This window comes from Pteronotus mesoamericanus, unplaced genomic scaffold (assembly GCF_021234165.1).
Source record: "Pteronotus mesoamericanus isolate MK-2021 breed Mesoamerican mustached bat unplaced genomic scaffold, CSHL_Meso_final contig_20, whole genome shotgun sequence".
NCBI classification, from domain to species: Eukaryota; Metazoa; Chordata; class Mammalia; order Chiroptera; family Mormoopidae; genus Pteronotus; species Pteronotus mesoamericanus.
In genome coordinates, this window is record NW_026555085.1 from 41,762,748 (window position 1) to 41,834,836 (window position 72,089).

General features: G+C 36.9%; 1 protein-coding gene and 1 pseudogene across 2 annotated transcripts; one reads left to right on the forward strand and one right to left on the reverse strand.

Annotated features, from left to right (window-relative positions):
• Positions 1-10,305: 10,305 nt before the first annotated feature.
• TENT5A (terminal nucleotidyltransferase 5A) lies at positions 10,306-16,993 on the reverse strand. 2 transcript variants are annotated; one of them, XM_054569655.1, is made up of 3 exons: positions 16,883-16,993; positions 16,059-16,635; positions 10,306-14,994 (listed from the first exon to the last, which is right to left on the reverse strand). In XM_054569655.1, exons 2-3 carry the CDS (start codon positions 16,596-16,598, stop codon positions 14,218-14,220), a joined length of 1,317 nt encoding a protein of 438 aa, XP_054425630.1. In that variant the 5' UTR covers positions 16,599-16,635; positions 16,883-16,993; the 3' UTR covers positions 10,306-14,217. The 2 variants fall into 2 exon arrangements, with proteins under 2 accessions (XP_054425630.1, XP_054425629.1); XM_054569654.1 differs by having other exon boundaries at positions 16,828-16,993.
• Positions 16,994-17,520: 527 nt separating this feature from the next.
• On the forward strand, positions 17,521-34,627 carry LOC129066883 (PC4 and SFRS1-interacting protein-like; annotated as a pseudogene).
• Positions 34,628-72,089: the final 37,462 nt, after the last annotated feature.

A 72,089-nucleotide genomic window follows, 5' to 3' on the forward strand; every position in this document is an offset into this window, starting at 1 on the left:
GACTATACGTACCTTTATGTTCATAGCAATGTTATTTATAATAGCCAAGATCTGGAAACTCCTGTGTCCATCAGTAGATAAGTGGATAAACAAGCTGTGGTACATTTACACGATGGAATATTACACAGACATAAAAAATAAGGAAATCTTACCTTTTGCAACAGAGTCAATGGGCCTGGAGATTATCATGCTAAGTGAAATAAGCCAGTCAGAGAAAAACAAATACCATATGGTTTCACTTAGATGTAAAATGTAATGAACAAAACAAACTAACAAACAAAACAGCAGCAGAGGCATAGGTACATGGAACAGACTGACAGCTTTCAGAGAGGAGTGGGGTGGGGTGACAGGATGAAAGAAGATGAAGGGATTAGCCAAAGAATATACAGGCATAAGCCATGAACACGGGTTATGGTGAAGGCCATAAGGAAGTGGAGTGGGGACTGGATGGAGGTGGGCATAGGTTGAGGGATACGAAGGCATCTGTAGTAGTGTCAACAATAACAACAAAGTGAAAAAAAAATCACACCATCACAGCTGCAATCTATTGTTCAAAAAAATACTGTTATTACCAATGCACACATCTACAGGAACTTGCTTGGAGACACCACAGTGACATAAAAAAGGCCTCTCTGCCATATCTCATGCAAGTGCCTACTATTGGCAAAACCTGAATGGCAACCAGTGCCCTAGCTACAAGGGAGTCTGAAAAATGGAGCTCTTTGTCTTCTAATTCCTGGGATATATGGCAAAGTACAGAAAGACAGAGAAAGATAGTAAGTGCCAATCAACAATATTCAACACTAACTTTTCTTTTCTCAATATACTTTCTGTGGCTCCTATCCTCCCCCAGTCTCCCATTCCTTCTTTAAATCCAACTCTATCTCCATGACATGCTGAAATAATCCATCAGTGATCTCTTCCTTACCTCCAGACAACATTGCATGGTAGAATACAAACCTTGACCACCTTCTTCCTTTCTTTGTGAGTCAGCACCCACATGTTGCTAGATCCCACATATTGGAAACTAATGAAGCACCACCCTGTAGGAAACGAGACCTGTTCTCCTGTACAGTTACTTAGTGGCCAGATGAGGTGACTGTACATGCAAAACAGGCAGTTCCCAAAGGAGTGAACCTTGATCAGTGGGAAAAGGAAAGCAGGGAGAAACCATGTGAATATATTTCTCCTTCCTTCCTTCCTTCCTTCCTTCCTTCCTTCCTTCCTTCCTTCCTTCCTTCCTTCCTTCCTTCTTTCCTTTCTTCTTTGTCCTACTCCAAGGTTGAGTGCCTCCTTGCAAACCTTCTGCAGAATTCTCTCCTGCTAATGGAACAAGCCTGCTGAATCACTGTTGTCCTGTGCTGTTTTGTGCCACCCTGTGATGCAGTAGCCGGCACGATGACACACTGTGCTGCAATGAGTCACACTTGTTCCTTACACCAACGTCCTGTAATTATATCTCACAAATCAACTATTAGGATGATAAACACTACTTTAGGTTCTGGTTTCTAGAGGGCCTAGGTTAACTGACAGAGATTTGGCACTTTTAGCATCTTGCAAAGCAGAGCCTTTAAACAAAACTATGCTTCAGAAATACTTTATAAAAGTTATATTCTTGTGTCACTTGATGTTCACTAAATAAAAATTGTTAGAGTCAGACCTGGGCATGCATGTGTTTCCTTAAGCATCATTTTAGAAGTACATAAGCTACTTCTAGTACAGAACTAGAATCTAGGTCCAAAGATCTAATCTTAAATTCACCTATACCCTCAATAACTCTAAATTATCTACCAAATGATGAAGAATCTTGTTGACGTGTGTCAAAAAAGGCTCATGGCATCGTTAAGCAGAAGTTGTAAACTAGGAGCAAAATGCTAAGGAATATGTCTGGGGTGGTACAACTAAACAGGTGTGAAAAGCCTACAGCACAAGAAGACTAACGAACACTTCAGAAGTTATAGAAATTTATTCAGAGTTCTGTAAGAGGTTAGAATGTCTCATTACACTCTTTACCTTTCCTTTTAGACATTTTCTTTAAAATTAAAAAAAAAATTCAAAAGCAGCCAGCTGGTAGCATGCATTGTCAGTAAGCAGTAACATAAGTCAGGCTAATTGATCACTTTTTAAAGATTAAGTGGCCCATTCTCTGTATTCGGACATTCAGAAAACAGGTTTGACAGCATTGAAATAGTTTACTGAATTCTGACCAAGTTAAAATTTAAATCATGCTTATTTTTCATAAGGCAATCCACTTACAATAGGCAATTTACGCAATTTCATCCTGTAAGAAAAACTCTGATGCTCTTCCTGAACTTCCTACCTACTGTGCTGCTATGATGCACCTGCCTTTTGGATAGATGGTTGATAGGAGAGGGGTTGTAGAAGGATCAATTTGCCTTGTGTTCCTCAGACAGAAATAAACTCTCCATGTAATCACTGAATGTATTCTAAAGGCCTTTATATCTTATGTACAAGCTCCATTTCTCTAGGTCTCATTTTTTTTCTTACCTTAAAACAGATAATCATAATACCGTTTTAACCTAAGTATCAGGGTTATTGTTATTATTAAATGGAAAATATAATTACTTTATTAAATTGAACACCTACTGATATTATACATTATATCCATATGTAAGGCCTGCTACAGGGAACTATTCATATTGTAAAACTATATATATTTTTAGGGCTAACAATATCTCAGCTGGGCTGCTACTGTGTATCCTTTCTCCTGCTCTTAGTATAGAGAGCAGAGAGAAACCGCAGCACTGATGATCTACAGCCAAGGATGAGAAGTGGAAGGTTCGGGGAGATTAGAAGAAGAAAGTAAACAATAGGAAGTTTAAGACATGCTTTAGAATCCTCCCTATTCTCCTTTCCAGCTGGATGGCTAATCTTTCTTAGATTCCATTTCCTCCTCAGTGAAGTGCAGAATATAATATCTACCAGTATTGTGTTTGGCAATTAAGAAAGATGATGTGTGTAGCGTGCTAAGCATCCTGACCCAGAGTAAGAAGTCAAGTAATGTCAGTCCCTGCCTCCAGGTAGCCTCTGAAGATCACACGATGCAGGAGAAAAACAAAATAAAACAACAACAAAAAACTTCTAATGGGGTAAAAATCCTGGTACGCATATACTTTTGGTAAAAATAGTATTAACAGTCAGTATTTTTTTCTGGAAATGAGGAAATGGTATCTCTTTAGATGCTCCTCTTTTGTAGATATACTCAAATGACTCTTAAAACTTTGAGTTGATTCAGAAGCACCAAACTTACTTTCTTTATATTGGGAACTTTATATGAAATTCTCAGTATTTTTTATGAAATATATCTTACTGTTTCACTTTTCTTGCGCAAACTCCCTCACAACCTCCCTTCTTCTGAAAATCACCACGGGCTAAGTGGGTTGGGACTAAGGACAAGATCCAGATAATTCAAGTTAGTTTTAATGTAAACAAGTGGCAATAAAAAGCTTGAAACTAATTTTTAAATAATATTTTGAAGTCCAGGATCCTTATCACACCAACTATCTAACTAAGCAATTACAAAACAGCACCTAAAAACAGAAACCTTATTGGGACACTATGTAACAACATGGCAGGCACAGAATCTGACAAAAGAGTCAGGACAGAATTCTGAAAATGGGACACTACTATAAAATCAACAACAAATGGTCACAACAGATATAATGCCCCAGAGTAAGGCTGTTGGTTCTGTGAGGTTTGACCAGCTAAGGATGTCAATGAAAACACTGATTGCCTCATTTGAGGAAGGGCCGACGAACAGACCACCCATTATCCATTTGCCTTCTTCAAATAGCAAAGCACATTTCCCACCTGATGACTCCCTGCCTTTACTTAAAATATGAGACAGACCTCGATCTTTGTGCACATCATCCTGAAAACTTCTCTCAGGGATTGCCTAGTTCTAAGAGATTTAGCAGGTGATGAAAAAAGGAGTGTAGTCACTGCCCAGGGCCCACTGTACTCCTCGCTTTACAAGGCTGCCAGGTTTGGTTTGGAACAAAGAGAACAGACCTGTGGGGCGCTAGCTTTGCTTCCTAATACACTAGTCCCTGAGCATCATGCCATGAAAATGTTGTTGCAAGCTGTCCCACTGTCCTCAGCTAGCTGTTCAAGCTCAGAAACCAAAAAGAGGTTTGAATGCTTCTGCCCTATAAACATCCCCAACTGAGGCCATCTCTCTGCTGCTGTTTAGTGCTCCTAAATTGTTTCAAGACTGGAACCCATCTGGGCTCTCTTCTGTGCTCCTTCAATGAGCAGGCAACCTCTGAGATCTTTCACTTATTTTTAAGTGTTCCTGATCACTCTTCACTTTTTTTATATCTTCTTTTTAAAAAATTTTTGTTGTTCAATTACAGTTGTCCCCATTTCCCCCCCCCCATTGCTCTCCCCTGCCCTACCCACCCTCTCCCACATTCAAACTTCCCCCACTCCATTGTCCTTGTCCATGGGTCCTTTACACATGTTTCTTGACCCTTCCCCTCCTTTCCTCTCTTACCCCCTCCCTGCTCCGCTATGGTCACTGTCAGATTGTTCTTTATTTCCATGTCTCTGGTTCTATTTTGCTTGCTTGTTTGTTTTGTTCATTAGGTTACACTTATAGGTGAGGTCATATGGTATTTGTCTTTCACCTCCTGGATTATTTCATTTAGTATAATACTCTCTACTTTCAGGTAGCAACAAGAGTAATGGTAATGTTTATCTAAATCTGGATAAAGTTTCATGCGGTAACTTGGTGAAAATGTTGGAGGGAAACTATTTTTAGCAGAAGGGTCACAGAAGATCTCTCTGAGAAAATTACCTTTAGACGACAAACAATAATAATGATAATGAAGTGAGAGAACAAGATATGCAAAAACTTGGAGTAATTGCTGTCCAAGGAAATAGAAAAACCAGGAGATGCTCTTAATTGTGGCAAATTTCTTAATTTCACTGACACTTTGTGCTTTATTTGTTTGTTTATATCCATGTCATTTTTCAATTAAATCTGCTAGCGAAAAAGAAGCCAGTTTTGAATAAATATTTGTAGATATTCACAGAGTATCAAACCAAGGGCATGAGAAAGTATTTATTAAATGTTTTGATGATGGTGAAAGCTGTGGATTTCACCCATATAGTCCAGAGGAGTGCATAATCAGGACAGTTATAAATTTTCTTTAAGTAAGATCTCTACTCTAACTAAATAAATACCCAGGCTGACACAATTGGTTTTATACAAATAAGGAGGGGTAAAGTCTACGGTACATTTGATGCATTTGAAACACCTGAGAAAGAAACTTTCTGTTCCACAATTTGGGAGGGGATAAGGTTTGGAGTGCATTAAATGCACAGTGCATTTGGTGCATTTTAGGTATCTGAGAAAGGCACTTATCCAGCTCTGGAAAAAGCAGCAAAGACTAAACTGTAATAATTTTAAGATGATATTTAACCAGAAGTGGTTACATAAGAAACATTCAAGGAAATTTTAATGTGCTGTAGCAAACAGGATTATAGGGCAATAAAATTTCAAGGTGCATTCTAGTTAAGTCCTAAAGATTTTTGCAGTGGTTTTGAAAAAAAAACAAAACAAAACACAAGTGGCCTTAAGCTCAGGGAGAATTTTCATTTCTCTCAACAGAAAATGCAATACCTCTACCCCTATCCTTTGCTGCAAAACAAGCAAATGGCCAGTGCCTGTCTGTACAGGGCTACCTGTGGGGATTTCTGTCTCTGAAAGCTCCCAAGAAGGCACATTTCAAGGATTATTACCCTTATCCAGACTGTCCATTAGTCCACAGGGCTCTTTATGGGGCCCCATGCAGAGCTAAGCCTCATGAGTAATTAACCCCAGGGTAGCTGAAAAATTAATTTTCAGCAAGTAAGTTCTACTTGCAGATGGAACCCTCTAAAGGCAATGGACCAGGACTTTCATTTCTTTTGGTCCTGAGTTAGCACAAAGATAGACACATAAAAGCTACTCGGCAAATATTCAATGAATGACCCATGTCCCATAGGATTTGCTGTACGGGTACTCCGTGTGAATGCAGCGTTTTGTAGTAGCTGAAGTTAGATATTAACAAGTTATAAATAGTTCTTGATTCAAACTGTAGTAGGAAACTTTTTCAGCCATATTTTGTAATTTTATATAGATTACAGGGCTGCCTAATAAAATATAGGACTCCCAGTCAAACTTGAATTTCTGATAAACACAGATAAGTTTTAATGTAAGTATGTCCAAAATATTACATGGGACATACTTATACTTAAAAAGAAAATCATATGATCTCACCTATAAGCGGAACCTAACCAACAATACAAAGATGCAAGGAAAATAAGACCAGCAACACTGAAAGGAAAAGAAATCAACAGAGACAAGAGGGAAGGAGGGAGGGGGGCAGGGAAAAGGAAGGGAAGGGGAAAGTCAAGGAACATATAGCAAGGACTCATGGACAAAACCAAAGGGGAAGAGCTGAGGGAGGGAAGGATGGAGGGGGCAAGGGAAAGTGGTGAGGGGTAGGCAGAGACAAATGTATTTGAAAAAATAAATTAAAATAAAATTAAAAAAAAATCATTGCTTATCTGAATTTCAAATTTAACTGGGTATCCTATATTTTTATTTATGAAACCTGGCAACTAATTCAGTCATTAGGTATTCAAACTGATTGAATTTCTCTTTTTTCCTGATAATTAGACCCTAAAATGAAGATTTTTAGTAGTTTTTAATTATTGCCTATTAAAATGAAGAACATATGAACCATGATCTTTACCTTATTTGAAGAGATACTGAGAAGCTCCAGAGCACATGCAATTTAGGATTAAGGAACAGAATGGTATTATCCATAGTGCCTACTAGTGTAGTTCATTAGGTTGAATTTTGCTAAAAAAAAATAAATAAATAAAAGAGTAGGGTTTCAACTGTTTTCTAATGACATGGCCAGATGATGCCACAAAATCTTGGCATTACTGATAAGTACACACTGTGCTGGAAAATTAATACTTTCTGAAGGGGATCCTGAAGGGAACTTTCCATTATGGAGTTTAGAAATAACTTAGTCCCATATGCATAAATTCTTGCAGTTCAGGGTACCCTGGGTCCCTAAGCAAGAAAGCACAGCCTTGCCCTAACTTCATAAACTGTTAAGCTGGAATTATTGCTTTTAAAAATCACAAAGAGCATTTAGTTTTCAAAACTGCATTTTGAACTATTTCTAATTCCAGTGATTGAGTTGAGGAAGTAAATACAAAAACAGATGTCCCTTCACTTTAAAAAAACCTGATATGATGAACAAGATACTTGAGTAAGCAGGTAAATTATGAAAGTGGCTATTTACAATAAGTAATAATTGTCAGTACTCCATTGTATATTAGTCTCCCCTAGCATTTGCTCCCTTGCAAATAATTCCTAAACAACTTTCCAGGGTTACCTGAATATTTGGGCTACAGAAGTTTAGCCCCTTGATCATTTTAGTACTCCATGTTTATAAATATCTACACAATGATTTATAGTTATATTTAGTATTCCCCTTCCAAAAAACTCTAAGGTAATATGAATTCTGCCTACTATTTTATAAGCAAACACTGCCTACAACTCAGTTCTCTTCAACCCCCTTACTTTTTCTTAAAACTTGTAGGTAAAGCTTCTCCAAAACTTTGGAGTAAAACACATCCTTTTATTTTCAGTCTTTCATCTGCTCTCCTAACACTTTAAGTGCAGAAGACATTAAAAAGTAAAATTAGCCCTGGCTGGTGTGGCTCAGTGGATTGAGTGCCAGCCTGTAAACCAAAGGGCTGCTGGTTTGATTCCCAGTTAGGGCACATGTCTGGGTTGTGGGCCAGGTCCCCAGTAGGGGGCGCACAAGAGGCAATCACACATTGATATTTATCTCCCTCTCTCCCTCCCTTCCCCTCTACCTAAAATAAATAAATAAAAATTTAAAAAAAAATTAAAATTAACTATCTGCTATTATTTTTATAAGAAGAGCCACTTCCCTAGAAATAGCAAGGAAGGGAACACAGACTCAGTTTTCATTTTTTAAATAATCTTTTTATTTGAAAATACTTTTAGATTTTCAAAAAAAAAAAAATCGTGAGGATAGTGCAGAGTCCCCATATATTCCATATCCACTTTCCCCATTGTTAATGTCCTACATTGTTATGGTGCATTTGTCATAACTAATGCACAAATATAGAGATATCATTTCAACAATACTTTATTCAGATTTCTACAGGTTTTACTTGATGTCCTTTTCTGTTTCAGGATCCCATCCAGGATACCGCATTACATTTAACTGTCATGTCTCCTTAGGCTCTTCTTGGCTGTGGCAGTTTTCAGGTTTTCCTGTTTTTGAAGATTTAAGGAGTACTCATCCAGTATTTTGTAGCATTCTCTCAATTTAGATTTGTCTGATGCTTTCCTCATAATTAGACAGAGGTTGCAGTTTAGGGGAGAGACGACCACAGAGGTGAAGTATCATTTTTATCACATCATAACAATGATACCTGCTATTTTCATGATTTATCACTGTATCGATCCTGATCTTCTATAGTTTGTCAGGTTTCTCCAATGGTATGGTTATTCTTTTTCACCCTTTTCAATACTGTAAATACTCTTTGGAAGGAAGTCACTATGCATAGCCCACACTTTAGAGGTAGAGAGTTAAGCTCCACCTTCTGCAGGGGGCAGCATCTATATAGATTTGGAATTCTGCACAGGATATTCATCTCTTTGCCCTAATTTATTTATTTATGCAATCATCTACTTCTATCTCATGAATATTATACTTTGGGTTATAATCCGATTCTACTTATTTTGTTGCTCAAATTATTCAAGTTTTGGCTACTCGAGCTCTTTCAGTTGATGCCTGTCCTTTTCATATGCTTCTCATCACTGTGATGTTTTGGGGTTTTTTTAAGGACATATTTACTTTCTGGAACTATAAGATGCTCCAGATTCCTCTGGTATAGTCCCTACCCCACCCTAGATTTACCCATTTGTCCAAGGAGACTCAGTTCCATTTTCTGGAGTGTAGCCTTAGAAATCAAGGTGTGGGCCTTGCTGGGCACTGTCATTTAAAAATTATTTGCTATTGAACTGAGGAACGTTCATGTTGTTTATTTCAAACCTGGTTCTAAGAAGGAAATTACAGTTTAACTTCTGAAATATTTGATGATTTAAACAGTTCTTGTTATACTTTACATTAAAAAAACTGAATATTTAGGGAAGAAGATACCTGAAAAAAGAAAGGGTGGGTTACTTCTCTCTGGGCTTAGCTAATGCAGTCTGGTAATTCAACTAGAAATAGGAGGGTGTATCTAAGTCTAGGAGGACCCTAACACATATTGTCCTTATTCAAACCTTTTTTAAAAAGAATTATGACCACAAACATATGAGGGACTTTTTGTAGAAGGATAAAGAGGTTGCAACAAAGGAAGAAGAGTATGATACACACCACTATGAAACCAAATAACCACCTTGTATTTTTATGATGTATATGTGAGGGAAGCTGGCCTTAAATGCCAGGAGTGGCTCTTTCATAAATGTAGTGTCAAGCATGGATTCTATCCAACATCAGGATTTTAAATGATCTTAAAAACCACAAGCCTAGACTTACCAAATTCTCATGTTACTAGTATTGAGAAAGTCTCCAAAATTACACAAAGAAAAAATTTAATTAATAAATGGTTGCCCCTGGTGATCTGAACAAGTGAGGTTAAATTAAATGCTAGTCAAAAGGGCGATTTCTTTGCATCCTGAACATATACACACACACACAAAGTATTATCTATTAGATCCTATGATTGCTCTTCCTTCCACTTTACTCAATAACACCATAGAGCCCCAAATACATAATATATGCACATATATAACCATTGATAACTAAATCACAGCACTTGGACTATTCATGAAAACCAAGGATCACTCAGGGATACTGGAGCTCCGCAGTCCAAATACATGAGTCTCTACTAATATTGGAAAATAGCTCTGATATCTGAGTGGCTTAACACTAAGTTAATACCCAGATAAAAAATTTTAGAACCCATTAGTCAGATTCCTCTGGGGATAACTGAGTCAGATAGAGAAGAGCTAGCTGAAAGCTGAACATTTTAATTTATTGTACTCCAATCGGAAAGTTGCTGAAGGCTGTTCTACTCCAAATACTATCCTGTCTTTTCTCATGGATACAGGTTGCATTTCAGAGGACACAATCTTTAGCCAGCACAGACACCAAAGACAGCAGACACAAATGAATAGAAAAAAATAACTTCTTTTTATTTACAAAAAAAAAAAATCCAAATATTGGATGCTGTAAACAAAATTCACAATCTGTTTCCTCTAGCACTGATTCAGACATGTCAGTTTTTAAGAGTCCATTCTCCATCAACTCCTTTTCTGCCTGTGACACAGTCTAAAGTCAAAATATTCCAAAAGAGTGACCCAAGGTGCAGCTTGCTGCAATAGGACATCTCAGAGCAGGCAATGGTTGGAGAGAGGCTGGAGAGAGAGACAGCCAGCGGGCAGAGCCTCTTTCATTCTGCAAGGCTTTGCAGCAAGTCTCGCCAAGTTACCTTGACATCTTCCAACTTTGTGCTTTTACCATGTACTTTGTTAGCAAGCCATTATTACAACAAAATATGACATAGAGATTCTTTCTTAGCACTGAAAGGCTATGCTATAAGAAACCTTAAAGAAAGATTATATTCAATTAGGTGCTATATATGAAATTACTTTTTTTGGCTTTTTGGTTTCATCTAACACACTTTGTCTTCAAACAACAAAAAAGCATATTTTTGACTGCTGATAGCTTTCAACATAATACATTTCATTTACAGAATAGTTCACAATATTTATTTGACAAGCATTGCATTGAAAACAATTTTATGCACAGTAAAGCAACCAACAATAAGCAAACAGAAGGGGTGGCAAAAACAATATGTTCAGTTTCCTTTGCATTTCCTCCTTGGCTTGGTGTACATATATCCTTCCACCCTTACATTTTTTTTTTTGGAGCCATGTTAAAATAGTCCACCTAATATCAAAGTGAGCAGATACTTGACCCCATTTCTAGAAAGGAAAAGTCCCTCTCAATGTAGGTAGAATTTCTTGAGGCAACTTATTTACTGTAAATGAAGTAAACGTTTTAAAAGGGCATTTTCACAGGTTAAGTGTTCTTTGACATGCCAGTATGGACAGGTGAGAAGAACCTCCAGAAGATAAAACTTCTTCCTGTTTAAGTTTACAGCACACTAGGCCAGATAAACACAAAAGCAAGCAAATCACAGGCACTAATCTGGAGTTGAGAGCTGTTCTTTTCTCTGACCTATATGGATGGATCTTTTTCAGCAGACATTCAATTTTTTAGGCCACACATCCACAAAGAGAGACATAAATTCCACTGTTCGTTGAACTACATATGCACAAGACTATATAGTACATACAAAAGAGAAATAAATTATATAAGTTTAAAGTAAATGCTGAAGGTTGTCTTGAGTGCAACCTGTTCTATCTGAATGCCAGGTGCTGGCACTTCCAACTATGCTACCAATCCTGGAGTAAGCAAGGGCATAAATATTTGAGAAAATAAATGAAAAGTATATTTTCAAATAAGACCCCTCCAAACAAAAATCTGTCATAATTTAACAGCAGGTTGTTGCTATGGAAGAGTCAGGGATTTCCAGATTCTTTTCAAAATAGTGGACAACTCATTTGTCTAGGATGAGAAGGGAAAAGGCAGATTACCAGCTGCTCTGATGTTTCTGAATGTTCCTAGTTTTCTTTCAGAAAACTTCCAAACAGGTAGGCAGGAAGAGCTCTGGTTTCTGACAATTAAGTATCAGGCTTAGTCTACAAATGGAATAATATTTCCTAGGACTTCACAATTAATTTTACAAACCCAGGACTGGAGAGAGGGAGACTGAGGCAACATGGGAAAAGAAAGAGTTCCCTAGGAAACAGTGAGTGGCAGTGCAGTAGCTGTTACAGCTTGGACAGAATTCACAGGGAAGCTGCTACAGCAAACCCATCAAGTTCCTGTTAAGGCTTCAAGAAGGATGTGCAAAAGGTGGTTTGGGTAGATTATTTTGGCATTGAGCATCTGAGTGATGCCCAGGTAACAAATAAACAAATTACAATGTCATATAAGATGACGTTATTCTTCTCCTCAAACCATCTTTAACTGATCACAAAAATCTGGTTGGTTCTTCATAGAAATTATCATAGTAAGCAGTCATCCATTAGAGTTGACACGGATTATGTGGCTGTTTCACAATACAGAGAGAAGGTTTTTATGTGTTAGTTTTGTTTTTTATAAACTCGTTTTCAGAGAACAGTGTCCAAAGGAATTTAGGGCTGGGAGAAGGAATGGCATTAGGATTAGGTGTGATTGAACTGAAACAGTAATGCCAGTTCATTTCACAAAACTATGACTGGTTTCTTGGGAAAGAGAAAATAAAGTTGGATTTGATTCCATGACAAGTGACTGAATTTAAAGTACAGTACTAAATATTTAAATGCAGTGTGACAACCAGATCAAAGATGTTTCATATTGGCATAAATTCATAAAATTTTATATATAATATATATCTCATATAAATTTTAAGCAATTGTGCAAATACTCTTTAAAAAGGGTCATTTCACATTTACTAAATTCTAGTGGTCCTGAAATGCAGAATGCATTCATTAAAAAATTCATTTAAATATTAATAAGTAGTGTTCAGATCACCAGAAATTCTTTTTAGCAGTTAGGAATTTAAATAGACTATCATGGATCCATGATCCACTGGATTATACATCATGGAAACATGCAAGTATTACAAAAAAAATAAAAGGGTTCAAACTGTCAAAATGGTATTTCAATATATATATATTTAAAAAAAGAGGGCTCTGCCAAACAAATATTCTCCCATTTGTGGAATTCTATGGCTCACAAAACAAGGAAAAAAAAAACACTCACTAAAAATGTATAATCTCTTTTCTTCCTATCAAATATATTACTTGTTTCCTCCTTCATTTGCTTTAACATTTTAGATGTGGGTTTTAATTCATCACTGCAATATGCCCACGTCTCATGTCATCCTGTTGAAAACATAAAAACACACAGTATTTAAACATGTCCTATTTGCTACATTATTCTAGACCATAGTCAGTGTTGTGTGAATATATTCATATCACAAATATGTATATATACACACATAATATACATACACATACACATGAATCTATAGTATCACACCAACAATGTTAACTCTATACAAGTATTTGCCAAGAAAAAATAGGGCATTTCCTCCACCATTCACAAGCTTATGTGTTGTTTTTCTTCTTTAGTCCCTGATAAAATAAAATAATCATTAAACCATAAAAATTTTCCATTTCAAATTTTCAGAGGCAACAGGCACTTTGATGTATATTGGTGTGTAACAAATATAGTAACTCTTTATATATTCTACTATCTCTCTTCTACTTGGGTATTTTTATCTGTTAAATCTTTGGTCCTTGAGAATACTTTCTTTGCTACAGCTGTTTTTGCTTGCATTTTCACATTTTAAAATGCAAGCTATGCATGCAGCTGGAAATAATGGATTGTATCATCATAAGTTCTGCTGTTTGTTATGAAAACTGCACCCGCCTACTACTGTTCATTCGGAGTAAGCCATTTCTGTTAATGCAATAAGATAGTTCCACAGAAAGCACTCGCTACAAGCTTCAGGTAATAATCCCAAAGTTGGAGTTCCCCTCATTCCTGTATTATTACTATCTGAACTCCTGATTTGATAATTAAGTTGAAGTGAGATCTTTTTTTCCTCTGTATTTTCCCTTTTGTGAATTGCATCTTATAAGAAACTCCACATTTTTTTCCCTATGGCAAAGCTATGGGAGCAAGGTACAGCAAACCCATATTGTCATCAAGCATTTTTTCCCTCATTATTTTAGGAGAACCTGGTTGCTTTCAGTAACAGGTCTCTTTTGTTTCAGGATAGAATCCAATTGGGTAGGAGGATCAGGTGGGTGGGTTGATGGTGGGTGGGGATCATTTTGAGATCATGCTCCCATACCTATGAAAGGATCCACAAGCTTTGCCAAGCTTAAAACCAGGAGCAGATCATCATTGCACAAAACACATCCCTAATCAGGGCTGGGTCACTCAACCTTTTTTTCTTCTTCTTTTTTTATTTTTTCCTATTTTGTCTGAAATGGCTTCCCCACAGGACATTTTTAAATGATTTTTAATTGCAGGGTAGCCAAGTAGAGTATGTCTGTTGCTGGCATGTGAATACTGGCTGAACCTGTGCAATGTAATAATTGCTAAAATTGGCATCTGCTACATAGGGGGCTGGCTGGTAATAGCAAGTGACATTAGCCACATTTGGGATGACATTTTGGTCAGCTAGCACCCGGATAGCCAGCATTGTGATAAGGTTTAAAGTCTGTCTTCTTTCATGTCCCATCAGGCACACTGTACTCTCATTCACCACTCCATGAAGGGTCATAAGATAGTCATACTTGCGGTCTTCCAATCCCACGAAGTGGTTCTGCAAATAGGACTCGAGTTTCCTCTGCTGCTCTCCAATGTCTGAGAAGTCAATGAAAAACCTGGAACACATATACCTCTGAAGGGTCTTGATCTCATCAGAGGCAGGCCTAAAACCCCTCACTAAAAGGTTGCAGTACTTAAGCAGGCCTCCCCCTCTGATTTCCTCTGGGTTCCTGGTGGCAATGATCTTGTTACAAAGGTGATCAAAAGCTTCATGGAAATCGCCATAGACGCTCTCACCGATTATTGTGGGGTGAAATGTTTCAGTCATTGGGTTCTCTGAACATTCGTAAAAGAGGAGAAGAGAGTCTAATTTGATTTGAAAAGAATCTACACTAAATTCAAACTGCCTCCGAAGGGAATCCACAAATTTCAGTTCCACATTTTTGCCACTGTTGTTTGACAGGGATATAAGACTCCATCGGTCAGAGTCATTGCACACTTTAACCATTTTCTGCACATAAGCTTCCTACAATTCAAAAGATAAAACAAGAAGATGAGCATACCTAGAAAAAAATAATAAACAAACACATTCTCTTCACAGATGAGATTTATTTTGCTCCTTCCCTTTAGTTAAGTTTCAGCCAAACACTAGCTATGGTCTTAAACAGTTTCTGAAAACAAGTGGTTTTACCGTCTGGGAAAGGGACTACAAGTAATAGTTTGAGGCTTTTGGCAGATGTTGCACAGTACTAAGAGGTTCTGTTGTCATGTCTGACTTTCAAAATGTTATTTTTTGAAAAAGGTCTTATAAATACAATATTCATACAATATTCACACAATACCTACACAATATTGAAAAGAAAGAAGAGCATTTAGAGAAAAGTTGGTCTTCCTCTCACTCTTGTCTCTAGTTACCCAGTTATCCCCTTGAGACAACAGATGTGATCACTATCGTGTCTGTCCCTCCAGGGGTGCTCGGCAGTTGCAATCAAAATGAATTATATTATTAGGACATCCTGGGAGGCTGATTCCTCAGATAATTTTAACTAAATGTATAAAACGTGCTTTGAACCAACGTGATAAGGGGGGACCCACTTTATCTTAACACAGGAAACAACCCAGAGAAGCACCAAGTATATCCTAAAAACAGGGAGCAAGCTGAATGAATGCATCTAGGAAATCTGTTCACATTTTCCAATACAATAAACTCATTGGCTTAGTTCTGTTTCAGTTTGCTATTTTCCCAAAGACTGGAGCATAAAATGACTCATAAAAATGACTGACATCATTTCATCCTTCCAGTTAGAATTTACTCTGGACAGGACTCAAGCAAGGCAAGCCAAGAGTTAAAAAATAAGGAAAAGGAAGAGGAGGAAGGTCGGGGAGGAAGCACAGTGTTGTGGCGCTGAAGCACCAATTAAAATAAAAACTGAACACCGTCCACACACCTTAGTTTACTCATTAAAAAAAAATCAAAAGCAAAATAAATAATTGTGCCCACAGATTTGAAGCATCTTTTCCTTTTCCTTTCCCTTGGCCCTTCAAACCCCAGCTGGGGAGTGGACCCAAGCCCCAGTCGGGCAACTTTACCTTGAGTGTGAGTGGTGTGATCTTCTCTTTGTTCACCCCTTCGGGTAAGAAGTCCAACAGGCAGTCGAGCACGACGTCCTTCACAGTCTGAAACTCCTCTTCCCCGCGCAGGTCCGCGCAGAAGATGAGGTCCAGGTCCTTGTAGCCCAGGCCGCTGTCCTGGTGCAGGACATGGCTGGCGGCCGAGCCATTGAGGCGCACGTCGCGGACGCCGATGTGCTTCTCAGCCAGGCGCCGCCGCACCACCTTCACGATCAGGCTCGGCTGCAGCTCGAGCGTGGGGAAGTTGCCGCGTCCGTGGATCGGGATGGTCTCGCTCAGGATGCCGTCCAGCCGCTGCACTTGCTCCCAGTTCAGCACGTTGCAATGCGCCGTGGGGCTTTCGCAATAGTCCAAGCAATGCTCGCCGAAACCGCCGCCGCCGCCGACGTCGCCGGCGCTGCTAAAGTCACCTCCGCTAAAGTCACCGCCCAGGGGGATATAGGAGCCGCAGGCCAGCTCGTCCTCGGCCATGGCAAAGTAGCTTTCACCTTCTGCCATGAAGCGCCCGCCGAATGCCACTTGGCTCTGGTCAGTCCTAAAAGAAAAAAGAGGAAAGGAGCTTGGTGAGGACGTGTGACGGCAATAAGAGAAGGATCGCGTCCCTATCCCCAGTGCAACCCCTTCGCGGTTCGTCCCCTGGCTCGGCTCCGAGATTCCTCAGACTTTCCTCCCGAGGCCCCCGCAGCCCCCAGCCGCGCGCGCCGCGCCTCGCAGAGCAGCCCCGCACCAAAAGTATCTCTGATGCATCTGGAAAACGCAAGCGGGAGTCCCGTCTGTGTCACCTGAAGACGGCCGCCCCTTCTAGGAGTGCTGCGAGCAAGGAACCACCAAGCCGAAACACTTCCAAGAGCTGCGAGTGCGCTCGCGGCAAGAGCGAGCCACTTAGTCCTTCCCAGCCCCCAATAGCCAGTGCTGGACAGTCCCGCCCTTCGCCCCCGCCGCGGCAGCCTCAGCTGCGGTGGTTCCGGAGGTGGCGGCTCTTGCTGCCGCCGCCGCTCCTGTCTCTGGAGCTTTAGCAGTTGTGCGTGAAAAATGACTTCACTAGTTTTTTTATACCGGGCATCTCCGCGCTTCCGGGCCCGGCGAGGCGCGCTGACCACACCTTCCTCATCTGCATAGGGCAACGCCCCCGCCCGCCCCGCGTTCCCTGCCTGGCTGAGCGCGGCTAGCCCAGGCGGGAGGTTTTTAGGTCGCCAGGCCAGTGGCTGTATGTGTGTGCATATATACGTGCTTCTAATACATATTGATTTACGTACGAATTCCCGCGGCCCACGCTCTTTTTTTCCCTGACGAGGAGACACTAAAAATGCCTAAAGAGTCCTAAGTGGTCCTTTAAACAGGATCTCAACTAAAATCCCACAACGGCAGAAACTTCGCAAACATAAAATTCTCTCTGGATACAGGGCGCTACAGCGAGGTGATGAAGCTCCAGAGGTTCTTCACGACCTGTGGCGTGACCGTTTACTTTACTAATAAACCCAGTCTCTATGTAAACTAATGAGTCCACTTGCCCTTGCAAATCAGCCTCCTTGCCTGAGGGGAAGGGCTCGCTCACTGGGTTTCGTTTCTCGAAAAGTCGGGAAGCGCCGGTCCAGTCCGAGGAGGCGCGGGGGCGGGGCCGCGAACATGCAACCTACTGCTGCGCACGAGCGGCTCGGGGCGCCGGGAGCGCGGCGCGGACCGGCGAGAGCGTCACAGAGCAACGCTCTGGGGGCTCCGGCTGGCGAGCTGCCGAAGGTCTTGGACTAAGCGGGTCCAGAGCGCGGCACGGGCAGCCCACGGCCTGTGTGGCGAGCAAAGAGGCTCAGCGCTGACTTGGGCGCACAGCGGCGCGTTCTCTCACGGAGAACCCCAAGAAGGGGGAGCGCGTTCCTCACACCGAGCTAAGTGTTGCCTTTTTCAGGTGAATATCAGTGTGAAATGATGTAGATTTCCACCAAACGTGAAAGAACAAGTTTGAAGGATAAAAGAGTTTCCTCCCCTCAGCTTCCACCGCTTCAGCAGTGCGGAAGGGGAATAATGGTAATCGCCACGCGCACTCTCACCACCATCTTTGTTAGAAAGCTGCCCACTTTCACCTGACCGTCTATTCCGGCCGGTGATTGTCTCTTCCCTAGCTAAAAGCTGAGAGACGCTGAGATGGGGGCTAAGGGGAGCGCGCCAAAGAAGAGGAAAACATCCTCCTGTGGCCCATGCCACCCCAGCCACCCAGCCTAGAAGAACGAACTGTTCGGCCCCTTTGAACTAGGGGAGTATGGGCCTACCCACCAAAGCTGCATGCCCTGAGTAGTGGTGTGGGGGCGTGGGGACGGTCACCCGCGGAGCATCCAGCTGCGTGACAACGCCGCCCCCTGCCGGTACCCTGCAGAGCTGTGTCCCAAAGCGGAGAAACTGGTTGAACCTTAGACGGAGGCCATTATTCTTCAGCCCTGTGGAGGGTCAGGGAAGGGCGACTAAGACAACCACACAATTCTCATAGGTCATTACCTCCCCAAAAACAGACTGTCCAGCCATTCATTCTATACAGGCAGTCAGAAAAATTACATCCATGTGTATATATGGTTTGATTACCTATTGCTGACTGCCAGGCACCAAGCTAGGTGCTAAGGGTTTAAGAATGACTACATTTCACACAGTCTAATAGGCATGTCAGACAAATGCATAATTAGGGTTCAACTGAACATGTGTTATGAGAGAAGTTAGTTTTGATACAGGAATAGTGGGCTAACTAGGACTGGGGGAACTGGGAGAGAAGAGCAAAAGACAGAGTAGTTACTTGGATTTCCTTCTATAGCTGAGGAAGAAAAAGGAAGGGATTATCAACAAATGGAGCAGTATGAGAGAATTAGAAGATGCTTGAGGAAGGATGCATAAACCACCACGGTAAAAAATGAGATTGGTAGTGAATTTGGACAAGGTTTGTGGAGGTTCCAGGAACTTAATGGATCACCTCTGGGCCATACTCTACTTAACTCTTTATACATAAAACCACATTTACTCTTCAATTCACAAAGGTATTCGATGTCAGATTTGGAAACAGAAACTCAGAGGTAAAGAGATTTGCCCAAGTTTCTTGGCTAATGGTGGGGTCAGGCCTTAAATTCAACCCATTTGGCTTTGACTGCTATTTAACCATAATTTTTAGGAATGAGATGTCTGTAACTTGCCAGTAACTTCTAATTGGAAGGCAAGGCCAGTACAAATAGGAAAAAGATTTAAAAGAAAAATAAAAGGCCTGTTAAAATTTTGTTTTCCAAAGTCTAATATGAATTCTGCCCCTTCTAGAAACAAAGCCAAAGAGGTAAAGCACACATTAGGTACATTGCACTGAAAAAATCAAGGGGTTAGTCTCACAGCCATTATTTTGTACTTTATTTTAACCCTTCCTCAAAAAAAAAGTGGAAGAAAAAAAATCAGGAGAATCTCAAACCTGGTGAGCACTTATGATTCTGCGATTCATGCATGCCCAAGATTTTGTTCTGCAGAGCTAAAGGAACATGCATGTTAGCAAGTTGTCCATGAGATCCTGACACAGGGGCCCGGCCATACTTTGTACTACACTGATAACAGCCACTACAGCTTGGTTCTCTAGGTTGTGATCCTCTTCCAAGCAGAGGTGGCTCTTCTCTGCCCAGCTATTCGTAAGGCCTCTACCAAGGATGACAGGCATGGCTGAGAGGCAGAAGTAGAGTATGAAGCCAGACATGGAATGCTTACTATGTATCAGACCTTTTGCTGGGGAAAAGATGAATTCCAGCAATGGTGGGGGAAGACCCTTTCTAAGTTGCCAGGGCTTTGTGGCTGACACTTCCTTAACCCTTCAACAAAGCATTCCCCACTCCCCCATTGGGTTCTCCCTTCACTGTAGCCTTCCAAATCTCCATAACCCAGACCCTACTACCTCTTGCACTAGGAAATCTGGGATATCTGACTTTTAGCAGTGTCTTAGTGGGTTTTTTCTTACTTTTAGCTGTGCTGTAGTGGTGCTTTGACTGGATTCATGTGTGCCTGATAAATAGTGGCCATTTTATATAGATTGTTGAATGAAAGCATCTACTGTTTGTTTGTTTGTTTTGACTCTCTTTTCCCTGTCTTCAAACTGAAATAATATTTACTTTCTGGAGTAAAAAAGTTCATCCTTACCTAAAATTGCAAATTTTGAAATGGCAAGCATTTTCTTTTTCTAGTTAACCAAAATAACTATCAAATGAAAAAGTTTATGTTGTCAAACACATTCATGGTCTAGGCATCTCTCAACAGTTACTCTTAGATTAAATTTAGGTGCAGAGTTGCAATTTTCTTTCCAGGCTTTATATTCTGAACCTATTAGGTGAATGTTTACTTTTCCCCATTTAAAAGAGGAAAAAAAAATCTCTGGCAATATGATGTTCTAACTCTCCACTTGGAATTTTTTAAAGAAAACTTTACATACATTTTTGAGGAAAAAAAGCACTTATGATTAGTTGATCTTGATTTAAAAGTTGTAGTAACAATCATCTGGACTTATCACCATAAGAAATTCATTTTTAACCCTAATAATGGTTACCATTATTTAGGTTTTTTATAATGTGGCAAGCAATGTGCTTAGTATTTTATATACATTATTTCTTTTAAACTTTCGTCAAATATCAGAACTTTACGTTATTACAGTCCCATTTTCTAGACAGGGAAAATCAGGCAGAGGAAAGTTCAGTAAGTTTCAGAAGTGGAAGGGCTTTGGTTCAGACCCACCCATGCAAGTAGCTGCTCTGCTAGTCCCTTTCATTCTTAAGTCTGTCTTCTCATTTTCCATTTAGACTTAAAACTGAGCTAGACTGCACTCTGCTCCTTCTTTCTTTACACATTCTGAATGTTCAGCTTGGACATAATATTGAGGACCAAAGTGTTTTATCCTGAAACAACTGTCGAGAACCAGAATGCACAGACCTAACTGGGCTCATGGGAGTTATTTTCCCAGCCATGAATGACTTGATTTCATGATAGAAGGCTAGCAGGCTAAGCAGCCATACAGAGAGCTTGCAAGAAACATCACTAACACTGGAGCACAGGGTGAGGTTTGGAGACTGCCCCAGGTTTACTTAGCAGTGGCATTACCTTTCCCGTTTTGCTTTGTTTTCTGTCTTCTCACATATGGTTTTAGAAGATAGCAAGCAAACAAATATGAAATAATTTCCACAAGCTCATACCCAGAAGGAGAGAAGAGAAGAGTCCAGAAAACTGCTGTTAGGCCTACAACTTCTTTCTCCCACATCACTTTAGCTAATCTTTTCCCATATACTCCTCTCCTCCTTGATCTTTTCAGGCCAACCCTCTCCACTCTCTTCATTGATTTTCCACCTTCCACTGCTTCTGCTCTTGGACTCTTCTCACAAAAAGTAGTATGACCCTTCAGAAGCACCTTGAAGACTAGGCAGAGCAATGTCAATGTGAGGAATTTGAACCACCCTCCATCCCCTTGCCATTTACCGCCTTTAAAGGGCAGCTCCCAGTGATTGCAGAGGACATTGAGGGATAGACAGGTATCCTTTTGGTAGAAACATGTACATACAGATGTTTATATTGCAGGGTAAACTGAAGATCTTTCTGCTGTTCAGTTAGTGTTAAGTACTTCATGTAAAAATTAAAACTCACTTTTGAAACTAAATTACAGTAGTCACTCTTTACCCTTGGTTTCTCTTTCTATAGTTTCACTTACCTGCAGTCTGAAAATATTAAATGGAAATTCCAGAAATAAACAAATCATAAGTTTAAATTGCTTGCCATTCCAGGTAGCATGACAAAAATCTCCACGGGTCTTACTCCATGAGACATAAATTGTCTTTTTGTCTAGCATCTCCGCACTGTAGATGCTCTTGTCTGTTAATCACCTAGTAGCCTCTTGGTATTCTCAGTGTCACTGTGCTTGTATTCAAGTAGCCCGTATTTGACTTAGTAATAGCCCGAAACATAAGAGTAGTGATGCTGGGAATTCAGAGATGCCAGAGAAAAGCCGTAAAGTGCATGTGCAGAAAAAAACAAAACAAAAAACAAACAAACAGTATATGTAAGGTTTAGTACTATCTCAATGTATATGGTTTTAAGTATCCACTGGTAATCTTGGAACATATCCCCCATGGATAAGGAGGGACTATTGTACCTGTTTTTACAAGGAAATGGTGCCTATGAAGTGCCTTCCCCATGTTTCTTCAAGGAAATAATAAATATTTATTCAGGATTTATTGAAGGCCAGAAACATCTTAAGTCATATAACTCCTAGGTTAGTTTGGAAATAACAGTCCAGCTTTTTTTTATTTGTATGGTTATTAACCAATCAAGAGGTTAACTTTTAAAGCTTTAAACTTTTCAGTTCTTTTTTCTATAGTATTTCATTTTATCTTTATTTATTTTTTTGCAATATTTTTATCGTTCAGTTATTGTTGTCCTGTCTTTTCCCCTCTTGCCCTCCCCTGCCCTGTCCCCCTCTCCTCCTACAGTCAACCCCCCTCATTGTCTGTGCCATGAATTCCCTATTCATGTTTCTTGGCTTACCCCTTTCCCTTGTTTCTCCATTATCTCCTATCCCCTCCCCTCTGGTCACTGTTAGTTTGTTCTTTATTTCCAAGTTTCGAGTTCTATCTTGCTCATTTGTTTGTTTTGTTGATTAGGTTCCACTTATAGGTAAGATCTTATGGTATTTGTCTTTAAAATTATTCCGACCAATGTGCAGTCCAAAATTTAGAGATGAAGAAAGGCTAGATGATTTTCCCCAAATTAATGTAGTTATGGAAAAGTTAGTTAAATTCAGTTGCTATCAATTATGGGCTAGCGCCCCTTTTTCTTGATCCCACTGTTTAATCTTACATTTGTGTGAGTGAATAAAATGATCTGTAACAAACAGTTTGAAGGGATACTCTCCCTATACACAGGTTTGTTTGGTTTTTTTTTGGTATGTGTAAATTCTCACCTGTGAACATCTTATAGAGCATTGCTACTCTACAATTAAGCACCTTGTAAGTGTAATTTCTTAAGGTATTATTTTTAAGAATATTTATGACACATAAAAATAATTCTATTCACTGTCACAGATTAGTGAGCTTAGGAAATTCAATATTCAAGCTATGAATATGGTAGACCGACCTACATCATCACTCTTAAAATCAAACTTGATATAGATTGGCCTTCTATAGAGTTCTTTATCACTAAGACTAGCCAGTATTTTCTTGTACTACTATCAGTGCTGATTATGCCAGAAGTTCTTCCTGTTTTGACATATTGGTGAAATGCTTGCAGTTTCAATTGATGTTGCAAGTCCTATGGACCAGGCTGTTCAGCTTACTCTAAACAAAAGAGACATTCAAAAGTTATATTCATTTGGCAAAATGTAAACTAGAAACACACATATATTTTCAAATACTACTAAATATGAATAAATAAATTCCTTTTCCCCAAAGTAATATTTGTATTAAGAGTTTTTCCTTCTGTAAGTTTGTATTGGAAGAATATTTAACGTCTCTGAAGAAAATGTTGATGTTTACTTATGGTGCTTGTAAAATTTTGAGAAGCATACAAAAGGGAATATAAAAAATTATTCCTCTTTTCTAAAAGGAATTTGGCCAACAATATGAATTCCTTGTGAAAAAGAAAAGGCCATCTTCTATGGGTATATACAGCTCATTCTGAGATATTTTAAAAATCATATCTACTCATTTTGTTAGCACCATTTGATATGTCAAATTCAGAAATTTCATAGCTACCATAGAATTTGTAGCAGCTATGGAAGGTATATGTACTCATAAACCATTCATTGATTCAGTAATAACATTTCATTGATTCAGTAATAACATTTCTATAATTACTTGTGTTGAAAGACTTTTTCTTTCATTCATTGATTCAGTAATAACATTTCTATAATTACTTGTGTTGAAAGACTTTTTCTATTTCCTTCCCTTACCTCAAAATTATTTGTTGCCAAATAAATAGTACAATTAATATTATGTAGATGATGTTTGAGAGAAATTACTATGGAATAAACAACCAAAAAATGCATTGTCATAGAATGTCTGAGAAACTCAACACAACAAGTAATACTTAAATAAAAGTTTCCTCAAAGCTACTAAGATGGCAAATGCTTTTAAAAGACAGTTTTATTTATTTATATTTTAACCCTGCAAATGGCTCTGGGAAGAAAAATCTAACCTAACCTTAATAATCCTGGACTCTTTCAGTAAAATATGACTTGCAAAACTATTTGGGGACTCTGTGGGGTTGGGGTGGGGAGCACTTAAGACACCTGAGTTTATTCTAGCAATATGAGAGAAAAGAGATTTCATTTAAGTTTCTAGTAAAAAGAAAGTCTTCATGATGCTAGTTAATTGACTCTAGAAGATTGGTTTGTAATAAGCCACAATTCCATCAGAGGTCCTGGGAATTAAAAGGGAGTTTGAACTAATACATGATTAAGTATTCACAGTTCAGATAAATAAGATATCTCAAAAGGGCAAATAGAAGAACTGTCCTTTAGGTTTTGAAATTTGTAGTTAGTCAATGGAGTATTTATTTAGCATAAAAGAAGTGACATTCTTAGTTTCTCTTAGCAGAAAGCCAGGTTAGAATATTAAAAGATAAAAAATGGTGCCTGTGATTCTTTGTCTCAAACCTCTCCCTAGTTTTTATTAAAATTCTGAAGAAATTTATTTTTTTCACTGACATTAATTTGGCAACCACATCCCATTCCATCTACTTAATATGTGTTCCCTGTGAGCGGTAGTTCAACAGCCTCCCACTGACGAGGAATATATGGCTTTGCTGTGTGTTAAAAAATAAATGCTTCTTGCAAGCATTTGTAACTTGTCTAGTGTCTTCCATTCTACCCCTGACATGTGTTAGAATGTAATTGATATGTTTCTGTGGATTACATGGCTTGTTGAGGAAGTCAGTGTACTCAGATGTGACACAGGCCGCTTGTACACTCCTGAGCGCTGGCAACACTTGCAAGGTGAATCCATTTCATGCTGAGTAGTGCATCTATATTTCTGATTCATTACTCAAAAAATAATAATCCTAAGAAGATAACATAAAGAATAGTCATTATATTTTACTTTAAATTTTATTGTAACAGCATATTATATTTATGTAGTACATTACAATGTATTCTATTTCATATAACTCTAGACCAAGTAAAGAGATGACTTGAAAATATTTCTGATATGAAAGCAATTACATTTTGTATATGGGATAGGTCATTATTTTGAGTCACACTTTCTTTATAAATCAGAGAATGACTTATCATGACTAACTCTTAATCCATTTTACATCTAAAGATAGCAAACATTTGAATTAAAAAAATAAAAACAAGCTAATAATTTAAATGTTTTATCTACATGATATTAAACAGCCAGATGTCTGGTTAAAGTTCTTGTTCTTAATAGAGCAAAATGGAAATTTCTGTTGTCTTCTAAATTTAATTAAAGACCAATTTTATCAAAACATTTACTCTGGAACTTGCATTATTGATTTTGAATGCCTGTAGTCATCAAATTAACCGGAGGCTTTACAAACAGTGCTTTACGTCGCATTAAAACATGGGTAGCCCAAGCTTTCCACCCCTGTCAAATTCTAATGTAGTATACTACACCCATATCTGTGATTTGCAGAAGAGTTGGGGAAGCATTGGATGCAGCCTCTGTGGGAAGTGAGACTGTGTGTACACATGCTTATATCTCCCCTAATTTTCTTCCTAGATATTTGTTCTTTCACACATCCTTTCCCATTTCCTATTTATTAATACAGATAAGTGGTTATTAAATCAATCTAGTGCTATCAGCCATTATTAGGCTAACTTTTGTAAATACTTTAGGTGTGATCACTATGGTTACCTAAATAGTACCTGGCAAATAATCTACATTAAATAGCCTAAATATGTTCTGTGTGTCTGTAGTAAAAATTCTCAAATTAGTAGGATCATCTTTTCAGGTGGAATATGGTCAACTTTAAAGTTTTAATAAATATCCTCAATGATATTACAAAGCAAAGTTTCCAGTTTTATGACCATTTGCTGACTCATTTTTCTGAAGCCCCAGTTATACATAATTAATGGTTTTTGTTTGTTTTTTTTTAGATTTAACTTTTCCTTGTCTTGTTGAGTTTTCAGCACTTCTGGGAATACTTCAAAAGCCCCCACCACTGTTCTGTTTTTGTCAAATCAAGTAATGTATGAATAATAATTTTAAATTTCAAATTGTGCTTTCATGCATGGGTATAAAATTTTAAAAAATACCATTTACTTTAAAACAATTTTTATTGTTATTATATTACAGTTGTCCCATTTTTTCCCCCCTTTGCCCTCCTCTGCCCAACACTCTCTCCCACAGTCAATCCCCACACCATTTCCATATCCATGGGCCATTCATACATGTTCTTTGATTAGTCCTTTCCCCTTCTTTTCACCATTATCCCCCTCCCCTCCCTTCTGGTTGCTGTCGTTCTGTTGCATGCTACTTTTATGTTATTACTCAAATTCTATAAATTCAAATTCTATAGTGATAAATATTTTGACTACAACTTTCTTCTTACATTCTTAAAACATTTAAGTATTCTGACTCTTATCCCAAAATCAAAAATCAAAGCATGTGGTTTAAAAATATTAATATGATTAGGAGGAGAAAGGGACAGTATATTTTAAAACTGTTTAGTTCTTCAGAAATCTAAGATGCATGATGGTCATCTATCCACTGTATAGGATTGTGATTCTTCAGTTTATTCCTCCCAGACGGTAACATTTTACGTCATCTATTATGTTATAGCAGAAGTGAACTACAGGGTAATTAATTCAACATTCACAAACCCACAGAGATAGCACTACATTCTTCTACTTAAAATTGAAAGGCTTTTGTGCAATGACCATAAATATTGGTCTTGTAAAATTGAAATATAAGTTATTCTCCCAAAGCCTATAGACAAATGTAGTGTCACCCTGAAATGCATTGTAGTCTTCTCAAACACAGGGTCCCCCCCATTTTAAGTCTTTTGCTGTGATGTCTTATCGATCTGTACAACTCTATCTTTGGCCTCAATCCAGTTGCCTTTCATCTGGGGCTGACACCACTTTTTCTTTTAAATCAATTTGGCTAATAAATGCCTAAAATATATTTTACTATATTTAATTGCACTAGAAAATTAAAATTAAACTTTGATTATAATTAAGCAGAAAATATCAACTATGATATCATTATAACATAAGTTGGTCCAGCATCTGTTTTGATTACATTATCCAAACTCATGGAACAGTCAAATTTATGACTTGGCCATCTCCTACAGGCAATGACCTGCTGTTTCTTGTTAGTTGAAGTCTGTTTTATTGTTATTATTCTCATTGTCCAAACTGTAATTTCCTGCTCTGGGTCTTCCTCCCACCACCACCCAATCCTGCCTGTTACTTGGTCAAAGTTTTCTAGCTGTCTTGTCTTTTTTAAATCATTTTTCCAAATGTTGTAAATGTTCACACAATAGACTAAAATAGACAATAAGTAGAGATGAACTTACTTCAGCTAAGGTGGTTAAGAAAATCCTCTTTCTAAAGAAAATAATTTTGCCAAGAACTAAAGGATAAGCAACAGCAAGCCATTAGAAGTTGGGGAAAGAGTGTTCCTGGTAGAAGGAACAGCTTGTACCCAGACAAGCAAGAATCTGTATCCTGGAGGAACTGAAACAAACTCTCTGGGGCCAGAGCATATTGAGGAAAAGAGAGGGGGCATAAGATTAGGCTGGAGAGAGAGTCAAGGGATAGATCATGTAGGCCTTGTGAGGATTTTATTGTTAGTTCAACAAGCCACTGATGCTTTTGAGCAGATGAATGACATTGTCTGATTTATCTTTGGGGTCCTTCTTCCTGATATATGGAATAGGAAATCAAAGGAGGAAAAATAGAAAAAAGGAAGCCAGTTAATAAGCTGCCACAGATATCTGAGGAAATAATGATGCTGGCTTAGAGTACCATTTTTCAGTCCGTGGGTCACAACCAACTAGGGTCACACAATTATTTGGGTGGTTTTGACCAGCAATATAATTGAAATAGAATGATGTACAATAAAAAATATCAAAGGCCACAGTACAGTTTCATGACATTTGCTTTCAGTTTTTTATGCATATATACACAGATGTGCAAGTATTGGATTTTAGCATGCAATGGATTTATTGCTCAACATAGTGGTCATAGAAGCTACTGGCCTATACTAAGGTGAAGAGGGATTTAGTCAACATAAAGATGTCTTCAAATACATGGAAATGGAAGAAGTCACCTTGGAAAGGATGTAGAGAGGAGACAGAGTCCTGTGATACATTTTATTTCAAGTATTACATACTTACATACTGCCCATTATTTAAAAAAATTATAATAACTTGTGCACAGTAAAACTATAAGAAAATTATACCATTAATAGGGGAAAATTACAGGTAACCGTCTGTTGTTGTTTTTGAAGGGTAAATTTAAAAAGAATTGGAACATAACCTGAAAGTCACCAGTAGGCCTTTCTTATACCTTTTGGCTAGACATTCCTTTTCTGGGTCATTGATACTCTCTAGGAGAGTTTATAAACAAGTTTAGAATACTGACCAAAAAAATTGCATTCAGGGGAGGAAATATTAAACTCGATGTCTGTTGCCTTCATTAATTCTAAGGGAGAATGTCCCTAGATCTTCTGAGATAACAAGACTAGCTTTACTAAACTTTTTCACAGTGCAATCTGACCCTTGCTCCATTTAATGTATAGAATCACCACCACTAACTATTCAAAAACTTGCATCATCACCACAATAAGTAATAAAAATGTATAGTACCTTGGATCAAATGTCATGTTTATGTTTTATTTTGTCTAATATAGGATATAATAACCTTCCTTAGAGAAGGTCATCTTAATCTTTCCATATCTATTTGAGCAGCTTGAATTTAAACTGCAATTTGGGATGTCTTTAACATGATAAATAGATTTGTAATAAATCATCACTGAAATTCAAAACTTACCTTGGAAAGAAAGGGTACATGTGCTGGGCAATTAGTAAATGCAGAAATCCTTTAAATCACACCCTTACCTGAGGAACTTCATGCTGTGCCGACTAGAGGCAGACTCTAATAATAAGCTTTTCCACTTTATACACACATATGTACACACCCACAATCTATGAACATGTTAAGACCCATATGTTCAAACAACCCATTTACAAGTTGCTAGATGAGACCAACATGAATTCCTTACTCCCTCTGCCATTATAAAAAAAAAAAATTACTATTCATCACCTTTCTTCTTCCTGGGATCCTTTGCATCAGTTGTAAAAACATGCCCCTCTCCCTTCCTACTATCAGGTACCTGCCTTGCTTTAGGGTAGGTGACAAAGACTGCAGCTGCATTTTAATAATAAACTCTAAAACATTTTCAGAATGAAAGAAATGAGTCTCTAATTGTAGAAAATTAACTTCCAGTGAGAGATACTTTGGTTTCTACTTGAGATGCCTTACCCATTGCTTCTCAAACCAGACCACCAAAGTGATTAACTGCATGTGCTAAATGTCCGTTTATTTTGAGAGAGCCACCCAGTGAGCTGCTGCTGACCTGACGAGTTGTGCTGCTGACTCTACTGTAAAAGCAATTCCTGTTCTGGATGAACCGCAGACTTTCAGCAAGCTCAGAGCTGAAGACAGAGTAGCATCACAATTTTCAATCCGTTTCTTCATTCTCAAACCTCACAATGTTGGACCTTTTTGAAGAATTTTAGTTTGGTTTTTATTATTCACTGAGGAAGCCTGGTACAATAAAAGCTTCCTCTTAGCATAGATAAGACTAACAGACTAACAGTTCTTTGGGTAAGTAGGATTATTTATCAGGAAGCTGTTGATAGTTCATTGCCGACCTGTAAAAACCTAGCAAGAAGGAGGTCAACTAAAATAATGGGTCCATTTAAAGTTTGGGTCATGTAAGACCTCATTAAGGATCACATTATTTCAGCAAAGAAAATATTGCAGAGAGCTCTCCTCTTAAAAGAAAATAGCTATTTTTTTTTTCCTGCTGGAGAGCTTCCAAACCGCACCATTGCAAAACCTAAACACTTCAAACCATTGAAAGTTAATGTTTAACTGTCTGGTTCCAGTTGTCTTGAAAACGCTTTCCCCCTTGGTAATTGATTTTTGTTGAAATCCAGGTGTCATTTGGCTTTTAATCCCAATTATGTTACTTATGCTTGGTGAACATACTTTCATTTCCCACAGGTTATTTTTTTTACACCCTACATAATGTAGAGTATATTCTACATTGCTCTGTGTGATTAGGAGAAGTAGTAATCAGCATTTTACTAGAGTTGGGGAAAACAGTTAAGCAGCACTGGCCCAAGGCATGATTATGAAATGCCTGAAATTTTTAAAGCCCTTGCCTTCTAATTTCTCATTTAACTCTTTTTGTGCCCTAATCTCTATGAAATCTTGTTCAGCCAAGAGCTGTGTGACCCCTCTAAACATCAGTTTCCTCCTGTGTTGGAGGATGGACTGAGACCATGCATAATATCATGTACAACATATGGCTTAATACATAGTAGATGGTCAGAATTGTTAGGTCATCATCCTCATCCTCATGAACATCTCCTAAACCTCAGGACTGAAGGGTACTTAATACTCATTTACAATAAAATTGCTTGTAAAAACATTGTTTTTAATAATTCTATGCATGAAAACTGGAAAACTTTCTAAACTCCAAGGAATGTGTCTGACATTTTAGTTTCTGTAAGAGGTGGAGAAGAGATGTGACAGCAGGTTGGCAGAGGCTTTACCACCCTGCAGTGACGTGACAGCTACCTGATCCTTAGACTGATTTACTGAGAAAAAAGTTGATTGTCTGAGTCTGGCCTGAAGGTCAGGCAGCATGCAGGACCTGATCACTTCTCTACAGCCAGAGAGCCTATGTCCCAGTTCAGTTCCAAAATCACTCCCCTGGAAGGCCACAGGTCTGTATTCTCCCACCTCTCCCCTGACATCACCATTTACTTAAGGGTCTGATTACTTAGTGCATTTTTAAGTGCAATAGTAGCTGAGGCAGATATAGGATTTGTGAGATCTGAAGCTTGCAATTATACAATTATAGAGCTCATCTTTAATAGAAAGAATGCAAAATAATAGATATAAGTGAATATTTAATTAGAATAAGATATCACCATGAAGTATATATTTAATAATCTGACAAACACCACCGCAAAATCCATATTTTTAGTTGCCTTCCTGACACACCCTATAGTGTTTTTATTCCTCCTTTTTTTTCATTTGCATGTTTTGATTGTTTCCTAATGTATTTCCTGATAGAAGAGAATTTCTGAGTTAAGATGGCATCAGTGAGAATCAAAAGCTTTGCTTACAATTTTATATGTAGAATGGTTTGAAGAATTTTCCACAAATGAGCTTCAGACTCTGAACATTTCAAACCTTGTATTTCTTTCTCCTCTGTTATACACATATTTTTGGCATTGTAGAATAGGCTCTTATTGCATTTCAACCTGTAGCCCTGTGTCTTCATTCCATGACACCAAGCAAATGGACAGTAAGAGTATTTCTGGAAGTATTCCTGCATGAGGACCAGTAGCAATAATTTAGCTATATCTGGAAGTAAATGCAAGCCATGTAAATACATTTCACTAAACCCAAACTAAAAGGATCACCAACTCAGTTTCCCATTAGCCAAATACCCAAAATGTTCACAGCCAGTCTAACACTGCCCAGCAAAAAGAAACATGGAGGGGAATTTGAAATGAGAAGAGATAACAGTCCTGACTGTGACTAAAACGTTTTACAAATCTTAAAAAAAAAGTCTATGCCTGAAGAAATGAGATTCCCTGAATATTTAAACTTCTTTAGCTTAACAGAAAATGTGCCTCTGAACAGAGAGGTTAGTCCAATACAGAAATTTGATAATGCAGAAGAGGATCTACCCTTCCACACTTATGGAGGGAGCTCTTTTATGCAGAAGAACTTGGCAACTTACATCAACTTATACATATGTAATAAAATAATATCAGTATTATTACTAAAGCCTATTGTGCTCAAGCATGAGGTGATATCAGAGGCAGAAATTGCAAAACCTGGCTGCTTGGGGAATGGAGAAGGAGTTTGAGTTGACCTCTTCCTAAACCATGAAGAACCTGTCTATTGCCTCTTTTATCAGTCCTGCCCAAGGTAACCTGAAGAAAAAAGTTAGAATTAGACAAGTTAGAGAGTTTGCCTCTCTAAGCTTCAGTTTCTCATCTATAAAATGGCAATGATAATACTTTCTTACAGAATTACGGAAAGGATTAAATGCGCAGTATAGGTCTACTACTTGGTTCCTCGTAGATGACTAAGATATTGTAGTTATTATTCTTATTGTCCACATTTCAACCATAACTATAAGAGAAGAATCAGGAGGGGAATGTTGGATTACCAAGGATCCTGGGATTCCAGATGTAGGAGACAGAGCATAGAAGGTCAGACTCTACAAATACTAAAAGAAATGCTTTCAGTTCCAGCTTTTTCACTTTGTCTTAGGGCCTCATAGCAATGCAGTGAAAGTGACCATGGCGACATAACAGCCATAGTTCTCTATGAAAAGAATTTGTCAATAAACATGAGGCTTTTAAGAGGCAACAGTAATTCAAATCTGGCTCAGATCTTCCTCCTGATGTAGGCTCTAACTCTGACATTGCATGAATGTGGGAAGTGTTTTAGACCGAGAGTTTCATATTTGAATAAGATCAGCAAATTGCCCCTGATAATGGCTGTGAAGACCTGACACAGTGCACCCAACAGATAATAGGGGCTCTGTAAAGGTTTTATGAATTCAACTAAAGTGATTTATCCAGGACCTTCTGTTTGGGCATGGCACAAACTCTGAATAACCTGAAACGTCAGGCAATTGAGGCAGCAGAGTACTGTCATTAGTGATTGGCTACAAAGTCAGAGTACTCTAGGCTCCAAATTCTATCTCTAGTATTTAACATCTTTACAACTTTGGGCAAGCTAGTTAAATTCTCTGTGTCTCAGTTTCCTCATTCTAAATGAGCATAATAAAGTACCTCATAGGATTATAATGAGTATTAAAATAAGGATTAAATGAGTCCTGACTGGTGTGGCTCAGTTCGTTGGGCATTCTTCTGTGAAGCAAAAGGTTACTGGTTCAATCCTGGTCAGGGAACATGCCTTGGTTGTGGGTTTGGTCCCTGGTCAGGGTGAAAGGCAACTGATCAATGTTTCTCTCTCAAATAGATGTTTCTGTCCCTCTCTCTCTCTCTCCCTCCCTTCCCCTCTCTAAATAAATAAATTAAAATTTTTTTTAAAAAGGATTAAATGAGATAATATGTCTAAAGGGCTTTAGAACAGTGCCTAGCAAGTACTCATTGCAAGTGTTCAATAACAGGTAGCTCTAATATTAAATGGGAAATCTAATGGACATGTCCAGCAGGTATTTGGTTTTATGGATCTGGCATTGAAGAAACAGATAGTAACTTAAGGTAGATTTTAGAGAAAGACAGCAAAGCAAGTAGAAATGAAGGCAGCAGGAGCAGTGACAATAGCAACAGCATGTTAATCTATAAGTGAGTCCTAAGAGAGAATGACCTACTGATATAGTAGTTGAGATTCCAAAACCAAGGGGCATACCCAAAAAGATAAAACAGACCTGTTCTTCATAGCACCACATGGTAAGTGAAGAAGACAAAAGTAGGAAAAGGGGGCAAGAGGAGAAACAACCTATAAAGCAGCTTTAAAAAGGATGAAGATGGCCAGAAGGAAGAAAATAAGCCAACCAAAGAGCCAGACATAAAAGAGAAGAAAGTAGTTGAATCAAAAATGAAAAATTTAGCTAACACAGGGGTTACATCAACCTCTGATTCTGAAGAAAGGGATGATCAAGAAGGTGAAAAGAAAAGGTGGAAGAAAATTTCAGACTGCTTGTAGAAGAAATATGCTGAAAGGCCAACATGGAAAAAAAATAAAACATCAGATAAGAAACACAAGCATCATGGGGACAAATGGAAACTGGGCAGCAGAATAAAAATCAAAGAACGAAGCCAGCAGTTAAGAAAATGGAGAAAAGAGAGACATCAATGGATTCTTGACTTCTAAGGATACATGCTGAAATAAAAAAATCCACTCAGAATAGATAATCTTAATATGAACAGATATATGGAGGCCTTGGATGAACTTGCTTCACTTCAGGTCACAATGCAACAAATTCAGAAACACACAGATAATTGCAAGTAATTAAAAACCTCAGGGAAATACGGCAATTCAAAATGAGTCAGATTATCATGGAAAAATCTATAACGTTGTATAACAAGTTTAAAATCATGTTTTTAGTTGTTGTAAGGAATTCTGTAATCATACAAGTGCTGAATAAATCTTGTGCCAAACAAAGATAACATGAGGAAGTGAATAAAACCAATAATCTAGGGAAGAAAGAGCCAAACAAAAACCTAGAAAAGGAACAAACAGGTTTAAAGACTCAAATGGAGGATCTGATGCTCAACACAATAATCAGCCATAACATATGGATAATTACAAAACATAAGAGAAGACAAGGCAATCAGTAAGAAAAAGCTATTCAGTGAAGATAGACTGAAATATCTCTGAAGGATTCTACATCAACATACATGGAATATAAAGAACATTTGAGAAGTTTATAATGAAATACTTAAACTACTAAAGGTTTTAATTTCTATAAGCATAGGTTCTGATATTTAAAACTTGGGGGAGGAAATCTCTTTATCTTTGTTTAAAAGTAATTAATTAAACATTGCTTAATTAAAAATAAATTAAATTTTCTAGTTATATTAGTTTCTTGCAGCTGCTCTTTAACTTGGGGTTTAAAACAACAGAAATGATTGCTTCAAAAAGAATAAAATATCTAGGAATAAACCTAACCAAGGATGTAAAAGACCTGTATTCAGAAAATTATAAGACACTGAAGAAAGAAATTGAAGAAGATACAAATAAGTGGAAGCACATACCATGTTCATGGATAGGAAGAATTAACATCATTAAAATGTGCATACTACCCAAAGCAATCTACAGATTTATTGCAATTCCTATCAAGATTCCAATGACGTATTTCACAGAACTAGAACAAATATTTCAAAAATTTATATGGAACCACAGTAGGCCCCACATAGTAACAGTGATTCTGAGAAAAAAAAATGAAGTTGGAAATATCATGCTACCTGGTATCAGACTTAATAATCAAAGGCCATAATAATCAAAACAGCATGGTACTGGCATAACAACAGACACAGAGATCAATGGAACAGAATAGAGCACCCAGAAATAAACCCACATATTTATGGTCAATTAGCATTTGACAGAGGAAGCAAGTACATACAATGAGCTAAAAATAATTTATTCAATAAATGGTGTTGGGAAAATTTGACAGATATGTGCAGAAAAATGAAATTAGACCACCTTCCTACATCACATACAATTATAAATTCAAAATGGATGAGAGGCTTAAGTGTTAGACACAAAAGCATTAAAAAAAAAAAAAACCCTTGACAAAAACATAGGTAGCAAAACCTTGGACATTGCTCATAGCAATTTTTTATTGGATATGTCTCCCTGGACAAGGGAAGCAAAAGAAAAAATAAATAAATGTGACTATAACAGACCAAAAAGTTTTTGCATAGCAAAGGAAATCATCAACAAAATAAAAATATAATCCACAGAATTGGAGAACATATTCACTGATATATTTGATAAGGGGTTAATATTCAAAACTTATAAAGCATTTACTAAACTCAATGCCAAAAAACCAAACAACCTAATTAAAAAATGGGCAAAGGACTCAGATAGACAATTCTCCAAAGAGGACATACAGATGGCCCACAGACATATGAAAAGAAGTTCAATATCACTAATCATCAGAGAAATGCAGATAAAAACTACAATGAGCTATCACCTCACACCGTCAGAATGGCTATCATCAATAAAGCAACAACAAGTGCTGACAAGAATGTGGAGAAAGGGGAACCCTTTTGCACTGTTGGTAGGAATACAAACTGGTGCAGCCACTGTGGAAAGCTGTATGGAGATACCTCAGAAAATTAAAGATGGATATGCCTTTTGACCCAACTATCCCACTTCTGGGAATTTATCCGAAGGAACTCAAAACTCTAATTCAAAAGAACATAAGCACTGCTTTGTTCATTGCAGCATTATTTACAATTGCCAAGATATAGAAGCAGCCCAGTGTCCATCAGTAGATGAGTAGGTAAAACAACTATGGGACGTTTACACAATGGAATAGTATTTGGTCTTAAAAAAGAAGAAAATTTTACACTTTTCAAGGGTATGGATGGACCTGGAGAACATTATGCTAAATGAAATAAGTTAGTCAGAGAAAGACAAGTACCATATAATTTCACTCATATGTGGAATCTAATGAACAAACTAAACTAACAAGAAAATGAAGACAGATTTATAGATCAGGAGAGCAGGATAACAGTTAGTGGTGGCAGGATTGGGGAGGATGTTAGGGAGTGGAGGGACTGAGCAAAAAGGAAAAAGGACTGATGTACATGGAAAACAGTGTGGTGATTGCTGAGGGGAAGAAGGTATAAGGGGACTAAATGGTAATGAAAAAATATAATAAAGTTTAAAGTAAAAACAAACAAACAACAACAACAACAAATGTATTCTCCCATTGTTCTGGAGGCCAGAAAGCCACAATCAGTACCAATGAGTGAAAGTCATGGTGTCAGCAGGCCATATTCTCTCCAGAGACTCTGGGGGAGAAACTATTTCTTGCTTCTTCCAGCTTCTGATGGCTGATGACATTTTTTGTACTGTGACCATGTCATTCCAATCTCTGCCTCATGTTATCTTCTCCTCTGTGATGATCTATATCGAATCTCCTCCCTTTCTCTTATAAAGACCCTAGTGATGGTATTTAGGGCTCATCTGGATAATCCAAATTAATCCAGAATAATCTTCCCATATCAAGACCATTAGCTTAATCATACCTATAATATTCTTTTTCAAGTAAGGTAACATCCACAAATTTCAAAGATTAGGACCTGATACCTTCAGAGGTCATTATTCAGTCTAATACACTAGTTAATGTATAATACTTTAAGACATGGGTGAAGATGAAATTATAAGAAAATACGTCCAAATATAGAACCCCAGAAAAGATAAACATATAGCAGTTAAGCAAAGGAAGAGAAGCTACTTCAAGGATGTGAGAAGGATAGAGGAATAGCCAGAGGAGACAATTGGTATAGGCATGTGGGGTATTTCAGATTTCAAGGACACAGTAAGTTTCCCAAAGACAGCATACCCTAAACACTTAAAATAATCAGAAGGAGAGCTGAGAAATCAACAGTGGCTATGTGTATCAGGAAACATATCCATAAATTTATCTAAAGTGCATTTATTGGCATTTGGCGGGGGCAGAGAAAGCCATATTATGGTAGATTAAGGATATACTTTGTGATACACTCTATGATATACTTTGTGCATAGGCACAGGTTGAAGAGGAAAAAGTGAAAAAACATATCTTAAAATCTTAACAAGCCACTGTTCCACTTCATTCTCAGTTGTATTTGTCTTGGGTTCCTAAGAACAAAAGTTGATCAAAGGCCTTGGACTTGCCAGTGTAGATATGGCCCATGACTAGAAGGGGAAGGCACTGCTTCCTTGCTTTATAGATATGTTTGCTATCAAGATCAAGAATAAATTGTATCTTTTTCTAATATATAAACATTATTTAGTCTCCTAACAATCATTATAGATCACAAACAATGTGCTTATATTTAGGATAATAGAAGACATATTAGTAATAATATAAGATTACTATCATATTACATAATATTCAATAACTAACATTTTAAGGCCTTGTATGTGACAGACACTAATGTAAATGCTCTCTATATCAACTTATTTAAAAATTTGATAAGATTGGAAACACTAGTATGATACTAGTATTATTGCCCTTGTTTTATAGAAGAGAGAACTGAGGTTCAAAGGTAAGAAAAATGGCTAGGAAGTATGTAGTGAGGCCTATTTTGTGAACCACTATGACACACATTTTCTTTCAGCATGTGCAAGAAAACCTCTCTCACATATTATTTGGGGAAGAAACAAACAAATAAGCATTATTTCATAGTAATGTAAAAAAATCAGTTTTTGACTTTTAAGAAACCTCATAATACTACAAATTCTTATCCATTATTCATATTCATATTTACCAAATACCTACTCTCTACTAAGTAAGCACTGTTTTAGAAACTGAACTTTCAAAAATGGACAAAAACCACAGCCCTTGTGTTCAAGTGAGCTGGCTCCATCTTTCAATTTCATGCAATACTCAATCCTACCACCATAGTCTTAAAGCTGAGATGAAGCCAACTCTCCCCTATGTATAACAGAACAGCATTGAATCATTAGAAAGATAATTACATTGTGTGGTATAAACTGACACTACCCACTGTTGAAATTATCCTTTTGAAGAAAACTTTATTGTACTGAACCATAGGTGAAAAATTACAAAGGAAAAAAAAGAGAAAAATTATACATGGGAAATTTTTTCTTGTAGCTCATTGATCTTATCTACCTTGTTTATGCTATCCAGTAACTACAGTAATGCTTGGCACAGAAAATATTTGTGAATGAATTTGTGAATTAAGTGTCCATTCATTTAATATCAAAGTGATATTGTCATGATGATGAATATCATAGGTAAGTTGAGTATTAACTAATTATACAAATAGCCGATAATTATTGAGCACATAATATGTACCAGGCAGGGTGCTAAAAAGCATTCATGAATTAATTCAATGTTACAAAAATCCAATGATGTAGAAACTCTTACCCCATTTTATAGCTGAGCTGATACAGAAACAAGAAGTAATTTGCCCAAGGTCACATAGCACTGAGATTTAAACCCGGAAGCCTGACTCTAGTGTTTGAGTTCTTAAACTGATTCCTTCCCTTTAAAATAATGATTTTACCTAGGGGCACTAGGTAAAAATATAAAAGAATATAAAATATAAAAGAAGGGATGCTCACACAGTCTATTAAAAAAAGCCTTTTGAATGCATAAATTACTGTCCCAGACCAAAGAATTTTGTTTAATGGATCCCTGTATGAAAAATAGAACCTGGCTATGGACAAAAGCCTACTTATGTAATAGACATACTCCTCATGTTAATAGAACATTTGGTTGGAGAGAAAGATAAGAGAGGGAGGTCATGGCTTGATTATCTTATTTTCTTCACTTTGAAGCTCAGAATCTTGACTTCAGTAGACACGAAGATACCATATACACGCTTAGAAGTTTCTTAAGTCTTTGTAAAGATGGTGAAGGGATTGGTAGGTAAGAACTGAAGCTAAACAGATTCTAAAATAAAAACAATATCCCATTTACTAACAATTGATTCAAATACAAATATATACCATTCTGGATAGAATCTGATTTAAATTTCTAGTTGCTCATCACTAATGAATGTACTATACTCTTTACAATTTACAAGAAAGAATTCCCTCCACTCTTACCCATTCTGAAAGCTCTTTTCTTCCCCCTTCTGTGTAGGCTGCTCACACTGCTCTGTGCTGGGTTCCTTTTTCTTGTATCAAGGTATTCACTATCATTTTCACATTACTCTCAGTTTCTGCTAAAAGCCTCCAAGCTTATGTTAAGGACTCAATATTATTTGCTTTGCAGTCTAGTATGCTATCCCAGTACCAGGAACCAGTAACAACACATGGAAAGCAGTAACCAAGGGATGTTACTGATTAACTGTTACTTATTCTTTTATGGACAGTGCTTTTGCCAGTCTTCTTCTAAGCCTCTAACTCAACAATCAACAATCTATATAGTCTGTGGGCAAAATCTAGTCAACAGCCCCAGTGGCAGGAATGATTTTTACAGGAAAACATTTGCAATCAGTTGGATGATAAGAAACGTTAACATTGAGCCTCAATTAAGTAACAACAACAACAAATTTCATTAGTAGGCTTCTGTTACGAAAAAAAAAAATTGTACTCAATTACTGTTATTATTATGTTTTTAATTTCATCAATAAAAATTACGGAAATTTATTTTCTATTTGCTACATAAGTACCTACTTAATTTGGCTTCTTGGTGCACAAAGATCAATTGTGCATTATTGTTAAAAAGGGAACAATTACTTTTTTACCTATTCTAAATTTACTTGTATGTAACTTAAGTATGCTATTTTGTGGTATCATTTTAAAAATTCATATTTACTACACAGAGATTTTTTTATTATTATTTTTCATTCCCAAAAAAGCACATTTTTAGCCTATTAAGTTTCTTTTGTCACAATTGACTAATTGTTACCAAAGTATTATATTTTGGCAGCTTGTTTTTGTGGGTGCCAAATTATGTGCAGCTCAGTGTTAAAAGGTAATTCAGGACATCTGAATATATGCCTCAATAAACACAATCTACAAAGGTTTTTCCTTTCGGATCACCTCTTGCTATCCACATCAACAAAGGTGTTCATGATTTAATTTTTTTCCAACTGACTATCATATCATTTCAGAAAAAAAATTTTAAAGAGAACACACTGAAGAAAACTAGTATCAGTCTCCACTTATATATTAAAGGATTCTTTTTAGCTGATCCTAAGAAATGTATGGAGCAGCATTAATGGAACTATAAAGACACAGTTGTGATTTGCTTCATATTAAATGTTTTTTTAACACTTTTGTTTATTCTCTTGGTGGACCTTGAATCAGCAAAGAGAAGAAAAACACAACAGAGAGCCTGTACCCTTCAAGCCCTCTTTGAAGGTCATCATTGGATTTAGACAAACCAGGTTTATGGAGCAAATAAGTTCAGCCTGGACTTTGGGCTGTTTATTCATCATTTACTAATCCACTCACCATACCTTTAATGACAGCTCATTATGAGCACTAGGATAAAAGTTTCTGTTTTAAAGTAATTTGTTAATTTAACCTTGTTCTGCCAAGGTTAACCCTAGGAGAAACTATAGTTTAGATAAATATACTTTGTTTACCTATATTTCCTTTTAAAGTTACAATATCATTGCCCCTCAGTTATCAAAGATATGTAGCACAGCCTTACCATTCTGGCCTTAGCTTCTGGAAATCCTGGGAATAGCATCATAGCCATACTATCAGAAGTAAAATCTCAACATTTCTCTTTGCAATATTTTTTTTCTCATATATCTCCTTGGATAAGGGAAACAAAAGAAAAAAAATAAATAGGACTAGATCAAACTAAAAAGTTTTTGCAAAGCAAAGGAAAATATCAAGAAAACAAAAATAAAACCTACTGAATGGGAGAACATATTGGCCAATGACACATCCAATAAGCGGTTAATATCAAAATTTATGGAGAACTCAGACAACTCCAATTTTGTTCTTCTTTCTCAAGATTTCTGTGGCTATTCAGAGTCTTTCATGGTTCCATAGAAAGTTTTAGATTATTCAAATTCTGTCAAACAAGCCATTGGCATTTTTATAGGAATTGCTTTGAATGTATAGATTGCTTTGGGTGGTATGACCATTTTAATGATGTTAATTCTTCCTATCCATGAGCATGGTACATACTTCTAGTTATTTGTATCTTTGATGTCTTTCTTCAGTTTCTTATAATTTTCCAAGTATAGATCTTTTATTCTCTTAGTTAAATTTATTCCTAGGTATTTCTTTCATACAGTTATAAATGAGATTGTTTTCTTAGTTTTCCTTTCTGATAGTTTATTATTGGTGTATAAAAATGCAACCAACTTCTGAATATTTATTTTGTATCCTGCTATTTTACTAAATTCATTGACCAGTTCTACTAGTTTTTTGGTGTAATCTTTAGGTCTTTCTATATGCAATGCCATGTCATCTGCAAATAATGACAGTTTTATTTCTTCCTTTACAATTTGGATTCCTTTTATTTCTTTTTGTTTGATTGCTGGGGCCAGGACTTCCCATACTTTGTTGAATAGCAGTGATGAAAGTGAACAGCCCTGTCTTATTCCTGATCTTAAGAGGAAAACTTTTCATTTCCCCCCAGTGACTATGATGTTAGCTGTGGTTGTTTTTTTTTTTTTTCATATATGGCCTTTATTTTGTTGATGTATATGCTCTCTATTCCCATTTTGCTGAAAGTTTTTATCACAAATGGATATAGACTTTTATCACTTTTCTGTATCTATTGATACAATCATATGATTTTTATTCTTCATTTTGTTTATGGGATGCATCATTTTAATTGATTTGTAGATATTTTACAAACCTTGTATCACATAAATAAATCTCACTTGATTATGGTGTATGATCTTTTTAATGTATTGCTGGATCTGGTTTGCTAATTAATATTTTGTTGAGGATTTTACCATCTATGTTTATCAGGGATATTGGCTTATAATTTTCTTTCTTTGTCTTTATCAGGTTTTGAAATTAGGATAATACTGGCCTCATAAATAAGCCTGGGAGTTTTTTCTCCTCTTGAATTTTTTGGAATAGTTTGAGAAAGAGAAGTGTTAGTTCTTCTCAGAGCCTGTGGTAAAATTCACCTGTGAAACTATCTAGTGCAGGACTTTTGTTTGTTGGGCTTTTAAACAAATTACTGCTTCAATTTTATTGTAAGTTCTGTTCAGATTTTCTGTTTCTTCTTGATTCAGTTTTGTATGGTATGTTTCTAAGAATTTATCCATTTCTTCCAGATTTTTCAAAATAATCCTTTTTATTTCTGTGGCGTCAGTTGTTACTTCTCTTTTATTTTTTATTTTATTTGGGTTCTCTCTCTGCCCACTCTTTTTAATAAGTCTGGTTAAAGTTTTATCAATCTTGTTTATCTTTTCAGAAAACCCAGATCTTGGTTCCATTGATTGTTTGTGTTGTTTTTAGAGACTCTATTTTGTTTATTTCCACTCTGATCTTTATTATTTCCTTCCTTCTATTCACTTTGGGCTTTGTTTATTGTTCTTTTTCTAGTACCGTTAGGTGTAAGGTTAGACTGTTTATTTGAAAGTGTTCTTGTTTCTTGAGATAGGCCTGTAATTCTATGAATTTCTCTGTTAGGACTGCTTTTACTATGTCCCATAGATTTTGGGTTGTTGTGTTTTCATTTTCATTTGTCTCAAGGTATCTTTTGATTTCTTCCTTGATTTCATTGTTAACTCATTCAATGTTTAGTAACATGTTATTCAGCCTCCATGTGTATGTGTGTTTACTAGTTTTTTTCATGTAATTGATTTCTAGTTTCATTCCATTGTGGTCAGAGAAGAAGCTTGATATGATTTTAATCTTCTTAAATTGATTGAGACTTGTTTTGTGTTCTAACATGTGGTCTATCCTAGAAACTGTTCCATGTGCACTTGAAAAGAATGTATATTCTATTGCTTTGGGGTGAATTGCTCTTAAAATATTAATTAAATCTATTTGGTTTAATGTGTCATGTAAGCCTGCTGTTTCCTTGTTGATTTACTCCCTGGAAGACATATCCATTGATGTCAATGTGGTGTTAAAATTCCCTTCTATGACTATATTGCTGCTGATCTTTTCTTTTATGTTCATCACAATTTTATCTATATACAGGGTCTGGCACAAATAATGCCCATTTTTTATTACAAAATCTTTTATTACAAAATCATAAGGTAATTCTCTAACAATGATATCCCACTCAAGCATACCATATGCCATTTTAGGTGAAATGTTAAAATTAAAACTATAAATTATTACACCCATATTATTACCCTACTAACAACACTCAAGCAGGCATTACTTCTGGCAGACCCTGTATTATGGTGTTCCTATGTTGAGTGCATAAATGTTTACAAGGATTATATCTTCTTGGATTGTTCTTTTTGTCATTATGCAGTGTCCTTTTTTTCTCTTATTATACACTTTGTTTTAAAGTTTTTTTTGTCAGATATGTATATTTCTCTCCAAGTTTTTTATTCATTTCCATTACATGAAATTTTTTTTTCCATACTTTTGCTTTCAGTCTGTGTGTATTTCATTGTGAGGTGGGTCTCTTGTATACAGCATATATGGGTCTTGTTTGTTTTTCTTTTAAATCCATTCAGCTATTCTATATCTTTTAATTGGACACTTTAAGCCAATCATATTTAAAGTGATTATTGATAGGTATACATTTATTGCCATTTTATTCTTTACAACTATGTTTCTATTTTTTTTCTTTCCTGGTCTTTTATTATTTCTTGTAATACTAGTTTGATGGTAATGAACTATACTCTAGCTTTTCTTATGTGGGAGGCTCTTTATTTCTGTTTCAGTTATAAATGGTTGCCTTGCTGTTTGGAGTAATCTTGTTTGTAGGTTCTTGATTTTTATCACTTGGTATTTTGTGCCAATCCATTCTGGCCTGAAATGTTTCTGTTGAAAAAGCTGCTAAGAGTCTTATGAGAGCTTCTTTTTAGGTTGCTGTCACTTTTTATTTTTAAGATTCTCCCTTAGTCTTTAACTTTTGCCTTTTAATTATGATGTGTCTGGTGTGACTCTTTGAGTTCTCTTGTTTTGTACTCTGCTTCCTGGGCTGTGTTTTTTTTTTTCTTTCTTTCATCATGTTAGGCAAGTTTTCAATCATTATTTCTTCAAACATGCTCTCATTATTTCTTCAAATAGGATCCCCCCAAAACCAGAATTTATTTATAAACAAATTGTGTATTTATTCTTAGATATATAAACTTTAGTCTCCTTCAAAATTCTCTCAATTTGATGCAATACATTTGTCAAGACATTTTTTTCCACTGCTCAAAACAGTTTTTGAACTTGTTGATTTTGATGGCTTTTAGTGATTCTGTCATTTTTTTGTTTTACCTCTTCCACATTGGCAAAACGTTTCCCTTTGAAGACTTTTTTCATCCAGGGAAACAAAAACAAGTCACTTGGGGTGAGATCAGGTGAAGGAGTGTGGGAGGAATGGGGGTCATGCTGGTTTTTTTGTCAAAAACTGCTGAACACTCAGCATAGTGTGGGCAGGTACATTGTCATGGTGAAAGAACCAGTCACCTGTTTACCACAACTCAGGATGTTTCTTCTGAAAATCCTGATGCAACCTTCTCAAAACTTCCAGATAAAAAATTTGGTTGACAGTTTGACCTGGAGGAACTAATTCTGAGTGCATAATCCCTCTCCTATCAAAGAAACAGATGAACATTATTTTCATGTTTGACTTCACTTGTTGTGCTTTTTTTGGGTCATGGAAAAGTGACTGTTTTCTACTGGCTAGATTGCTATTTAATTTTAGGGTCATAAGTTTAGCACCAAGATTCATCTTTGGTTATGACTTTGGAAAAAAATCAGGGACAGCCTCCGACTGCTCCTTCAAAGCATGATATATAGACAAGTGATTGTCTCTTTGTTCAGCTGTGAGCAAGAAAGGTATGAATTTTGCTGAAACTTGTTTCATGCCCAAATCTCCTAATAAAATTCACTGACAGGAACTTCACAACAGCCCTATCAACTCCACAAGTTCAACAATAGTCAGATGGCAGTCTTCCAAGATGACTTGACAAATCCTTACCACATTTTCTTTAGTTCAGCTGGTCAAAGGATGTCCAGAATGAAGTTGACTGCCAGTTGCCATATCACTTCATTTAAAATGAGAAAATCATTTGTAAACTTGTATATTACTCAGAGCAGCTTCTTTGTAAGCTATCTGCAGCATAACAACCATTTCTACTGCATTTTTCCCCAAAAGGAAACAAAATTTTACTGCCACATGTTGTTCGTGTAAATCTCCCATCATGCAATGGGCTAATGTATTGAGTCTTCAAAAAAAAAAAAATCAGTGAAGCTGCACACAATCTGTCACAACAATGCTGGCTGGTACACTGATAACAGGTGGGTTCCTAGAATACTCACCTAGCAGGGGAAGCCTGAACTACAAGGGGCTTCCCCTGTAATGTGGATGTTATTATGCTTCATGTTGCCCCAGAGGTCCCTTAGACTATCTTCATTTTTTAAATTTCTTTTTCCTTTTTGCTTCTCTGATTGGGTGTTTTTTGCTACTTGATGTTCCAAATCACTGATTTGATCCTCTGCTTAATCTAAGCTACTGTTGATTCCTTCTAGTGTAGTCTTCATTTCAGATACTGTATTTTTCATTTCTAACTAGTCCTTTTTTGTAGTTTCTATGTATTCTTCTATGCTAACTATATCTTTAAGTTCTCACAGAGTTCATGCATTCTTTCCCTTAAGTTCACTGAACATCCTTATAACTATTATTTTGAACTCTGTATCTGGTAGATTGCTTGCCTCCCTTTTATTTAGTTCTGTTTCTGGGGATTTCTCCCATTCTTTTAATTAGGGCATGTTTGTCTCCTTATTTTGCCGGTTTCTCTGTATTTGTTTCCATGTATTAGGCAGATTTGTTATGTTTTCCAGTCTTGGTATGGTAGCCTTATATGGTAGGTGCCCTGTGGGGCTTAATAGAACAGTTTCCCTTATTACCCGAGCAGGGTGCTCCAGGAATGTCCCTTGTGTGAGCTATGTGAGTCCTTCTGTTGTAGTTGAACTTTTGATTGCTGTTGACCCTTCCATGCATGAGGTTGACCCCCCAGGCTGGCTGACTGTGAGAATAGACCCCAACCTCAGTGTATGAGCTGTTGGGCAGGTGCTAACAACATGAATGGGAATTTGCCTTAGCAGAGTGTGGTGCCTGTCAAAATCTTCATTTGAACGTGCAACTTGTGAAGCTAATTGGGTCCTTCTCTTATGTTGTCCAAAGCCCTTCGCCAGCTATGTTGGTTCTGGGGCCTCTTGGAAGGGACATCATTGCAGCTTAATGTCCTATGCTGCCTCTGACTGGCCCTGGGCTACCTGTGAAAAGCAAACCACAGTTTGTGGCTCCCTATCTGGGCTTTGGTGTGCATGGGAGGAGCCAAGGTGTGCACTAGGGCCAATTTCCACCAGTCCAGGGAAAGTCAGCAAAAGGCCCAAGGTTCATCAAGATTGGCTTCTGCCTGCTAGCTGCCTATTACGCTCAGTCACTGAAAAAGCCTTTGGCAATGTGCAAGTTGTGTGAGGTAGGTTCTCAATGAGTCACTAGGTAGGGGCAAGTGGTGTTCACTAGACTGATACAGATTCAAACTTGGTGCTAGTGCTGGGTCCAAGGCCACTCAGCAAAAGTCCCAGGGTACACCAAGGCCAGCTGCCTCATGAGAGGTGCCCTCAGACTTTTGTGGTGGGATGGGGTTTCAGAAAGTTGTCAGAATGAGGCCAGCATAAGTCATCAGGCCCAAACAGACCAAGATTTGCCTGTGTGAAAGGAAGGCTTTGCATAGGAATGGTGGTACCGTTTTGGGCATGTGAGGGAAAAAAAATGGCCCTCTCTCTAGAGCCACACAATTCAGTCTCTCCCTAGTTCTACCCAGATGTCCTCAAGAGCTTTAGTTCAGCATGGCAGGTCCACTGGGAGATGGGAGGGTCAGGCTAGTGGATCTCTCAATGGGGGGCAGCCCTGTTCAGTCTCAGGAAAATAGAAGGAATGGCCTCTGCCCTAGAACCACACAACTCAATTTCTGTCGCCCTCTGAATCCACCCAGACATCTACACCAGGGGCCAAAGCAGCTGCCTCCTCTGCAGGGTGTAACCTCAGCAAGTCAGAGTGACAGGAAGTCAGGAGAATGGGGCTATTGCATTCTCTCTCGGCTGATACCATATGGAGGGGAGCACTTGACTCAAGAAAGGTAGTGTCTGTGGGAAGTGTGGGAGAGAGACTCACCATAGAGACCCTGTAGCTGTCTTCCCAGAACTACACAATTTAGTCTCTTCTCACATGACTCTAGTCTACTCTGAGCCACCATCCCTACCTCCTTCCACCAGAGCTCAGGATGGGTGGTCATGAATTAGATTTTGTGTGCTGTCTTTTAAGACAGCATCTGGGTTTCTAGCTAACTCCCATCTGTCTATGGTGACCAGAATCCCTGATAATTTTCACAGCTAGATATTATGTGGGTTTCTCTTCTCAGCACCAGTGCTCTGGGCTGGGGAGCATGGCATGGGGTTGAGACCCTACAGTTTTCAAGGGGAAGTTTTGCAGCTGAGATATCCCTCCAGATTCTCATCCACTGCACATGGGTGCAGGGCCATCACTTTTTGCCTCTCTGCGCTTTCTACCAGGCTTGATGTAGCTTCTTCTGTAAATCCTTGGTTATAAGACTTTTTTTCAGCTAGTTTTCAGTTGTTTATTCAGGTTGATTGTTCTGTATTTTACTTGTAGTTCCAGTTTGGTCCTGGGTGGAGGTGAGTATAACTTCTACCTACTCTGCTGCCATCTTGGATTCTGCCCTTCACATTCTTTATTCTTTTATTGATGAACAGTTAGATGTGTTTACATATTTGACTACTGTGAATAATGTTGCAGTGAACATGGGGATGTAACATCTTTTCAATATCCTGGTTTTATTTCTTTTGGATATATACCCAGAAGTGGAATACCTGGAATGCATGGTAGTTCTATTTTTATTTTTTTGAGGAACCTCCATACTGTTTTCCCTACTGACTGCACAAATTTACATTCCCTCCAAGAGTGCACAGGGGTTCCTTTTCTTCACATCCTCACCAATACTTGTTTCTTGTCTTTTTGATGATAGCCATCCTAACAGGTATGAGGTAATATCTCACTGTGGTATTGACGTGCATTCCCTGATGATTAGTGATGTTGAGTGCTTTTTCATATATCTCTTGGGCACTTGTATTGTCTTCTTTGGAAAAATGTCCATTCCAATCTTATGATCATTTTTAAATTGGATTGTTAGGTTTTTTAATTTTTTGCATTGAGTTGTATGTGTTCCTTATATATTTTGGATACTAACCCCTTATCAGATATGATACAAAAATATTTTCTTCCATTTCCTAGGTTGCCTTTTTATTTTGTTGATGATTCTGTTTGCTGTACAGACGCTTTTTAGTTTGATTTATTCCTACTTACTGATTTTTGCTTTGTTGCCTTTGCTTTTGGTGTCAAATTAAAAAAAAAATCATTGCTCAGACCAATGTCAAGGAAATTAGCCTCTATACCTTCTTCTAGGAGTTGTGTTATTGCAGATCTTAAGTCCAAGTCTTTAATCCATTTTGAGTTGACTTTTGTGTATAAAGGTAGGCAAAGTAGATTACAGTTGCTTGTATGGAAAACAATACAGTAATACATATTGCAAGAATAAATTCTGTGTTTCATGTACTCACAACTGTAAATCTACTTTTGTCTACCTCTGTAGTATAAAATAGGGGTCCAGTTTTCCCAACACCATGTATTGAAGAAACTATCCTTCCCCCATTGTATATTCTTGGCTCCTTTGTCATAAATTACTTAAACATATATGCATAGGTTTATTTCTAGGCTTTCTATTCTATTCCATTGATTTATGTATCTTTTTATACAAATACCATACTGTTTATGATTATTATGGCTTTGTAATATATTTTGAAATCAAAGAGTGGAATGTTTCCAGCTTTGTTCTTTCTCAAGATTGCTTTAATTATTTGGGGTCTTTTGTGGTTCCATTCAAATTTATGTCTGTGAAAAATACCATTGGAATTTTAGTAGGGCTCACATTGAATTTGTAGATTGCTTTGGGTAGTATAAACATTTTAATAACATTAATTCTTTTAATCCATGAACATAGAATATCTTCCCATTTATTTGTGTCTTCATTTTTTTAAATCAATGTCTCAGTTTCAGTGTACAGTTTTTTTACCTCCTCAGTTAAATTTATCCTAGCTATTTGATTATTTTTTATATAATTGTATATGGGATTTTTTCTTAATTTCTCATTCTGATAAGTACTTATTAGTGTATAGAAATGCAACAGATTTTGGTATATTTATTTTTATATCCTGAAACTTACTATGTTAATTTATTGGGTCTAACATTTTTTTTTTGGTGGAGTCTTTAAGGTTTTCTATATATAATATGTCATTCACAAATAGAGATAGTTTTACTTCTTCCATTTTAATGTGGATGACTTTTTTATATTTTTCTTGCCAATTGATTATAGCTAGGAGTTCCAGTATTGTGTTGAATGAAAGTGGTTAGGGTGGGCACCATTGTAGCATCCCTAATCTTAGTGGAAAAGCTTTCGGGTCTTCACCATTGAGTAGAGGTTAGCTGTGGGTTTGTCACATATGGTCTTTATTATGTTGAGGTACATTCCCTCTATATCCAACTTTTTGATATCCTACTGTATTCTAATAATAACAATAGTGAGGGCTCACTATGTGTTGTGGTAAGCCATTGATTTATGTTTTGCTATTTAATCTTCTTTAAAATTGTCTTAGTTATTTTTAAACTAATTTTATAAATGAGAAAACTCATAGAGCCTATGTGTATATGATCCAAAGCCCATTCTATTAACCTTTACTTTAATAGTATCTTATGTAGCAGATTTATTACTTAATTTAAATAAAGTAAGACCTGAAAGGCTTTTTTTCTTGTTTTAAGTTATTCAATGTAGCTCTCCCTTCAGTTCACTGGGTAGTAGTAATCTCTCTCTCTGTAAGACTAAATTGAGGACATCCTATGCTATCTATTGGTCTTTCTTGTATACCTTAAAAAAGGAAGTAAAAAAGAAGTTTTGACAGGCTAAAAAGCTTCTTTTCTTGGTAAAAATTCTTTCAAAAGGTACTAGAACCTATTTTAGTTTCATGATTCAGTTCAAGAGCTTTTGTTATTTGGAAAGCAAATGTCAGGGGTAGAGCTGAAGTTTTCTCTGTGTATATGAAATCCAGCCCATATTTGTCTGATTTTAAACATGTGAATTTGGCTACCATTCTGGTGGAAGAGGGAAATCTCTCACTATGTTCTGGTTGTTGCATGAAGAGGAATAAAATGCCGGCCGGAATTTAAGAAGCAGTGGAGAAAATTCTGATGGCTTTTGCATGTAACATAGGCTTATTTGTTTTTTTTTTATCGTTTTTAAAAAAAAATTTATTGATTGTGCTATTACCATTGTCCCAATTTTCCCCCTTTGCACCCCTCTACCTGGTACCCCCACATTCCTTCCAGCAGTCCCACTCTTAGCTCAATGTCCATTGGCCATGCATGTAAGTTCTTTGGCTACTCCATCCCCTATACTGTTCTTAACATCCCTCTGTCTATTTTGTACTTACAAATTATGCTTCTTAATCCCTGCACCTTTTCCCCCATTATCCTCCTTCCCTCTCCCAACTGATAACCCTCCAAAGGATCTCTATATCTATGATTCTGTTTCTGTTCTGCTTGCTTAGGTGTTTTTTGAAGATTCAGTTAATGATAGTTGTGAATTTCCTATTTTTAGTTTTCTATGTTGTTGTTCTTATTTGTTTCGCATTCTCTCCCACTGCCCAGTTCAATGAACTGTTCATCAAGTTATCTATTGATGAGGCATATCAAAAGGTACTTTCTACTTATGACCCAAGGTAATGTAATAGACTCATATACTGATACTTTGAGGATTATTTAATATTAAATGCAAATTAAAATTAAATTGCTAATCATTCAATTATTACACAATTATTAAATCAATTATAAATGAAAATAATAATTTGTATTAATAAATTAATATCAAAGTATAAATCCTCTGAACAACTGAAACTCTAAAGAGGAAGTGTAAAAAGCACAAAGAACATTTAACTGAACACTTAAATTAATTTTACATTAACAATTCCCTATTAGTATTTAAGAAAAAACACACAACAAAATCAACAGTCATTGATTTCAGAACTCCATATTTACTAGAAGCTCTCTGCATCAATTACATTTATTTGGCTAAAGTCAAACGTTGATTTAATCTTCAGGACATTTCTGGGTACAGTTTAACTACTCCACAATCTCCCCTCAGAAACAATTATAGGGGCTTTCTCCCAAAACCAAAAGAAGGATAGCAACAAATGTAAAAACAAACAAAAAAAAACAATCAGAACTGCCAGAAAATCAAACTTCATGGAAGTCTGACAACCAAGGAGTCAAAGTAGAAAATTCATACAGACCTGTAGGAGAAGCAGAGACGGGCAGTGGGACAGAGAGAATGTGTGGCAAGGTGGCAGAACAGGCAGGTGAGGCAGCAGCTGGCTGACCGGGCAATCCCACATTCAAGTGTGGATAACCTGGGAGGGACTACTGGGGAGCGAGACAGACCACATAACCCAGGTTTCCAGTTCAGGAAACTAACACCTCAAACCTCTGGCTATAAAAAGCTGAGGAGATTGCAGCAGTGGAAGAAACTCCCAGCCACACAGGAAAGTTCATTGAAGAGACCCACGGAGTCCTAGAATGTCCATAAGCCTACCCACCTGGGAATAGCACCACAAGGGCCCAATTCACTTGTGGGTGGTGGGGGAAGTGACTGAAAGTGGGGCTAGTGCCGAGCAAGCGGCATTGTTCCCTCTCAGACTCTTACCCCAAATACAGTGCCATAATGCAGCCAAGTGGGTTGTCCCACCCTGGTGAATACCTAAGTCTCCACCCTTTACAATGTAACAGGTTTACTGAGACAAAGAAATATGGCCCAAATGAAAGATCAAAACTCCAAAAATAGAACTAAGTGATGAAGAGATAGCCAACCTATCTGATGCAGAGTTCAAAACACTGGTAATGAGGATGCTCAGAGAAATGGTTGAATATGGCTGCAAAATAGAGGAAGAAGAGAAGTATATACAAAGTGAAAGAAAGGAAAGTATACAGGGAACCAATAGTGAAAGGAAAGAAACTGGGACTCAAGTCAAAGATTTGGAACAAAAGGAAGAAATAGACATTTAAGTGGAACAGAATGAAGAAACAAGAATTCAAAAAAATGAGGAGGAGCTTAGGAACCTCTGGGACAACTTTAAATATCCCAACATCTGGATCATAGGAGTGCCAGAAGGAGAAGTGGAAGAGCAAAAAATTGAAAACTTACTTGAAAAAATAATGAAGGAGAACTCCCTGATCCTGGTGGAGAAAATAGACTTATGGGAAGTCCAGGAAGCTTAGAAATTGGATTCAAGAAGGAACACACCAAGACACATCATAATTAAATTACCCAAGATTAAAGATAAGGAGAGAGTCTTAAAAGCAGCAAGAAATTGGATCCAAGAAGGAACACACCAAGACACATCATAATTAAATTACCCAAGATTAAAGATAAGGAGAGAGTCTTAAAAGCAGCAAGAGAAAAAGAGACAGTTACCTACAAAGGAGTTCCCATAAAACTATCAGCTGATTTCTCAAGACACCTTACCGCAAGGACTAGAAAAAAAATGTTCAAAGTCAGGAAAAGCAAGGACCTCCATCCAAGATTACTCCATCCAGCAAAACTATCATTTAGAATGGAAGGGCAGATAAAGTGCTTCCCAGATAAGGTAAAATTAAAGGAGTTCATCATCACCAAGCCTTTATTATATGAAATGTTAAAGGGACTTATCTAAGAAAAGAAGATCAAAACTATGAACAGTAAAATGACAACAAATTCACAACTATCTACAACTGAACCTAAAAAATCAAAAACAAAAACTAAGCAAACAACTAGAACAGGAACAGAATCACAGAAATGGAGATCACATGGAGGGCTATCAGCAGGGAGTGGGTGGGGGGAGAATAGGGGGAAAGGTACAGGGAATAAGAAGCATAATTGGCAGGTGCAAAATAGACAGGGGGAGGTTAAGAATAGTATAGGAAATGGAGAAGCCAAAGAACTTAAATGTACCACCCATGGAAATGAACTAAGAGGGGGAATGCTGGTGGGAGGGAGAGTGCAGGGCAGAGGGGGATAAAAGGAAGAAAAAATGGGACAACTGTAATAATATAATCAATAAAATATACTTAAAAAACAATAGGGTAATTTTATTAAATAATAGATGTTTTATGAAAAAATTTAATGCCTTTTACAAAGTGTTTGTTATCCCCAAGCCAACACATCACATCTTTAGATCCATATTGTATAACTTGTTAATTGATATTCAACAGGCTTAAGTAAAGAAAAATGTAAGTACATTTGGAAAAAAAAGATTTTTGCCAGTAGATTTTGCATATGTGCCTCTTAGGTATTAGGTCATCTTTCTATTGGTTAACTGCAAACAAAATATAAACAAAAACCAAAACCCTCGAAGCAGTCTGTGTTGTGTGATTCAACTCTGTGCCCATCAGACTGGATTTATAACTGTTTTCTTAGTATATGGACAACATTTTAAACACTTAAATGACAGTTTGCATTTTAAATTTTATCCCCCCTTAATAATAGCTATTAATATAATTGCTAAGCATAACATATTTACTTGATTTCAAGATTTGAAAGTCTCTTTAGAAAAGCTACAATTTATCTCATATCTATAAGTTTACTTAAGCTTCAGAAATGGCTCTTTAAGTAGGAAGAAAGAGATTTCATAACTCTGTTGGCATATGCTGGTAACAAGTTGTAGAAAATTGTATTTTTCAAAAAGGCTGAAACAGTAGCCCCTATCCCACATGCTTTACTACAGTGTGCCCTTCTCTTGAATTTGTGCTGGTTTATGATTTTCTGGTAGCTAATAGAATGCAGCAAAGTGACGCATATGACTTCCAAGGCTAAGTCAAAAAAGTCAATGCAGCTTTCACCTTGCATACTGGAAAGCTTGCTTTTGAGGCTGTCAGCTGCCATACAAAAATTTCAACTATAATGAGGCTGCAAACCCAGTACAGTAAGATTATAATATGAACTACAGATATAATTTAAATTTTTCTATTAGCCATATTTAAAAAATCAAAAAGAAACAAATGAAATTAATATTGCTAATATATTTTATTTCACTCAATATATACAAATATTTCACTATTTAATCTACATACAAATTTTTGATAGTTTAAAATCTTTTATTTGCATATTAAGTCTTTGGAATTGTGTGTGTATCTGTTTCACTTAGGGCACAACTCAATTCAGACTAGATCCATCTCACATAGTTGTCCTATGTGGTTAGTGTCTACTATATTGGACAACACAACTCTAGATGATTCCAACCTTCAGTTGTCACATTCTTCCCTTTACTTCCCCCAGCCATGGAGTATTCCCAGCTGAGCACTAGATAATGTAGAGGCCTTCCCATAGCTCTGACTTACAAGATACATATTTTAAGCTACTGAGTTTTGGGTAATATAATAAGCACTGATACTGGAACATAGGTATCACTAGAAATGTTGGTTATGAGAATAGATTTTTTTGCCCTTTGTTCAAGTTAATAATTTCATTTATTTTTTCTTTTTTATTGGATTTATTGGAGTAACATTCGTTAATAAAATTATATGTTTCAGGGGTACAATTCTATAATACATTATCTGTATATTGTACTGTGTATTCACCACTCCAAGTCGTCTCCTTCCATCACCACTTAGTCCCCCATTACCCTCTCTTATCTCCCTTCACCCCCCCTCCTTTCCTTCTGGTAATCACTATATTATTATCTGTATCTATGGTTTTTTTTCTTAATCCCTTTGCCTTTTTCACACAGACCCCCAACCCCTTCTTTCTGACAGACTGGCAATGCAAGTGCTCATCAGTAGAAGAGCGTATAAAAAAGCTATGGTATATTTACACAATGGAATACTACTCAGCTATAAAAAAAGAAGGAAATCTAACCCTTTGCAACAGTGTGGATGAACCTTACGAGTGTTATGCTAAGTAAAATAAGCTAGTCAGTGAAAGACATATACCATATGATTTCACTTATATATGAAATCTAATAAACAAAATAAACTAACAAACAAAATAGAAACAAACTCATAGATAGTACAAACTTTTAGAGGCCCTGAGAAAAGGCCTTAAAGTCCATTTATTCTGACCTTACCCAGTGCCAAAACCATAATTACATCATCCACACCAAATGATCTACCCATCCTTGCTCGATACTTTACAAATTATGTTTCATAATAAATGCACCAATTTTTTGAGCAACTATGATGTTTTGAAATTTTTCCTTAATTAATTAAAAAATGACCTTGATAATTTCTCTTCTTTAGTTCTCTTCCGGCCTATGGATCTGCATATCTAATCCCTTTGATGTAATAGCTTCTCAGAGCTTTGGAGACAATGAAATACCTTTCTTGAACATATCAACCCACTCTCCACCACCACCACCAGTATTTCTTTTAACATACTGAAAATCTCAAATTCCTTCATTTGCCCCTTCTAAGCATGGTTTTCGGAATTTGAACTACCAGAAAAAATTCCTCGCAACTCTCCATTTTTTGACTCTTATTAAATCACAAATACAGAACTCAGAATAAAATATATGCTCCAGATATGGCCTGACCAGTACACAGTTCAATAAGACTATTAGTCTTGTTTTACATGATGTTGTTTCATGACAGCAAGTTAAGACTGACGCTCTCTGGCCCTGGCTAGTGTGGCTCCATGGATCAAGTGCTGGCCTTGTGAACCAAAGGATTGCTGGTTCCATTCCATCAGGGCACATGCCTGGGTTGCAGGCCAGGTCCCCGGTTGGGGTTGCACAAGAGGCAACCACACATTGATGTTTCTCTCCCTTTCTTTCTCCCTCCCAGCCACTCTCTCTAAAAATAAATAAATAAAAATCTTAAAAAGAATAAAAAGATTGATGTTCTCCAAAGGTATTTTTGAAAGCAGGGCTTCCTCCCTCTGAACAGACATAGTCTATTAGATTCATGCAGCACCTCAATATATTTTAATAGAAGCATGGGACTTAAAATCAGAAAACCTAATCTTAAGTTCAGTCTACAGTTTACTAGATTTGTGACTTTGGGCAAGATGCTTATACTGTCAGTATCACAGTTTATTTATTTATTTAAAAAAGTGATAATATAGGAAAGTGGCATTTTTGGTAGGTTTGAATGTAACAGTATGTGTAGGATTTGTAATCTGTGAAAATCTATACAAACATTAGGTCCTTTTAGTATTAACATCAACCTAAGGATAAGACATGCTGCTTATTTCCATTAAACTTTATCTTGCTGGTTTTGGCTCACCATGGAGAACTTTCTGTAAAATGTTACTCAGTCTGGTTTAGTAATTCAATAAACATTTACAAAGCATTCATTCTATTCTCCTCAATGCCTTAGGAAGTCTATCAAACTAGGTTATCTGTCTGCTGCCCACAAGTATGTCAGAATCTATTAAATTTGATTTAATACTGAAAATTCTGTTGTTTGTACCTGCTGATCCAGAACCTTGGGTCAGGCTGCCCAGAGCAGCAGCAATAGTAGCAACAGGTAGACTTTAGAGGCTACTATGTGGAGGCCACCTGTACAGTTTCCTGCTCCATTTCAAAGCTCCAGAAGTCAGAGTGAGCCAGTAAAACACTTGGCAGATAGGACAGCTTTTTAAATAAGTGAATATATAGATCAAGAGACTCTGAATTCAGACTGGTGTAGGGAAGTAGGCAATCAGGGGTCAGGAAGTTAATCACTCCTTTGCAAGGACTGAAGTGGCACCAGGCAGGGAACAAGCTGCAACATTTGGACTTATCCATCCAGTCCACAATATACCCCCACTGTATAAAAGCCAGAAGAGAAGCACATTTTCCATTCTTTTTTATTTTCATTTCTTTTCTATGTCATAAAATAACATCTATGTAAGGTATAGCAATTTTAACTCTCAATTTTTTGGTAAATGATATGGAAGAAAATGGCAAGGTATTTTTCAGTTATGACATAGATGTATTACGGATTTCTCCATGCCTATGGGTCATACATACTGGAAGGAACCTTATGGATCAACTAGTATTATGTTCTCATTTTACAGGAAGCACTAAAGCTGCAGTGGGTTGCTTAAAGGTTCATAGAAAATTAGGCACAGCACAGACTACGATTTCCTATCTAATGAATTTCCTTTATGCCTTATTGATTAAGCCATTAAGGAGTTAAGCAGCTCTCTCTCTCTCTCTCTCTCTCTTTCTCCGCCCCCACACACTAAGTTGGAATGTGAGGGGAACTGGGACCAATATCACTTCTAATCTGATTCATGGAAATTTTTCTTCATAAATGGGAACAGGATGAACCGTTTCGTATTTTTTTAAAAAGCTGCCATGAACTGACTGAAATTATTTAATAGATCCACTGTCATTATGTAGACCCAGTCTTAGTTTCAGGCAGTTTTCCTAAAACGCCATCAAAATCTACAGAGATATGGTATCTTGCATGACTGTCTTCTAAATGTGGGGTTGGAAACAGAATTAGCAAAGAAGAATGGGAGTCAATCATGGAAGATTTTCCTGAAGATGTAGCTCTTTAAGGAGACAAGAGTAATGCATTGCTATAGAGAAAGAAGAACAACATGTGAAGTAAACAGCATCTAAAAATATAAAAGTAGAAAGTCAAGTGGTATGAGGGAGATGACAGGCAAATAGCATTGCCTGTGTAAAGGTAGATACATGGAGAACTAGTGTAATGGGGTCTGAAAAGGTGGGCATTGGTACAGTGTACTGACACTATCTTGCTCAGGGCAATAATTCCAGGGTTAAAGCAATTTGGGGACATGTTATATTGTGAGACAGGTTTCAAAGTTAAATGCATACCTCCCAAACGTAAAGTTGAGTAAGACTAATTAACACCAGCTTTTTGTACAAAATGAGAGAACAAAAGTGCTCACATTTTACAGTTTTTCATCTAAATCATTCTGTAAAATCAAAGCAAGTACTTAATTTGAAACTATATTTGCTCTATACTTACTAGCATTTCACAGGAAGTAGATACTGTTTTATTTGACTCTCATCAACCCTATGAGTTAAGAAATGAATTGCCTGAGGACACTCAGCATGTAGGGCAGTGCTGGAGTGCAGACCCAGGTTCTGAATCCAAGTCAAGTTCTCTCTCAGATGAAGCATTACGGGAATAATAATGGTCAATCACTTGTGGAACCAAGTCCTCCTAGTATGAGATTTCTGTTTAGGTGATAGAGACATTCCCTATCCACTCTAATGAGTTAAACATTAGACCAGGGGCTTTCCTGAAAGATAATTTTTAACCTGAATATTCAAATGTGAAAGTCTGCTACAAATGCCATGGTAACAGATCTTGTGATTGTAAAGTATAAGTATATAGAAATTTGGAATTTTTATAATTCTCTAAGTGTATTAAAAATAGAAATTTAAAGCATTGGCTTACTATGACATGAGGAGATTTTGACCTTTACATTTTCTTGGGGACATGAGCTATGCTAGGCAACAAAATGTTTGTTTGCATTTACTTTTTAATCAGCATTTCTAGAATAATTAATATCATCTTTGCATTTAATTTTCATAAATTTGTTACCTATAGTTTTATGGGTTTACATTTTCTCACATGCAGACATTATTAAGATATCTACTGATGTTTCATATTTTAGTATTTTGTTTCAGTTTCACTTTTTGTAAATTGATAATATCTCCAAGTATATGCAAGAGCCTTTTGTCCACTACTGGGTCAATGCTATTTCCTTTCTCTTTTTACTTTATTTGAGATGTTTTCTTGCTTTGTTTACTCATACACATCTTTAATTTTTTTGTTCTTTCTGATATATTTCATTCTTGCCCAGTGACTACTTCTATTTTGCCTTTTTTCAAAATTTATTCAGTTTTAAATAGATTTTTAAAAAGAAATTCACATATTTGTTTGAATTCCTGATATTTCACTACATAAGTGTGTCTTATATCTAGCCTGCTCAGTTACCTAGGTTGCTCTCTTATAGTCTCCCCAAATTAAGTTTTCCTCAGAACTTTATTTTGCCTTAAAGAATCAGAATGGACTAGACAGAAACATTATCAGGAAAGGAAAAGTCATTATGTAACTCCTTTTAAAGCATCAATAAATTGTATTAGGGTCAGTGTAAGAAAAAGTCTGTTGATGATGATTTAACAAAGTTTAAATATTGCCATTTTAATTGACAGTACTACTAGACAGGTGCAAGTAGTATTTACTCAGTCCTAGAAACTGTGATGCTCAGGGTGAACCTGCAAATAAAAATCCAAAAGGTCTATCAATTTTTATTTTCTCAGTTCTCAGGCTTATGTTTAAAAAAGATTGAGAGAAAAAAATGGCTATTTGACAGTACTACTATAGTTCTACTTAATATAGTTCCACTTAGAGAAATATTTTACTCTGAGAATAAAACTTTGACATTTAGCTTAGCTATTCAATATCCATAATGTCCTGTACTTGTAGAACATAGTTTAGTTTACAGATACTATTACTTTGATATTGGAAGCAACCTTAAGAGGTCTGTAGAGAGCACACACTATTAATCCTAGTAAAGAAGCTGAGAGAAGTGGAGGTCAGAGGGTTTAAACAACACCAAAGAACAGACAGCTAATTAGAGGAAGATCTAGGTCTCCAAATTCCTAGTTCATGTTATCTCTACTATTTGGGTAGAATCATTTTTAATTGTTGATACTAGAGCATTTTTAAACACATCAAAAGGGCAAATTCATATGGTCTCTCAAATGTGCTTATAATGAATGTTAGTTGTTGTTGGTTTTGTTTTTTCTTTATTGAGTAGAGTAGAAAGAAATAGGCTTGAATTTTGTTTTTTTTTAAAGATTTTATTTATTTTTAGACAGAGGGGGAGGGAGAGAGAAAGGGGGAGAGAAACATCAATGTGTGGTTGCTTCTCGTGAGCCTCTTACTGATGACCTGGCCCGCAACCCAGGCATGTGTGCTGACTGGTAATCGAACTGGTGACCCTTTGGTTCACAGGCCAGTGCTTAATCCACTGAGCCACACCTGCCAGGGCTGAATTTTGTATGGTTGTTAATTAGTTTGAAAATATTGGGCAACTATAGAACTTAATTTAATGTGCTTTTAACTTCTACAAAGCAAGAGTTCAATGATATATTTGTAATAATTATAAAGACTGAGAAGTAATTATTTCCATAAGTAATGTCTGGATGTTTACACTATGTGTGCTGTGTTTTAGCTACACAATAATAGAGAATAAAGTGTTTTAATGAACGTTCAACCCTAAGCAGATTTGACATTTTTCTGACCCAGATATTCCTAACCATATTCAGCTATCCATCTTTCAAAGTATTAATAGGCCTCTTCCACTCCAGAAAATATCAGAGTATCAATTCAGTTGTCACTTCTATATAATGGTAAATCTGAAATGTGATTACAAGGAAGTAAAATTTTATCATAGTTTGTGGTCAGGTTTCATTATAATAAAACAGTTCATGCAATGCTAGAAAATTTCAAAACTTATAAACTTATTGTTACCAATGTTAGGGTTCTTGGGTTTCAAGACAGAAATTGAGAGAAAGATGTAGAGAAATTTCCAGGCAAATTTCATTGGGCTTATGTTCAAGCACAGGGGAGGCAACACAGAAGAAAGGAAGGTCCTCAGCTGGTTCAGGGACAGGTTCAGCTTGGCTGTTTTATAAGCTGGGGACAAAGTGGGCCTGCATGAAAAGATGGACTTTTTGAAAATGGAGGGCTTGTGTAATCTTACATATCAGGGTAGGAAAAACAAGTAGTTAGAATAAAAATCAAAGTCTGCAATTTTTTAAGCAGGGAATGGAGGGGTCGTGGCATTTTTGTGGTTTATCAATGTTTTTATTCTGGCTACCTGGTGTTCTTGGGATCAAGCAAGGGGCGGCAGGGGAGAGCAAACTCTGTGGATATTGTTTTATTTGGTGGCCTTAGGATCCAGGCTGAGTCAAGTCTCCTAGGCTGTCTCATTGCCCCATGAAAGATTTTATCTTCCTTATTCTTAAGGGATTAATGTTGGAGGTCTCTTTTTCTGCAGCTACTTTCTGCTGAACAAGAACATTGTCCTTCTATTTGGGAGGAAAAAATTCTCCTCTGGTCTGATCTAAAAAGCAGTAAGAACTTAGGTCATCTTTGCCTGGAATTGGCTGGAAGTCTTCAATGACCATTCACTTGACACTATTATAATCTGAAAGGGACAAACTTTAGGAGAAGATTAAAGAGACAAGGACTAAATAATAGTAGGAGTAGAAGGGCTATGGGGAGCCCCAGAAGGGACATAACCAGGTAAGTGAGGGTAGGTAACCTTCAATGGTTTCCCAGATTGCTTTGGATTTCCAGGTTATAGTCCTTATAACCTGTTGTGATAATTTTTCTTTGTAAATTTACTTTATATCTTCTAACTGTAGTCTGTAATTGCAAGGCTCAGAAAAAAATAGTTTAAGTTTTCAATAATTCCAAGGTAAAAGCAGAAAAATAAAAAACTAGAAGACTGCAGCCAAACACTTTTATTAGAAAAATTCAGGATTAAGTGTAGTCCACAGATTAAAAAAAAATAAAACTTAAAGATGATGACCCAGACCATAACCTAATATTGACATTTGTGTGTTACGGTTTTTATTGAAGCAATTTTTCTCTCTAAAATCACCCTCATTTTATCAAAGATAATCAAGTTAAGACTAATTGATTATATAAATCCATTTTCACTAAATTTGGCCTGTTATTTGCATAAGCACAACAAGAACAGCAATTCATCATATAAGCTTTTATGGTATGCTTTACTAGAATTTCATAAGGAATCTCCAGATTAAACCTTAATTAGCCTCTCAAGGCTAAGAAGCCATGCCACATATTTGCCATAAACATTCACCTGAAACACCTACTGATTTGTATCAATTACTCAGGTTTTTGAGGTTCTCCAAAATATCTTGAGATTCTTTCTTTACCTTGAAAGGCTGCTATGAACCATGTAAGCAAGATACGAGGCTGTTTTCCAAGGGGCTTTTATTGGCCTCCAAAGCCAATTTTAATTACCTAGAACTTTCTGATGAGATTCTGAGTCTATGCATGTTTCTTTCAAACATGACATTCCAGTCAGAGCTTCATCAAGAGTTTTCAACTCTGTCTTATTGGGAAAAGAATAGATTCCTATTGAATTTATGCAAAGGATAATATGCCATGAAAATAATAATACTCATTGAGAGACTCCACGTTTCTGGAGGGATCAGGTAGTGAGAAAAATGTAGATGTTTCAACATTGTTAACAAATGTATAATTTACCAAACTTCTCTAAGAAAAAAAAATTTTCCTATAACTGGAAAACAAAAATATTTAAAGAGATAATCAATACTTCAAGCAAAAATTTGTAAAAATAATAATTATCCTCAGTTCATTCAGCCCCATATAATTAATTCTTATCTGTCTTGATCCTTTCCCAGCATTGCATGAATTTTGTTATTCCTTAAGAGCTTTATGAACTTTCATCTAGTTTAAAGATATGATCTGAGTGGAGCGACTTTGGCCCGGCTCTCTGGTACTTAAGCCTGAATGCTGACTGCAGACTGCCACAGACAATAGATCCCTGGCACAAGGCGTGGCGGGGGCGGGCAGTGTGAACTAGAGATACTTGAGGAGAGACTGGGAACAGGACAGAGACTGGGGAGAGAACTGAGAGAGTAGCTGCCAGGATCTCGGTGCTGAACCATCCCCCATAGGACAGCAGCCAAAGTGCTCAGGCAGACCACTCCCCTCTGAGCAGCAGCAGCCTGAAGGGAAACAATAGCCCTGACCCTAGGAGGGATTCTGCCCTGCCCCATGGTGCTTACACCCCGCTGCTGAGTGCAGAGTGACTAGATTAACAACTGAAGGAGACAGCCAATGACGGTAGATTCCTGGAAGCCTTGAACAGACTGCCTAAGGTCAGACGGAGACAACATTTGACATCACCAGAGGTGGATCCAGAAAGAAAAAACAGCACTAGGGGTTTTTTTAACTAGGGGTTAAATACTAGGGGCTACTGAGATGAAATCCACTGTGGTCTTCTCCATGATTTGCGATATCTTCTTTACTACATAGCTTTTTAACATTCATTTCTTGTCCATCAACTTTGTGCATATTAAGTCACTAGATTATATACTATAGTTTATTTCTCTCCTTTCTTATAATAGCCTTAATCTCTTTACAGCCTTACTAATACTGGTTCATTTGCTGTTGATAGTGGGGTTGTAGCGGGTTTGCAGATGTGGGTTTGTTTCCTGGGCTTTGTGGTTTTGTTCTGGCAGCATCTGCACAAGAATACACAAGACATGGTGGGAAGAGTGACTATCAGTCAACCAGCTGGAGGGGAGACCCCACCAAAGATTGACCAAACAACAATCAAAACCTAATAACTTCTGGAGAGCCAAGATAAATGGCATAAAAGGCATCCCAAGAGCATCAAGTTCAGGAGATCAAGGAGACTGTACCACTGTTTCACAGGTCTCCTATCATAGGAGTTCACACCACATAGTCAGGGAGTCAAAACAGATCAATTTAAGAAGCAGAGGCAAAAAAAAAGAGTCTCACAAAATATGGGAAGAAAAAGAAACAACTCCCAATTGAAAGGAAAGAAGGATCCTCAGAAAGAGTGCTAAATGAAACAAAGGCCAATTGAACTATCAGATACTGAGTTCAAATTAATGGTTATAGGAAGATTAATGAGCTGAGAATTACCAAAAACTACAGGGGAACTATGAGGAACTTACTGCAATTTATATCAGCATGAACAAGGACATAGAAACTATCAACAAGAGGAATGAGGAAATGAAGAATACAATTTCTAAATTGAAGAACACAGAAGGAATCAAAAGCAGTCTAGATGAAGCAGAGGATTGAATTAGTGAGCTAGAGGAGAAAAGCTCCCAGAAAGAGCAAGAAAATGAAAGAAGACTCAAAGAAAATGAAGAGACGTTTAGGGAAATGCAAGACAACATGGAATGTAACGATATCTGTATAATAGAGATACCAGAAGGAGAAGAAGAGGAGCAAAGGATATAAAACCTTTTAAAAAGGTAATGATGGAAAATTTCCCTGACTCGATGAGAGAAAAAATCACACAAATCCAGGAAACACAGATGGTCTCCTTTAAGAGAACCCAATGAGGCCCACTCCAAGACACATCATAATTAAAATGGCACATATCAAAGACAAGAAAGGATCTTTCTTTAAATTTTTTTATTTTTATTTTTATTTTTAAATCATGTTTAATCTATTACAGTTGTCTCAATTTTTCCCTCTTTGTGCTCCTCTACCCATCCCATGCCTCTCCTCCCCGACTCCCACAGTCAGTTCCTACACTATTGTCCATGTCCATGCGTCATTTCTTTGTTTGGTCCCTTCTCCTCCTTTCCACCATTGTCCTCCTTCCAGACCCCTCTGGTCACATTCAGTCTGCTCTATGTTTCCATGCCTGTGGCTTATTTTGTTCATTAGTTTATTTTGTTAAATAGATTCCACTTATAGGTGAGATCATATGGTATTTGTCTTTCACTGACTGGTTTATTTCACTTAGCATAATATTCTCCAGTTCCATCCATGTTGTTGCGAAAGGTAGGAGTTCCTTCTTTCTTTTTCTTTTTAAATGAAGATTGATTTTATTTATTTATTTTTTAAATGTCAAGATCCATTATAAAATATTAACAAATTTAAATCCCTTATAAAGTCTCTGCAATTAAAACAAAATGATACCACCACAGAAATAATCAAGTAGATCAATGAAATAAAATGAGCATTCCAGAAACAAATCTATATATCTGACAATGTAATATATGATTAAATTGATGTTTCAAATCAATGGGAAAAATAAGGTTTATTCAACAAATAAGGTTCATGGACCACTATTACTTGAAATAAAACAAATATAGAGCCCTATTTCACATATTATACAAAAAATATTCAGGTGAGTTAAAATCAGTATGTAAAATCTAAGGAGTTTTTACTCCTATGGGACATGGTGAAGGCAGTCCTGAGAGAGAAGTTCATCACAATACAGGCCTACTTAAAAAATATAGAAACATTTCAAACAACCTAACTACATCTACAAGAACTAGAGGAACAACAACAAACAAAGCCCAGAGTGAGTAGAAGGAAGGAAATAATCAAGATCAAAGCAGAACTGAATGACATAGAGACAAAGAACAATTCAAAAGATCAACAAATTGAGGAGCTGGTTCTTTGGAAAGATAAACAAAACTGACAAGCCTTTAAGCAGACTCCTCAAGAAAAAATGGGAAAGGACCCAAGTAAATAAAATCAAAAATGAAAGAGGAGAAATTAGAATTGATACCATAGAAATACAAAGGATTGTTAAGAAGTTGCTAGAAACAACTATATGCCAAAAAATTTGAAAACCTGCGTGAAATGGACAAATTTATAGAAAATAATAGTTTTCCAAAACTGAATCCAGAAGAAGCAGAAAGCATGAACAGACCGATAACAGCTGATAAAATTCAAAGGAGTAATAAAAAAACTCCTGGCACACAAAAGCCCTGGACCAGATGGTTTCACAGGAGAATTTTACAAAACATTTAAGGAAGAGCTAACCCCTGTCCTTCTCAGATTATTAAAAAAAATCCAAGTAGAGGTAAGACTCCCAAACTCTTTTTGAGGCCAGCATCATCCTAATCCAGAAACCAGATAAAGACACAACAATTACAGAAAACTACAGACCAATATCACTGATGAACATAGACTCTAAAATCCTCAACAAAATACTGGCAAACTGCATCCAGCAATACATTAAAAATGTCATACACCATGACCAAGTGGGGTTCATCCAGGGATGCAAGGATGGTTCAATATTTGCAAATCAATAAATGTAACACATCATATAAACTACTGGAAAGATAAAAAATCACACGATCATATCAACAGATGTGGAAAAAGCTTTTGATAAGGTACATCACCCATTTATGATAAAAACACTCAGCAAAGTGGGAGTAAAGGGGGCATACCGCAATGTATTAAATGCCATATGCAAAAAACCTACAGCCAATATCATACTTAATGGGTAAAAACTAAAAGCTTTCCCACTAATATTGGGAACAAGACAAGGTTGTCTGCTTTCACCACTTCTATTCAACACAGTATTTGAAGTCCTAGCCACACATGTCTTTTTCATCAGACATGAAAAAGAAAGAAAAGGCATACAAATTGGAAAGGAGGAAGTAAAACTGTCAGTGTTTGCAGATGACATGATAGTGTACATAGAAACCCTATAGACTCCACCAAGAAACTACGTGACCTAATAAGTGAATTTGGCAAAGCAGTGGGATACAAAGTTAATATTCAGAAGTTGAAAGCATTTTTGTACCCCAACAATGAAATATTAGAATCAGAAATTAGGAAAAAATCCCATTTGCTATAGCAATAAAAAAAATAAAGTACCTAGGAATAAACCTAACCAAGGAGGTAAAAGACCTATGCTCAGAACACTACATAACACTGAAGAAAGAAATTAAGGAAGACACAAACAAATGGAAGCATATATCATGCTCATGGATTGGAAGAACTAACATCATCACAGTGTCCGTACTACCCAAAGCAACTTATAGATTCAATGCAATCTTTATTAAAACACCAAGGACACATTTTACAGATATAGAACAAACATTTCAAAAATTTATATGGAATCATAAATGACTCTGAATGGCCTCAGCAATTTTGAGAAAAAAGAACAAAGTAGAAGGGATCACAATACCTGACATCAAACTATATTACAAGGCTACTGTAATCAAAACAGTCTGATACTCGCAGGAAAACAGACACATAGATCTTTGGAACAGAAGAGAGAGCCCAGAAAGAAACACATGTCTCTATGGTCAATTAATATCTGATAAAGGAGGCAGAAGCATAAAATGGAATAAAAATAGCCCCTTCGATGAATGGTGTTGGGAGATTTGGTCAGCTATATGCAAAAAAATGATATTTGACCACCAACTTACACTATACACAAAAATAAACTCAAGATGAATAAAAGACTTAAATATAAGTTGTGACACCATAAAAGTCCTAGAGGAGAGCATAGGCAGGAAACTCTCAGATATTCCATGCAGCAATATTTTCACTGATAATTCCCCTAGAGCAAGGGACATAAAGGAAAGAATAAACAAATAAGACTTCATCAAAATAAGAAGGTTCCACACGGCTGAAGAAAACATTAGCAAAATGAAAAGGGAACCAAATGTATGGGAAAACATTTGCCAATGGTACTTCGGACAAGGGTTTGATCTCCAAAATACATAGAGTACTCACATGACTCTACTCCAGGAAGACAGACAATCCAATTAAAAAGTGGGCAAAGGACCTGAACAGACACTTCTCCAAAGAGGACATATAGAGGGTCCAGAAACACATGAAAGGATGCTCAGCATCACTAACCATCAGAAAGATGCAAATTAAAACCACAATGAGATAACACTTCACACTGGTCAGAATGGCTATCATAAACAAATCAACAAACAACAAGTGCTGGTGCTGTTGTGGAGAAAAGGGAAACCTAGTGCACTCTTGGTGGGAATGCAGACTGTTACAGCCACTGTGGAAAACAGTTTGGAATTTACTCAAAAAACTGGAAATGGAATTACTGTTTGACCTGGCAATTCCTCTGCTGGGATTTTACCCTAAGAATCCTGAAATACCAATTCAAAAGAACCTATGCATCCCAGTGTTCATAGCAGCACAATTTACAATAGCCAAGTGTTGGAAGCAACCTAAGTGTCCATCAGTAAATGAGTGGATCAAAAAACTTTTGTACATTGTGTTGTACATTTACACAATGGAATACTACAAAGCAGAAAGAAAGAAAGAGCTACTACTCTTCAAGACAGCTTGGATGGATCTGGAGAGCATTATGCGAAGTAAGATAAGCTAGACAATGAAAGACAAATACCATATGATCTCACCTGTAAGTGGAACCTAATCAACAAAACAAGCAAGAAAAATATAACCAGCAACATTGGAATAAAGAACAGACAGTAACCAGAGGGGAGGAGGAAGAGATATAATGAAAGAAAAGAAGAGGAAGGGTCATCAAAGAACCCATGGACAAAGGCCATGTATAAAGGACCCATGGACAAAGCCAAAGGGGAAAAGGATTGAGGGTGGAAGGTGAGGGTGGGGAGGCAGGAGAAAGTGGTGGCAGGAAAATGGAGGCAACTCTACTTGAACAATAAAAATAATAAAATTAAAAAAAATGAAATGGAAAAAAATTTGAGAAATTAAGGTATGACCTGAAAGTTTATTCTCAGAAAACCTTTTTAGAATATATTAGAATTCTTTTCATGGATCTTTCTGTTGAAGAAGCAAACTTGTGAAAGCAGCAGAGTAAAACAATAACTGTCTATAAATGAAAAACTTTAAATGACATGGTTATAGATGTGATTATAATGCAATTAACAAAGAATTTTGTTTTTCTGTAAAGATAACAAGAATCACAAATGAATATTGTAACAAGACTTTGTAGACTTAGAAGTTTTTATATAATCTCTATAATGTCCATTTAATAATAAGTATATACATACAAATACAGCACAATTGTTTCCTTAGTTGATAAAGCTTCCCATATAATTTAAGCATATCAAATAGGCCTAATTCGTTTAAAAATTATCTTTTGTAAGAAGAGAAAACAAATCTTTTCAGGTGTTCCACAGTCTCATTGGAACAATTGATTGCCATTTCCAGATTAAGAAAAAGCCTCCTTTTAAAACTTAAATCATGGGGAAGTTGTCAAACATACTTGTCAAAAAAGATCATCTACAATTATGAAACAATATTAAATTATTTATTTACACAAGGTGACAATAAAAGGTATCAAACAAACAGGTTACAAAACTTTAGTCTTAAGATTGAGAAGATTATTTTAAACTAATTAAGGGTCTAATTAAGACAATACAGAAAACTGTTTTAATTAAACATAAAAACCTTTGTTTTCTAGATAGAAAATTTTTCATAACATCTTGTCTGGAGCAGAACAATAATACAGGAAAACTTTTCTTTGACAGACTGTAAAAGAACCAAACTCTAATTCTGTATTAGCTTAATTTTGATACTTAAACTTATTTAATTATATTCATTCTCAGCTTAATCATATATAAAATTTCCTTTCGTAAGATTTTTATTCATAAACCTTCCACAATTTAGTACCTTTTACTTTGCCTCTTAACAAACTTTCCTTTAGTTTCCTTAAAAAAATATATCTCCATACCTTATACCTTTTATTTAAAAAAAAAATAGTTTCATTCCACCTTAATTAGAATTCATAACATTTAGAAACATTAATTTTAATGACAACCAAAAGCAAACAATTAGCAATCTTTAGATTGGGAAATGCACAAACAAAATTTATAATTTCTAGAAACATAGGTAACCTATATCCCAGTTGTCACCAGACATTAGCCCAGGAAATGATTGGGTGGGCCCCAGCTCACTGTCCTGGGAAATCTGAGGGGGTTAGAAACCATGAAGGGCTGGGGGCACAGCCTCCTGTTGGATAGAAAGGAAAATTGCTTTATTCAGGAAATCAGAAGCCTGGGAAGATGGCAGACTAATGTCTGAAGACCGTCTCAGTAGTTCTGGACCAAGCAGAAGAGGTTTAAAGGAAAGGAAGGAGGAAGGGAAGTTCCAGGGAACTGAGAGACTTGAATAAGACAAAACACCAACAGAAACAATCAGAACCAGAAAAGGGCACTCGAACTCCCCAGCTCTGTTGATGCACGAGGAGAGGTCTGGGAGGGTTGGAAGTGGACTTACCAGTAGCACCCATGCTGAATCAAAAGTTCAGGTGGCTGCTGCCGGACATGGTGAGTCCAACATACCTTCTTCCCCACATTATCTTCCTGTGGAAGGGACACAAGGGATTCCATCTGAGTTTCCACAAAATGTTTCCAGTGTTAAAGTTCTTCGAAATCAAAAAGAAGCCCCAGAAAAGTTTTCAGACAGATTTTTATTAGCTTACGCTCAAGTGCAAGGAAGGCATCATGGAGGAAATAAAAGTCCTCTGAACTGAATTGGGACTGGCTCTGCTTGCCTGTTTTTAAAAGCTGGGAACAAAATGGGCTTGCATGAAAAGATGGGCATTTTTAAAAAGGTGGACTTGTGGAATTCTCCATGTCAGGGCAGGAAAAGCAAGTGGCTGGGAGTAAATTTCTGCCATTTTTGAGCAGGGAAGTGGAGGCATGGTGACATTCTTGTGGGGGTTTTTTCTGGCCATCTGGTTTCCTTGGTGTCAGGCAAAGGGTGGCCAGGTGGCACCAGCTGTGCGGTTTTTCTTCTTTGTCTTTGGGATCCCAGGCCCAGGTCCCTCTGCTGTCTCACTACAGGGCTTCAACAATGAGAAAGGTGAAGATGTCTTCAGCATATCCTAGCAAATGAAATAGTTTATCCAAACACCGACTTTGCACTTCAATCTTCCTTAAGGCATTTTATTTCTTCTAATATCTGAGGTTCTTCTGGATTCTACCTCTGATTGATTTTTAAAAGAAATTTTAGTAGTAATTATAATGGAAAATCAATAATTCAAACTTATGGAATTGAGAATGTAGGAAGAGTTCTAGTTTAGGAAATTGCCCCAGTCAGGAAGTAGAGAGCTCTTAATCCAAAGGGGGATCCTTGCTCACTCAGTCAGGTGAGAGAAATTTTGTTGCTCTGCTGCTTGATCCTCTCCCAGTGCAATACCTTTCTGCTAGCCCAACTGCCAGCTCTGACTTCAGAGAGCAACTTTAGTAAAACAGTCTGGCCTGCATGGAGGAGCAGTGAAGTTATTCCTTTCAAATCAGTTATTAGTGTGTCATGCTTCCTGACCAGCAGGATCCACATACTGTCCACTTTCATAATGCCAGAAAGATGTCTTTATTTGTAAACAACATGTTCTAGGAAGTTCCATACACCTGCTATCAATAAAGAACAGTTCAGTATTTCAGAAGAAGCTGGTTACTCAATCATGTTTGTTCTGTTTCTTCCATTGCGATTGATGGAGGATCATTTTACAAAGGAAATTAAAGCCTAAAAAAGCAACATAGTCAGGTCTGCCAATACAGCATTGATGAAAACTGCACTACTGATCCCCATTTGCCTCACAATTCACCCAGTATTCTTGCAGTGGAAACTCTCTAATTTTGTGTTTTGAGGGACCAATTGTGACTCATGGCCAGAGCAAGCAGATTAGCAATTGATGATTAAAAATGAGAGCTTCAGACTAGATGGGCTGAGTTTCTATCCTAACTTCACAACTTACTAGCTGTGTGACCATGGACAAATTCCCTAACATTTGTGCCTCAAATTCCCCATCAAATTAAGATGATAGTAGTATCTACTTAATAGGGATTGTTTG

What these genes read in the sequence shown, in the direction of transcription:
- TENT5A (XM_054569654.1), bottom strand. Translation starts at nt 16,847, where the DNA reads ATGCATCAGAGATACTTTTG. An exon ending in ATGCATCAGAGATACTTTTG is followed by an intron (nt 16,636 to 16,827) that starts GTGCGGGGCTGC and finishes TTTTTCTTTTAG; the next exon opens with GACTGACCAGAGCCAAGTGG. An exon ending in TCACACCACTCACACTCAAG is followed by an intron (nt 14,995 to 16,058) that starts GTAAAGTTGCCC and finishes TTTGAATTGTAG; the next exon opens with GAAGCTTATGTGCAGAAAAT.